We start from the raw sequence: 72,089 nt of genomic DNA, 5'->3' as shown, positions 1-72,089 counted from the left end.
AATGATGAAACACCCAAACAAGAAGTATAGCATTTTAAACCAAGAATAAAGTATAAAGATCTTATTAAAATTGCCATAACATTACATACACAGAAAATTTCTTATTTTTTGGAAGCAGTTTTAACAATTTTCGATAGTCCTACGACATTCACAACTTATATTTTAAGGCTACTTTTGTCTCTGTTTGTCCTACATTATGAAAGCTATAGGTTAAAATAACTAAGATTTATTTCTAAAACTACTGGTTACGACCACAGAAGCCTCTAAGGCATTCGAGAAAATGAGGGGGGTGGAAGTCGAACCTCCACTTTTTTAGCTTCACTATAAAGGAAACCATATCGTTTTAAATCCTTCGCAACACACAGACAGACAAAAAAACTGTTTTCAAAACAAATATATATGGCTTTATTTACTAAGTATATTAGCGATTACTTTTATTTAATGAAATTTTAACATTTTAACATTTACAAAATGACCTGCATTATTGCATCAAGATCCATGACAGATCTATGTAGGAAATAAACGTCTATATATGAGCTCGAGTCTTCCAATGGTAAAGTGTTTAAAACTCATAGTGCTCCAATAATCCATAATAAACTCTCATTGACCAAAGCGATAAGACCTTTATTCTATTTGTTTATGGAATGAATTAAGTTTTTCACTTCATGTAGATATTTGAATTACATTGAAGTATTTAATCCTTATTTCATAAATAATAAATATACGTTCATAATAGAGTAAATCTAAGAAAACTCTATTTTAAAAGAATTCGATTGTGGCGACACTTCCTTTGTGTTAAAATATTAAAACAAAAATTTTAATCATATTAACCCTTTTGTGATGGTAATGAGAAAAAAAAATAATTGAAAACAAATTTTAAAAATCATTTAAATTAATAAATATTTACTTCTTTCTTTTAGATAGTAATGGCGGAGAGGAAAATTGGTTTATTGAGAAATAGATAAATAAATATGTACTTATAGAAAACTAGCCAATAGCGATATAGTTATATTGAGCCAACTCTAGTATATTAAATTTGCGAACTTGCAGGAAGAAAGGGGGTAAATTAAACCAAATAAGTATTATGTAGTAGAGATAGAGAGATACCTTACACAGAGAAAGAGAGACAGAGAGGAAGAGAGAGAGAGAGAGAGAGAGAGAGAGAGAGAGAGAGAGAGAGAGAGAGAGAGAGAGAGAGAGAGAGAGAGAGAGAGAAGAGAGAGAAAGAGAGAGAAAGAGAGAGAGAGAGAGAGAGAGAGAGAGAGAGAAAGAGAGAGAGAAAGAGAGATAAATAGATAGATAGAGAGAGAGAGAGAGAGAAAGAAAGAGGGAGGGGGAGAGAGAGAGAGAGAGAGAGAGAGAGAGAGAGAGAGAGAGAGAGAGAGAGAGAGAGAGAAAGAGGGAGGAAGAGAGAGCAAGAGAAGAAGAGAGAGAAAGAAAAAGAGAGAAATGAATGATTGGTTTAAGTTAACTGAACCTAAATTAACTTGACTAAAAAATGCAAAATAAAACAAGGAAAATTATATTAGTTCTTAGCGGAGCAACAATAAGTTAACTTCTTCCTAGATTCCTAGCGGATACGCGAAGGATAGGGCATTGGAGAAAAAATAGTTATTAACCATATTTGGATCTATAAGAAGATCCACTGCACTGTAAAGGAAAACCATAACGGTCCAGCAGTTAGCGAGACCCTACACTTCAGACAGAAAGACACCCTATTACTTTTATATTATCCTAAAACCCTGTAATTATGAAAAAGTAATAAGTAAGATAGATATTGCGACCATAGAGTGTATATTGAATAGATACTGTAGTACCATAAAACGGTGAATAATATCAGGGAGTAAGGGAGGGTACAATGGGCAATTAATTCAATTTAAGAGTATTTGCTGAAAAACCTTGAAATCTAGATTAATCCAGAAAATATGGAGGAAATTGTAAAGGGAGAGTTAATACAATACAGAAAACTATAAAATAAGAAGAAAGTTTAAAGAAAAAAAGCATTCATTTGAAAATTATATTACCAGCACATCAGACTGACGTAACCCTTCTGTAATTAATAACAAGAAAAATCTCCCTGGAACCCATTCAACCCATAATTTAATTGGATTCTTAGATTGTTTATTAAACAAATATCACAATAAAGTTTTTATTTATGAAATGAGTTAGTGGCATTTGTGCGCTAGTACCCAAAGTCAGTCAGAAATTGCTGAATTCGTGCACATTCCCTTTAAGCCAGTACCCAAAGTCTGAGACTCTTAAAAATTGAATATTCGTTCCATTGTCCCCTCCCTTCCTTCCTGGTAAACAATGAGATAGAATAGCGGATGGTTGATGTACGGAGTATGGACCTATAACCTATACAGAAGCTTCGCTTCTAATAATTGCAAAATTAAAAATTTTCCCATTGCATTGTACTAATTGATGAAGTTAGGTTTTGCATGATATCTTGTCATAAATTATACCAGAATTGTAAATATGCTTCTTTATCTAATTAGTAGCGACACTTTATATAGTTAGGGTCTGTACGTCTGCAGTATTTCTATGCTTTTGAAGGAGGACTTAAATGGGTTTTAAAATACCTAAAACCATCCCTGTGAAGCGTACCTAAACTTGAATAAACTAATAATAACTACATACAAACTGAAGATTTCCATTTTAACTTCCAAACTTTATGTTTTATTTACACCATTCCAACGAGTGCGGTTTGTTTTTGGTCTTAATATTTCGATCACGACTGTTCCTTGATGAAATTAACCTCTATAAATTTTTATTTAGAATTGTAGGTAATATTTTGTTTCTTTCAGTGTAAAACTTTAAGTTCGTTGGTCCATACATATGTCTGATTTTGATGAGCTTTGCTTTTAAGATATTGTCATTCTTGTTGATATGTAATTTAATGGTTTTAAGATAATTTTCTGAATAGTGAGACCACAAATAAATAATTTTTGGTTAATTTCAAAGTATTTTGAATTTGCATTTAAGCTTTGGTGCTCTCCATCAAAGTGCATGTTGAGGACTAACCCCCCCTATGCCTTATTTTTGAAAAAATGAAAAATAGGGGAAGTGGTCGTTTTTCCCTATGGATAACCCCTGAGAGTGGGGGGGGGGGGCTAAAAATAACTGCCACGAGTATCAAACAAACAACTAAAAAACTACCACTCCGGCTTCACTTATTTCAAAATATGGAGGTATGATGTCAGAGCTCAATAAATGTGGAAATAAGTCTTAACTTTAAGCATATGTATAATCATATATGAATTATTTGAAGATTATACAGGCTAAGGGCGAAGCCACCAGAGTGTACTTAAAGACTAATTTTAGAAAATATTATTGTTTTGTATTTTGACAAAAAAAATAAAAAGTACTTCAAATTTGAAAGTAAAATAAATTTAGAAGGAAATGTATTCTATTTTAGCATTTTATTAGTTTCAGGGATCTTAAGGGATAAGATAATGGATGATAAAAAGAAGTACAATGTACATCCCCTCATGATCATAAACAAAATTACCCCATTGAAGATCAAAGTTATTGATTAATAAATTTTAACACTGCTTGTTTGAATTGAACCAATATTTGAAATTTAGATTTAGGGGAGGAGGGGTGACTCGCCAGGCACCAAATTATTTTGAGAGAGAAAGGGGACATTAGGCTGTTGATTACACTGGTCCCCAAAGTTTTTTTAATGACGTTTTCCTATTTATTGAATTTTGATTGATTGGATCATTGAGTTGAGTGTCCAAACTTTTTTAACCATTAATTTTACTTAAATAAGAGATGATTTTGCGTATCATCATTGGGGATGTACACCAATTAATCTTCTATTGTCTTATCAGTTTAGATTCCTGTAGTTTTGTCTATATTACTATTTTTATAGCAATGATTTTATAAACTTTTAAAAAGTATGAAATCTAGATTTTATATGTATTTGGTCTAAAATTACTTGATTAACAACTTTTTGGAATGATTTAATTTATAAACTTTAAAACTAAAGAACATAAATATGTACTTAAAATTTGTGAATGCATATCAAAAACAAGGATGATAGCATAGGGCAGAAACAATTTTAATATTATAATGTTATTTTAAAATAGAATAGTAAACTGTAATACTAGAAAAAAATAATTCTTGAAGCAATTTTAAATTATAATGTATCTGTGTTTATGTGTATGCAAAAATATGTATTTAGAAGAAAAAAACTGGTAATAAACTGAAAACTGTGTAGAAACTGTATTCTTAACTTTTTTATTTATAAAGTAGTTCCGCGTCCGTAGCTTAACATAGTCTCGACTTTGTTTTAGGTAATGATTCAAATCTCGGCTCAATCGTTGAAAATGGTTTCTACTGCTGCAATATCAGAGAATAGTTAGATTAGGTGGAAATGCAATGGCTAAAAACAGGCACAGTTAGGACTTTCAGACAAAGGATTGTTTATTTTATTGGTTGTTACTTTTGGTCAGAGAAGAATAGATTAGCTCCCCTTAACTATATTTGGTACCCGCGACCGTGGCTTAACACGTAGCGCATCTGCTCGTCGTCAGGAAGGTGATAGGTTCGAATCTCGGTCCGACACCGCATCATAACTAAAGACGTTAAAAATGGTTCCCACTGCTACTATGTCAGATGCGCGACGTAAATAGTTAGAGTGGGGGGAATGCCTTGGCCTAAAACAGGCGCAACTCGTTACCATGCACAGTTGGAACTTCTCAGACAAAGGTTAATTGTGTATCTCAGAGAGTTGGTTGTCTGATGGGTGAATGGACGCTTTACACCGCAATTATAAGCGGAGTATGTTTTAAGGTGCGTGGAGAGAGGTATCCGAAGCGACACCAAGCCCCCTAGAGTCTTAACTATATATTTGGTTGTAAGATCTTACGTCAAAGTGTCATGGACCAGCATTCTTCCCTGTACACGAGGTTATTCATAGAAATGCTATGATTCCTAAAATGTGCAAACTTTTATTTACACAATTGTTACACATAATTTGACGAAAGATAAGAAAATATTATTTGATAAGATTTTCTACATTAAGGGTGAATCCGTCTGTCATTGTGTATTGTGTACGTGTGTAACAGTAGCTAGGAGCGCAAATTAATGCATGAAAGAAAAGTTTTACTGTTTTCAAACCTTTACATTCAAACCTTAGATGTTATTTGATATTTCTAAACTAATTAATATTTTTGAAAAGACCATTTTTAGGACAATATGAGCCTAAAGTCTGTATAGTCAAGTCTAAAGAGTTCATTAAGTTCATATTATACATGGTGTATTTTTGTTGTTGTGATTCTTATGAGGATTAGGCACAATAAGCAAAGTTAGTGCATCCATATGGACTATATGTCTAAGAATTTTTATAAATTGATCGTTGTGACTCTATATTAGCTTATATTGGTTGGTTGCTCATATTTCATATAAACTGAGCTTCGCTTTTATGTTTGTTATCTTTATTGTTTGCCTAACAGACTGCAAAAGCTATAAATTAATCTCTGTATATACCTTATTTATAAATTTACATATTATGTCAATAAATACTATGCAAAATTATTTTCAAGATAAGCATTTTTTTGCTTTATATTGCAAATTTCTACATGTTATCTTTTAAATATTTACTGTTTAATTTGCATTGTGCTTTTAAAGCGGCTACACCACTAAAACCATCTAGGCATACTTTAAGTGGCGGGGTATTAGGGGGTGGGCTGGAGGGGGGGGGGAGGGGGGTCAAGCAGTAGACTAACCTCTCCCCCAAATATTTTTTTGAAGAGGTTGTATTTTTTTCTAGGGGCGATTTCTCTTGGTTATAAACCTTTCTAGGACCAGCGAGAAGCTACACTGTAAAGGAGAGCCATATCGGTTCAGCAATTAGCAAGATCCTTCGTTACAGACAGACACGCAGGTACACATCCTGTTACTATTAAATAAGAATATAGTTTACAAAGTAACTAAAATGTTTAAAAAACAGTCGTTTTGCTCATGGCTAAAACCATAGATAGAATACAATGGACGGACACCGGTTTCTCCTCAATCGTACAGTGACCCCAAATAAACTTTTTTTTAAAATATAGTTTAAAGACTTAGTTTAAGTTAGGTTAGGTTAAGAATGGGTTAAAATATCTCCATAAAATGTCAAATATGCTTTTTCTTAAAATTTTGCAGTTTCTTTTTTTATAAATAAGCGTGAAAGCAGCCAATAGACTGAAAATTAATCTAAACATAAACTTTATTGTTATTAGTTGGCTTAATATTGTTGGGGTTAGGGGAGAGGTTGAGTGACAGATTGGATTTTGACAAAATTCAATTTTTCTCCACAACTTAAAACTGATACAAAAGTTAATAAATTTTGATCTATAGTCATTTCCCTAATGTATTTACGCTACCAGAAAAATCAAGCAAGACTTTTGCGAGATTTTACTTCAGAATTTAGTTCTTTGCATTTAGAATTATTTTTAACAAAATTAAAAATCACAAAACCTTGACTGTGGAAAAGTTATCCTAACCCTTTTTTCGTATTTATGCCTTTGCCTATTGATAATTAAATACACACAGAAAGATAAAAGATGATCAAAGTCCCTCCACAGATTATGATTTCATACGATAAAATAACCAATAAGAGGCCAGCCTAAATTTTTCCCATTGGTCAATTACAGTGTATACTGGCCTCTCATTAACTATTCTATCGTATGACGTCATAATCTGTGGAGAGACTTTATTCATCTTCAGAAGGATATTATATACTTACATATAAAAATAAATATATTTATTTTTTTGTAGCATGAAGGGATATTTTCATAAAAATCTCAAAAGCATTACGGACGGACAGAAACACAAAGATAATTATAGAGAAGTTTCGCTAATAAAACGGTCACATTTGAATCATCAAGTTAACTTGCAGAACCTAAATCAGAATAGCTTCGCTACTAAAACTGTCTCACATCTGTGTTACCAAGTTAACTTGCATATCCTAACTGAGAATAGAAAACGAGATGCTAGGGCGCCAGCTTGCTTTTCTTTAATGTATTTCCACAATATAACAAAAAAAACAGGATTTACCTAATTGATATGTTAATACGTGAACCTTATTTATAATTTCAGCTTTCCGCGGATATATAATAAAATTTTAAGGTTCAATTTAAATTTGTTTTGTCTGGACCTTAATTAATAAATAAATATCATGATTTTTATTTTATTTCATTGGGATTGTCTATAATACGAAGCTATACCTAATTTTCCATTATGGCTCAGAACTGGCTCTAATCCAGCAGATATTGATAGGTTTCGATGCCATAAAGTTTCACATCATAACATATTTTATTATATCCTTTGAAATAAGGTTAATTGGAGTTATCATATTTTAACATACTTATTTCTAGAATAAGATAGATAGTCTTTTTAAACATTAAGGTCCTTTTTAACTTACAATATATTTCTTGATGCCTTATTTACTTGTTTTTGTGCAGGAGGCCAATTAGTACTATTCAAGATAGGCAGCTGAATTATTTTTTGGTGAAGATTCCCTGAACCGATGAGCATCAAGTAAATAACCTAATAGTTCCGTAAGTCTGCCGGTTATGATTCAAAAGTCATAATTTTTTTTCTTTCTAGATGTTTTCTGATTTATTAAATATTCTCTTTTTTATAACAACTGAACATCCTCTAATTAGCTCAGTTTGATTTACTTCAATGATTTTTTGTGCATCCCTATATATGGATGTTGTCATTCTTGTTTGCTTAAAAATTGTAATTTTCTTTGATAAAATTAAGGGATATTAGATTGCTATTTTACAAAATTAAAATTTGTATCATAACATATGAACACCTTACAACTTGCTTTTCTCAAGTCAACCCCATTTTCAACCCGGGTCATATGTTTTAGATAAAAAGTTTAATTAATCAATAAAAACTAGTGATTCAAGTTTTTTTTTAATGAACTCTCAAAATATTCAAAATAATGGAAGATTTTATTTTTGTAGCGAAGCTTCTTTATAGTTTATTTGTTGGCTGGCACGAAGTAGTGCAATACAGTGTTGTGCACAGGGTTTTGCCAAAGGGGTGTAAGAAGTGCACCCGAAAATATTGACAACTATTTGCGACTTTTAACACCCCCTAACACCAAAATGGAAGGGGTGTAATATAGATATTAGGAGTTGTGTTGTATTATCGTCATACTAAGGAGTTTTCAAGATTTAGAGCATAAAAAAAATGATAACCCATATTTGGTATTTGGTATCTTTTAGTAGGGTGGTAATTTAAAAAAAAAACTCTTTTTTAGGGAAAGTGACGGTACCTTCCCCCAAAATAGATGAAATTCTCCAAGGAAGTAAAACAAGCTTTCTTGCAAATGAGATTGATATCGGTCAAGCTGTTATCATGATATTTTGGTACAGAGACGGTAAGCCATAGACATCCTGTTACTTTAAAGTATGATAAAACCACAAGTTTAGTAGCAAAGCTACTCTATAATTTGAAATGATGGCTCTTCTCTCAGTCTGAAAGGCATATTTGGAGGGAAACGTGAATTTCCCGGCTGCTATTTAAGCAATCATGATATGATATTTTGGGTCTGTCGGCCATGTAACAAAATACCATTTATGCAAAAAAGCGTCACTTCTTTCGTTTGTCAATTCACAACTTTGTCGTGCTTCGCTTTTTAAGTATGTTTATATACTTGTTTAAGTTTTATAGATAGACATCCCACCCCTTTTGAAACTATACATTGAAATGAATAATGTGTCTGAAAAATTTCCAGTTTTAAATGATTGATATAATATTTTTTTTTCTTGAAAATGGTTAAAATTAAATTTTTCTTACTACCTTTCATAGATGAAACGACAGACCCCAAGTTTAGCAAGATTTTCGGCTGCGATTCCACACTTTTGTTAAATCTTTATTTAAATGTACTTAAGGGGTAATTTTGTTTATTATCTTTTGAGATGTACATTAAATTATTTAAATTCAAGCAAACATAAAAAAAGAATATTTTTAAACACTTTCTTAATTTCAAAAATTAATTAAATGTTAAATCCAAGTCTATGAATATGTTTACGTGATAATCTCATGATATGAAACTTGTTGGGCGGGTTAAGTTTTGAAAGTTGTCCCTTTTTAGTTGTTTTAAAGTAAACTATGAATATAAAAATACACAACTAAATTTTCAATTATTCCTAGTTGCTCCGCCCCTAGCCCAAAAAAGTATATAATATTTGTAGTGTAAAAGCTATACCTTAAAATTAGCACGTCGTTGTTGTTTTTTGATCGAATATCTAAAAATCGAAGCTTTCTTACATTTAGGGAGAGAATGTTAGTCCGTAACGGTTAGATTTAATTGTTAATGTAAGCATGTTAGAATCGTCTTGTTCATTTAAAACATTTCAAAATGACATCTGTAACAATTGAAAGTTAAACTATAAAAATCGAAGCAACTCTAAAATCATTTCTAGAAATTCAGTATGTTTGACGTAAACATGTTGATTTTCAGAATTTTATTTTTATCATTTCCTAAACTTCTTAACTTCATTTTTCTGATTTTCGCTTTTATGGATGTTATCATCCTAGTTATGATAGGTTTGAATTCAAAAAAGTTTTGCATAAAGGAGTTAAGTTTCAGTTTTGTTTTGATTTGTATCTCTTAAATTTCTGTTAGCCTCAGCTGCTTGCAGAAAAAACAAGGACAACAAAATGTCTCAAATATTAGTTGCGAAGCTCTTTAGCAAAGTAATCAAGAAATAATAAAAATAAGATTGTCATAATCTAATAACATTTTAATATAAATATAAAAAAAAGTTACTTAACACTCAAAAAATCAGAGAGACTTCATAAAAAATGTTTAAACTCAAGAAAAACTCAAAAAATAATTTTGTAAAAATATTGTTTTTATTGAATTTTTCAGTCTAATCCTATACTATAAAGTAGTAACGGATTTTGTCTGTGGCTAAAGATCTCGGAAATTGCTGGTCTGAATGGTTAATTCTTCTCAGGTTAGGTTCATATATGTCCTGGGTTGTTTTTATGTTATTTTCCTGACATATTTGTCCTTCCCTAGAGTCTAGAGACAAAGCAACTAGTATATAATAAGTTAGTTGAAATGGCAAAATATACTTCTAACTTATATTTTATAGGGATCTACCCCTATATAAAGTATTAATGTTTTTTGTCTGTAGCTTAAGATTTCGATAACTACTGAACCGATTGAGTTCTCTATTTTATGGCAGCATCACACAGGTCCGAGGGAGTTCTCCAATTTATGGAGTCGTAACATAGTTCCCGGGGTGGTTTAAGGCTGTTTAGGTTATATATTTAAGTTTTAGGGTGGTTTTAGGATAATTTACACTTTTCCTACCCCTAGATGCTAAGGGTGCAGTCGCTTGTACATTTATATAGTAAATAAGGATTTTTTTCCTTTTCACAATTGAAACATTTATTGATGCGTTATTCCTCAGCCTTAAGAAAGTTTATATCGTGGATGAAGGGAAAGGCAAATGGAGGATTTATTTCTATTTTAGTTTTTAGGTTCATCATAAGAAGATGTTAAAGTAAAGATGATAGATTGAAATCATTGGCTCAAAAGTTCTGACCCTGTTTTTTTTGGCAAAAGAAAAAATAAAAAGTTTTTGGCTGGTGTAGATCAGTATACTTTTCCGTACAATGCTCCCTTCCTCCCTGATCTAAGCTTCTACATAATTCGATAGAAAGGTCAAACGTAGAAAAAAAAAGAATATAATAGGCACTGAAATGGAATGAATTCAAATAAAATTGCCATTAAAAATAAAAATATATTTCATCAGTCTGTCTTTAGGTTTAGCAGAAATATTCAAAAGCAACTTGTTGCTCTACCCCCCCCCCCCCCCCCCCCACCCATTTTTATACACAATTTTTTCTGTGTCAAACTTGAAGGGATAATGATTAGTATAAGTCTATCAACTATCACACTTTATAAACATATAAAGATTTTATAGAGATTTAGAAAAGAAAGCTCCTGTGTATTAGAGGTCCCAAAGATTTGGTCATTGCCTGGTATAGAAACCGGACCAAAGAGATCACAGAATGAAATGTCTTTAATCTAGCCCATTTATATTTTGACTGTAAAGAAACTAAATTACAAGGAAAATGCACTGCATTAAGCATTTTCCTTTTTTCAACGCAGTTAAGTAATTTTCTGGCCATACTGCTGTAATTTAGGCATGATATTCAATTTTAAAACAATTAATTTTGGGAGGATGTATGATAAGGTTTTTAAAATCTAACACGACCCAATTCTGAGGTTCTCTAATGAGTTTGTGTGAATAAAATGAAAGCTTAGCCGTTTAGTATTTGACTGTTATGCATTAGATTGTGATTAGTACAGCTATGAGTATGCATGCTTCATGGCCTTTGTGTATTTTCAACTGTTTTAATTTAGCCGGTAAAAGCATCAATTTTATACTTGCCCCTCGAGGCCTCATAACTAGTGAGTAATACAAAAAATTATGTTATAAATCCGAACCAAAAAAAAACATATAATTCTAGCTTTTTACTGAGGCCCTTTTTACGAAAGTTTTAAAAGTAAGTCTAAATTAAAATTTAAAAATTTCTTTATGTCCGAATTTTAAAGAATTTAATTTAACATATAAGCTAAACACTCTAGCCAGTATATTGTATAATACTTTACTGTTTTCTGTTGATATAAAAGTTTTTTTTTCTTCAGATAAAGAGTAATAGTTAGTCTAGAAAATCTGAAACAAAATAAAAATGGGAATAGGTTCTTATGATAAAAAATCCACAAAAACAGAAAATGGTCCAAATAAAAATGGCTGCGAAGAAACGAATAATTGTGGTAAGGTTGAAGAAGGATTAATAAAAGAATCTGGTTGTTTTCTCTGCGGGGTTGATACAGGTAATTTATCATCAAAAATATATTAGTTTTTCAGAATTATCTAAAATTATATTTGACATGAAAAACTTTTCTCGTATTCATTCGAATCCGGTGGATAGGAACCGGTTCTCATCCATACGAAAAAACTATGTCTATCCGCGGAAAGCCGTTTATAATACGATGAAAGAAATAACTATTAAACTATCTAGTGAGCTAAAAGGATAAAACAATGGACTATTTAATGATGTACTACCCTGTATATTTTGAAGGGAGATTATTAAAGCAACTCTATAATCCTTACCAGAAAGTCAGTGCTTTGATGCTTAACATGCTGATTTTAAACTTATTTTGAGAAATTATTTTGTATGATTTGGAATAATAATGTTTAATATAAAAAGCAAATCATCCATATAATTAAGTCCTAAATGTGTGAGTATGTTCTTAAAAATTATGCAACAAATTTTGATACAACTTTAAGATTAGGCTTATATAAAATTATTTTTCTTAGTAAGTTCTGAAATTCTTCATAATGTTCGTTTGTCCTACCGCCTGATTTCAGATCCACTTTATAAGAATGTTGGGATCGAAGTTAATTTGTATTTAGATGATTTGTGTCAAGATTGTGGAATAGAAACATGTTCTTTACATAAACATTTACATAAGGTATTCTAACTCTAAAATTAATATCAATATTTACTATTTTTTTACAATGTAATGAGCAATCAAATGCAAATATTGAATTACTCTAAAATATCCACCTAAAGAAATGTTTGTATATACATATAACTTTTTAAGCAAGTAACCAGTTTACTAAGATTTTAGTTTTAAAAAAAGGGGAAAAATCAGAGGAGGTAATTTTTTATTGCGGGATATTTTTCTTGTTAACCTCTCAAAAATCGTTATAAACCTACCTAAAACCTATGATCGAAAAGTTTCACTGTAAAGGAGAACCATATTGGTTCAGCAGTTAACGAGATATAAAGCTACACAAACGCACATTCAGACAATATCCTGTTACTTTTATAGAAAACTTATACCTACCCTTTTAAAGCATAAATATATAGCAACCACTATATTTTTAATTCAACATGGGGTAGTTAATTCCACAAGTGTATTAATATGTATTAAATCTGCCAATAATCAAGAAAGATAAAGACGATTTTCCTACTTTCTCAAATTTTAGGGTCTTACCAAAGAAGAAAATGGAGATAATGTTGAATTTTGTATGCCCTTCAGAGTAACTTGGAGAGAGGGAGTGGGTAGATGCGTTATTGCCACCAAAGATATTCAACCACTAGAGGTAAGAATAATATGCCATTGCCACTTAGAATATTTAGACATTAGAGGTAAGAATAGCATGTTATTGCCACTAAGGATATTCAACCACTAAAGGTAAGAATAACATGCCATTGCCACTAAGGATATTCAACCACTAGAGGTAAGAATAACATGTTTTTGCTTCTAAGGATATTCAACCATTAGAGGTAAGAATAACATGACATTGACACTAAGGATATTCAACCACTAGAGGTAAGAATAACATGTCATTGCCACTAAGGATATTCAACTACTAGAGGTAAGAATAACATGTCATTGACACTAAGGATATTCAACTACTAGAGGTAAGAATAACATGTCATTGCCACTAAGGATATTCAACTACTAGAGGTCAGAATAACATGGCATTGCCACTAAGGATATTCAACTACTAGAGGTAAGAATAACATGTCATTGCCACTAAGGATATTCAACTACTAGAGGTAAGAATAACATGTCATTGCCACTAAGGATATTCAACTACTAGAGGTAAGAATAACATGGCATTGACACTAAGGATATTCAACTACTAGAGGTAAGAATAACATGTCATTGCCACTAAGGATATTCAACTACTAGAGGTCAGAATAACATGACATTGCCACTAAGGATATACAACCACTAGAGGTAAGAATAACATGGCATTGCCACTAAAGATATTCAACCACTAGAGATAAGAATAAGATGTTATTGCTACTAAGGATATATTCAACCACTACAGGTTATCAATTAAGGATAACATTTGTTTCAAGGTTTTTTTGGTCAGTGGAAGTAACAATTATTACTATGATGATACTCCTCTAAATTAAAATTGTTTGTTGAAAAGTTTGGACACTACAAGTTTTGAACAAACCAATCAAAATTTGATAAACAATACTCAAAGATTATAAGCCAACAAAGATATACAACTTAGGGTACCATTGTGATTTAAATTCTCATATCCCTTTCCCTCTTTTCAAGATTAATTTTATCCATATTAAGATAGTTGTTCAAGATGTGCCAGCTCTAACAGGTCCCAATTATGAAACACATGCTGTCTGTGTTCATTGCCTAGGTAAGTCAGGATTTACAAATATTTTATATGTAGGCTATAAAAGTCTGTCACCCTTACTCATTTATTTCCTTAGGATTATTTCTACAGTAATTTTTTGTATCCTTAAACAAACAAAGACGTCAACGTTTTTTTTTCAGTGGGTCGGGTCGAGGATGGGATAAAATGTTTGATTTGTTAAAAAAAATTACTTTAAAACCCATAACTTTTTTCATAAGATTTGATTATTTTTGGATATACATTTTTTGCTAGAGGGGTTGGGAGAGAGGGAGTAAGATTTTTAAGAAAAATAATTAGTGTTATCCCTTGATCCCTTTAGTCGTCCTTGTAGATCAAATTAAGAACAATTTTTCAAATGTTAGACTTCACGTAGCTACTATTGTATAAAAGTGTCCTTGTTCCACTTTCCATGATTCAAGAAATTGTTATAGACGTAAAACACGACGTAATTTTAGCGATTTTCCTTAGAGTGTCTTTAGAGCAGAGAACCCCCCCCCCCCGCCCTCCTCACTACCATATTTTGATAAATGTAATTTATATAAGAGGAGGGCGAGTAATTTTGGGTTTATTACATTAGGTCAGGTTAGGTTAGGGTATATAAGGGACAGGGTATCCCCGCAGGGTTAGGTTACTGCAAAAAAATGCCTCTTTGGGGTTAGGGGTTAGATATACAGAGAAAATAATTTTCTCCATTATTTTTAGTTTATTTTTGGAAAAGGTGGGAGCGGGGGGGGGGGTTCAGTCCTTTACACGCACTTTGAGGGAATTTACACCGTAAGTTTTGCTCAAGTTGTAATAATTCATCCGTACAAACTTAACAATGTTCATACTTAAAATTGACACAAAAAGATATTTGTAGAAAAATAATAGAACAAGGTTAATTATATTCATATGAAGTCAGAATTATTTCTTTAAAAAATAAACAAAAAGAAGAAACAATTATACGAATAAAGTCATTTGTGGTTTATATCTAAATGCCTTATCGAGCACAAAAACAACTTCCCACCTATTTTTGAAAGAAAAAAAAATTAAATGAAGTTATTTTGAATTTTTTTTGAGGTTTGCATTTTAACTAGACTAGGTTCATTAGGTATTATTGGATACCTAGTATTTCCATTGGATACCTGGAGCCTCTTTCAGGCGTTTGGTGTGTGAAAAAAATCTTTATTTTGTATTTTGTTTCAAAATTAAGAGAGGATGGGGGCGGGGTTCTCTGTGCTTGCTAGGTGCTTTTAGGAAAAGCACTGGTATTTCAGAATTTCAGTTGCAGTGTAAAAAGTTGTTCTCAATAAGAACTAAACATTTTTTTTATATTATTAAATTGTTATTTATTTCAGCTGGAGTATCGGGAGAGTTCCTCTGTGAGTTATGTAATCTGCCATTTTGTAGTGAAAAATGCCAACAGGAAATATATCATTATTCATTATTCATTGCAGAAGTTATAATGCACTGAGCTCGTAAAAAGTCAGATTTTGGCATCTAAATCTCATGTTATGGGTAAAGGCGAAAATTTGTTAGTTTAAATTTTGTCGGCTTTATTCGAATTTTTAAAATTCTAATGATCAATTTTGATGGCCGCTGCTACATATTGTCAAAAATTTGGCTTTGGGGGATATTTTAATTAAGACTTCTTATTGAATTATATAAAGGAATAAATGATTATATCTGTAGGAGTACAAAGATAGTATAGCACCCTATGACGATGTTACTAAATGTGATTTGAAAAATACAGGTAAAACCATGATAAAATTAACCTAACCTTTAATACTTGTTTATCTTTGCCTTTTTCTCCTTCAATTTATGATTAAATTGAATATAATTTAATACTTAATTATCTCATCGTGTTAAAGACAACTTATCTTAAAATTCGTGGATTATTGTCCGTAATACGATACGATACGTGATACTCGAGGCCCGGTCCTAATCCAGCGTATATCTAACTGTTTCGAAGCAATACTAAAAAGCCTAATTATATTTATGCACAATAACAACTTTACTTGAAGCTACTCTAAAATTAAACTGTGTTAATTTGTCTATCTGTAACAATTTTCTTTTTTCCTATTTCCCGCTCTGTATTAATTCTGGTTCTTACTTTTTTATCTTAAACTAGCGGCTGTGCCCCTAGCATTTAGGGGCTCTGTATTTGAAGTGCAGAAAATAGCTTTAAATTATTTTAAGACTCAAATTTAAATTTATAATAGCCTAAAACCACGCCGGGTCTTATCTTAAGCTTTTCAAAAATGGAGTTCTTAATCGGTTTAGAAGTTATCAAAATCTTAAGCTACAGGCATAAAAACTTACTACTCTATACTACTGTATAATAGGATAGTATTTTATTGTTCTACCATTACAATGCTTTCCTCCTATTAAAGTAATTGTTTTTGTTGTAATTGCAAATTCATAGTTCTTTTATGTTTATTTGTTTGACATTTCAACACTTCCATCTCGTTAGTTGCATTTTTGTTTTTTCTTTATTGTTTGTTGATCTTTTATTTTGTACAAACTATTAGAATAGATATATAATCACTTGGATGTAGCATCAGATTTTCATGTACTCACAGCTGGCTAAACAATCCACCTTTAGGATCTACTGCAGTTCAAGGTAAAATATTGCTGGTAAGCAATATTTCCAAAAATCTATGAATTTTAAAGGCTGCTAGCTGCCAAACGGCTGAACATATAGATCACGCCCGCACACTGTTTTAAGCGGCATAAGAAGGCCTACAAATAATCTGGAATAGCCATAAATCAATAATGCATAATTATCTCGCAGTGCAGATAAATGCGCGAAAAAGACCTATTTTATGCGTTTTTTCTTCAGTGAAGCTTTCCCTGTGCATCATTGGATCTTGGCTATTACAGATTATTTGTAGGCCTTCTTATGCCGCTTAAAATAGTGTGCGGGCATGATCTGTATGTTCAGCCGTCTGGCAGCTAGCAGCCTTTAAAATTCATCGATTTTTGGAAATATTGCTTACCAGCTGTTTCGGTATGTATTTCTTGTATTCCCTGGCAAGTTCGAACCCATTAATCCCTTTTTCCTTACACCAGAATTCCCCAGAGAATGAGTGTGTTACGCGGCATTCCTAACTATCTCCGCGCGGCGCGTGGCTTGTAAACGAACAAAAGAGACGCGCACTTTTCCTTTGATTAGTCCCACGTGAGGAGCTACGTGAATGAAAATAATGTATTGCTTGAATATACATGCGCTCTGATGTGTGGAATATCTCAAATAAGCCTTCCTGCTTAGTTTGACATCATATGTGGTAAGAATTTATCTTTAATTCTTGAAAATAAGCGTAGAATGGTACAATTTTATGAAGAAATTTAAATTATTAATTTTTCAACAAATAGACCATTTAACTGCTAAGTTTTGATATACGAATATTTTCCTTTATATTATTGATCATTTTATTCTAAAATTATCAATTTCTGATGCGATTTAATATGATTCGTGCCAATTTAAAGTTTTTTAGAAAATTCATATTTTTTATTAAATTGAAATCACGCAACCTCGATGTTACAAAAATAATAACCATTAATTTTATGTAATTAATTCTTATATTTTTGTTTTAGACTTACTGTTTTCATGGTAATAAATACACATTCGTAAACTTCACTATGTTGGTCATTCGGAGGGCTTCGAGATAAGATTTCGAGAACGGCTAGGCATTGCGTTCCAAACACCAGCAATATTTTACCGTGAACTTCAGTAGATCCCACCTTTATTACCGAAACCCCTTCCCCTTTACAGAATGCACAAACTGACCAGTATATGAGGTCCATATAAGCAACCTATTTTGACGACAAATTTTCCCCTGTCAGAATATCCACGTATACTATATCCATTACTTGTATAAGACATGAGTTTAAAAATCAGGGCAAGCCAGTAATGTTCTTGATCAGTTTTGTTTGTCTAATTTTTCTCTGCCCCAAACTGAGCCGTTTCTTATTTAGAAACTGCAACAGCTAGAGGTGCAGCAGCAGTCGCTTAAAAAAAGTCGAATTCACTAAATTACTTGTTTTTGAGAGGAGAGGGGAGTGTTACAAAATCTCAAAATAATCCAAACATATTTTATTTGGAGAGGACAAGGGAATTTAGATAGAATTGATATTAAAAACTGTTAAATAAAAAGTTTGAAATGAATTGCACGCTTAAATATACTAAACTTAATGAACGTCCTTGAATGTAAGTAACTTTAATCAAAGAATTAGCACATTTTTAAATCGCATTTTTAAATTAGAAATTGTATTTAGGTCACCATGTAGAATGTGCTGTATTTAGTAAACTTGATCACAAGCTGGTGGCAAATAATATCACCCATGGAACTATAGCATATGAATACTGTAGTATCAGTGTTCTCAGAGTACTTTATCTCAGGTACCTTTTTTCAGAGATGTCTTGAAGCTCTAGTTTTTCTTTACATTCTATATGATTAAAATCTTTGATGAAAAACAGATAAAGATAAATTTTTAGGCATTTACTATAAAAGCTTTTCTCTATAGTTGGTTTGTCAGTACGTCCTTCGCAATAGAAATAATTGTTTTATGTATCATAAAACTTATATTCCTAAATTTACAATACACAAGCATTTTTGCCTTTGTTAGAGTATCAGGCATTTTAGGGGGATCTGTAGGATAGGTAGACAGTATCTAGAAGACTTACATATTTTGTTTTCAATTTCTTTAGTTTTATTTAAGTGTAATTAAATTTAAAGACATTAAATTCAAATTGATTTAATGCATTCAACTATATTTTGAATGTCTTTTGAATTAGAATCAACTTTGTCGTGATTATGAAGCATTTAAAAGCAGTTGCTTGTTCAAAAATAAATAATTGAATTACGGTTACAATTTTAAAAAAGAAATACAAAATCTAGATAAATTCTAGTTTTAAGACTTCGAATATAGATTTGAAAGTGTCAAATCAAAATGACTGGTTAAAGCAGTAATTGAGTGTTTCAATTTAACAAGGATGACAACAACTATAAGAAGCAAAGCAACAAAAAAATCATTAATTGAAATATGCACAAAGAAATATAAGATAATAAAATCACATATCTCCCTTAGACAATTGGGCGGGCGGTCAGACATACAAAGCGAATCATAGAGTAGCTTCGCTACTAAATTTTTTTTATAGATTTAAAATAAAATTGTAGGGGTTGTTAAATTTTTCTTAAAATCTTTTCACTTGAACTGATTTGTTATATCCGTGTATAGAGACCACAATCCAGAGGTGTGGACCCGTTTAAATTTTTTAATGGATCATGACGCTGAACGAAGACAAGAAGAACTGTATTGGGAAATGTTCCAGGTTTAGAATATAAAATGGAGCTGGCTGCACTAGCTAGACTGCTTTGGAATGATTATTACTTGTTTATTTTAACCCTATATTGCATAGTATTCAGTTTACTTATTTTTTAACTGCTATTAAACTTTGGAATGACTATTACTTGTTTCTACTATCCCTTTTATACAAAATATTAAGTTGAATTTTTTCTTTCTATAGCCAGTTTGCTTGGAATTAATTTTTTCTTGTTTATGTTAACCCTATAGTTTTATTATCGTTTACATTATATTTTAATTAGTTCAGATTTATTGATTTATTGCTACATATATTTTAGTTCTTTTTACTTTTAGTAAAGTTAATAGTTACACATATTTTGTATGTACTTAATTTTTTTTTACTTTTAGTTATTTTTATATAAATTTGTAAAAATAGACATGTATTAAAATTGTACACTCAACACTGACACTAGTAACTCCAGGATCTTAAGGGATAAGACAATGGACAATAATTTAAAATAAATTTACATTTACCCCTACTGAAGATTAAAATTATTAGTTGTGCATTGCCAGACCAACAAGTTAATATTTAACAAAAGTATCCAATGTTATTTATTTAACGAATAAGATAACTTAGATATAAAAATTTTGGTACCAGTGTAATTTACAGCCCAGTGTCCCCTTCCTCCCTGTCAATAACTTAACTTTATTTAGACATAAAAATGCAAATAAAAAAGATTTGAAAAATCCCAAATTATTGTTTTTTTTCACAGAACAATATAAAATATATGCTTATTATTTATGTGAATTAAATTTCAACAGAAATACATAAAAATAAATTAGTAATTGGAATGTACAAATATACACATATTTAAAAAAAAGACTAAATTGGAGGATTTTTCCCTTATATTTTTTTTAAACATTAAGTTAAATTTCTTCCTTTATATGTAACTTTTAGAATGCTGTTTGTAATAAAATGCTGATACTAACACACAAAAAAACATTATTATCATTTCTTTAGACATTAAAGTAAAAGAATACATATCTTTTACTTGTAGGTAAAGACCCTGTCCCGATTTTATATTGGGTCTTTGAAAATCAGCTGATAGCTTCAGGAATCATAATATTGTCCATCCATACAAAAATCAATTAAATGTTTTGTAAACTACTTTTATCTTTTTTTAAAAAGCATCTGCAAGATTTGTATACCTGAATTAAGAAAGCATAGTTTAATTAAATTTTGTGTTTGTCTTTTACTAATAGGGTCTTTGTCATTTGGGGCAGGTAGTTGTCTGGAATATACATCTATACTTATACATTTATTGTTTAGACACAGAAAGAAACTTTTCAAATATCATACACACATAACTACATTGTGGATCACATTTTTGTAGATTTTGAAATTCTTTATAATTATAGGTAAATGTTGTCCAATTCCTGAGAAACAAATGTAAATTACAAGATAAATATTCAGGTGAAATTTCTTTCAATTTTCCTTTCCCTCAGTATGGCTTCGAAGTCGAATATTATCTGCTGGATTAGAACCAGTTCTGAGCCACACGGTACCTCGATGCTAACAAACTGGACTTAATAATATATTGTATGTTTTTCATATAAAACAAAGAAAATGTCCAAGACTTGTAGATTTATTTTTTTTACTTTTTTGAATACAATTTTTTTAATATACACTATAGATAAGCCCATAAAAAAAAGTATAAGAAAACGCATAGGATATAGATAGACCCTTAACAGTAGGGCCCCCTTAGGATCTTAGGGAGGGGGTGTCTAATCCCTCTCCTCAACCGTTACATGATTAAAAATATACAAAATTAATGAGTTCTACCATAAATGCCTGGCCTGAAAATCTAAAAACATATTAAAGCCATATACAACTCTTTATTTTAGCCAGTGAAATAGAATGGGCCATTGGAATTTTGAGGACAAATTCGGCAAATTTAGAAAGACCTAAAATGGTGGCTACAAAGACATCAGGTTTTTATAAAGCGAAGCTTTTCTATAAATAGGGTCTGTACGTCCGTCCGACCATCTAAAATCAAGCCCTAAAAATGAAATTATGTACTTAAACAGAATCCTGTAAATACGCAAGTTTATGCATATACAATTTTGTTTGAGTCTTTAAATTTATGTTCTGATTATTTAGTTTCACACTCTTCACGTTTTCATGTTCTTTTTTTCTACTGTATGATTTTTAGAGCTGCGCTTTTATTGATTTTGTCATCCTTGCATAAGAATAATTAAAGTTATTGTACTAATGAGACCTTCACAAAAATCCTCTTTATATCAATATTATTACAACAAATTTGATTTTATATCTTTTGTCTGATTGTTCTAGCTATAATTGTAAATTTTTCCGCTTGCTTAAAGCCAAGACAAATCCACTACAATTACTTTTATTGGCCCCAATTCCATTTGAAAATGCCGAAAATTAAATATTTTTTTGAGTAACTGAAAGGGAAGTGGGTAAGAATGGGAGAAAAAAGGAAGGTGGTTGAGGGAAAATTTCACTTCGAATTGTTTATCTGAATCACATTTCCTTTTCCCTAGATTGTCACACATCTAATATTAAGGCATTTTATAAAGTCTATTGATACAGATTTGGCAGAAATAACATTATTCTCAATTCAACTTGTTTACTGAACAAACTTTTGTTTAGGAAAAGTGATCTATCCAACATTTTCATTCATATCTCATTCCTGTATCTGTAATGCCAGGTAACCTTACTTCGATTAATCTAAAGAATGAAATTACCCCAATTTAGGTAAAAAATCAAATGTAGGTTATCCTATAGAATAAGGTAGTAAAGTTTTTTTTGTCTGTAGCTTAAAAAATTATAACTACGGAAACGATTCGGTTCTCCATATAACTAAATCTTTTTATTGGTTCCGGGGTGGTTTTAGTCTACTTAAATTTTGATTGCAGTGCTCCTAGATACAAGGAGCGCAGCCGCTAGTCTATAATACAAAGCAGAACGATTTCTTTAAATCTTTATGTCTTTCTGATCTCTGTTACTGCGAAACCAACAAGGTTGTGGTCTTAGTGAATACTGAATATAGATACATGTTCTGGACACACAGAAAACTGTCCCGAATTTGTATTAATTTTGAGGAACAAGACTCCAGTTACGTCATATTTTTATTTTTCCTGAAAAAGGGAAGGGGGAAAGAAAAAAAGGGAAGGGGAGAAGAAAAAAGAGATGGGAGAAAAGGGGTTTTTCCCCATCTCTTTTAAAGAGATTTTCTTCTTTCGGGAAAGAAAAATATGACGTCACTGGAGTTTTGTTCCTCAAAATTAATACAAATTCGGGACAGTTTTCTAATCTGTGTGTCCATGTTCTGCGATGGTTTTAATCTTTTTTCTTGGGAGTTGAAATACCTCCACCCTCCAAGAAAAATGAGTACATCCTACCCCCCCCCCCCTACCCCCCCCCCCCCCACCACCAACCCCCTGACATAAAAGGTTTTATTTTATAAAGTCGTTTGACAAACAAATGTAAGATAAAAACAAATTTTAATTTAATTGACCTCAAATGTTTTAATAGTTATTAATAGATTTTAAAAAAGAAAAATTTTAAGATTAAAACCAGTTTAGGTAGCAGCGAGGGACCAAAGGCCAAGGCTAATAAAACTGGTTTTGATTTTATAATTTTTATTTAAATATTCGTGAAAAGTTATCTGTTATGTAATGCTATACACGATTTTTCAGTATGACTGAGTACTGGTTTAAATCCATTGAAAATATGGTTATGATATTTCAGGTATATTCAAAAGGAAGACGACAGTATAGATGTCAGAGCTCAAACACCTATCAAGTAAGTTATATTTTTTTCCAATTCCTAAACGTTTTAAGTTGCTATGGCTTTAAGATTAAATTGAATTTTTAAAATTTAAAAACACAGTGCTAGAACAATTTGCCTACATTTTGTTAAAAAAAAGGCAGTTATTTTTTATTTTATCCATTTAATATTGGTTCAGCTACAAATAGTTCAATTTCAATCATATGCAACTAGATACGTTTTTATGCTAGAAATTTCTTTTAATGTTAGACAGATGTGGTTGACCATCTAGAGTAATTAATCTATTGTGGGAAGTTTAATTTTAATTTTTTAAGGAAAGGAGAAGAAATCACAATTCAGTATATAACCTTCCTTCTTGGAAATATGCAAAGAAGAACTGATATAAAGGTAGAAAATCCGTAATAATTATTAAATAACATCAACGAATATAAAGTTGATTTTTGCATATTATCCACAGTCTGTTAAAAAACGGGGGTATACGGGTGTAAATGATAAATTGTAACAAAAATTTGTTTAGGCTTGTTGGATGTTTGAATGTTCTTGTCCTCGTTGTATAGACCCCACTGAGTTTGGTACTTATCTTAGGTAGAGTATTCTTCATAAGAGAACCCCCTCCCAGGGATCTAAAGGGATAAGACAAAGGCCGATTAATTGATGTTCATCCCCATAATGATACACAAAATTTGCTCTTATGTAGATTACAAATATTGGTTGAAACTCATGGACACTCTACTTAATAAATCAACTCATTAATAAATTTGTTTTGCCAACGAATAAGAAAACTTTATTAAAAACTTTGTAATAAACAGCACTTTGTCCTCTCCTTCCTCCCCCCTTATTTGTAAGGAAAGTTTAAAAATAGGAACGGGTAGTAGTACAGAGTTAGGGCACCTCAGCATTGGGCGTGTGAAAAAATAACCCCCCTCCTTATTTTCAATTAATGACAAAAGTACAGGGGAAGGGGTTTTCTGTGGTGTCAGAGTCCAACTGTCTTTTTTATAGAGCTTTTTTGTTTGTTTTGTCATTCTTGTTTTTAATATGATTTAATACATTTAGACTTCATTAAAGCTTTTGATGAAAGTTTTTTTTAATTCATCATTAGGTTTTGAAACTACTGTTTCATTTGAGTTCTTCATCTCAGTGAAGCTTCACATAGCCTGGCTAGTTTTAGTCATTTTTTTAGATTTAAGGTTTTGGGTAGTTTTAGCCTATTTTTATACCCTACCCTTCGAATACTGAGCCACCAGATGCAATGGGCTCGGACGCTAATATAAATCATATATAAAAGTACATTTTCTCATCTCTCCATTGTTGCATATAAATCTAACAACAGATCTGGATATATGTATGCTTTGAATAAAGAAATTTATATTGTTTTAGTGGAATGAAGTGCCAATCTTGTTCAAAAGTTGTTCTTCCAATTTCAAAGTAAGTTTCGTCATTTGTAGTAGTGAAGGACGAAAGTACTCTATACTATAATTCACTTGGGAAAGACCGTTCAAGGTGGGGTGGTAAAGAGGTGATTACCCCCGCCAAAAAATATCTGATTATAAAAAAAAAGCTTGGACGTCTTTGGCTATGAAAGCATAGTATTTTCTCGACTGCTATTCAAGAAAGACAGCTGCATTTTTTGTGAAGATTCTCTATACCAATGAAAACCCAGTATATAATTTACTTGGTCCATTGGTAATTGGGTAATGGTAAAGATAAAAATATATAATGTACAAAAAATTCTCTATGAACTATAAACATTTGCTCTTTAAATCGCGTTGAACATATTCCTTCATTGATTTTTTTGTTTCGCTATACTTATGCATTATTTCATCCTTGGTAGAACTTTTATCCGATATACTAAAGAAGCTGGATGCATTTTTATTTGTTCAGTAAAGGATCTGAAGCACTGGAACTACCATTGTATATTTTTTTTAATTGGTCCTGGTAAAGTTTTAGGCTGTTTTTAAATGATCGCCTCTCACCTACTCAAAAAATACGGCTCTGAATTCTACAATAAAAAAATGCTGGGTTTCAAAATCTTCATTCCATTATTTAAGCAGTTTCCAAGATCTTTTTAGACATACAAAACAGTAAGAATCATTGAAGTGATATTGTTGGAACCAATATTTTGACACAATACAATCTGTCCCGATTTTGCATTACTTTTGAGGAACATGATTGCAGTTACGTCATATTTTTCTTTCACGAAAAAGGGTAGGGGGAAAGAAAAAAAGGGAAGGGGGGAAGAAAAAAGAGATGGGAGAAAAGGGGGTTTTCCCCATCTCTTTTGAAGAGATTTTCTACCCCCTTCCCTTTTTCGGGAAAGAAAAATATGACGTAACTGCAATCATGTCCCTCAAAAGTAATACAAAATCGGGACAGATTGTATTGTGTCAATATTTTTAGCCGTATTGATGAAACTGAATGGAAATGTATCTCCTGTGATTGGTCAATGACAACAGAGGAAGTACACAAAAAGTTTAAAGAACTAGAAAACGAGGTAAAAAGTATTGAATTTAGTTTTAGTTGGGCAAAATATATACTAACTAGCGGCTACGCCTCTTGGGGCCTTTAAAGGGCTCTTGAGGTGGGGGAAGTCGACCCCCGTACCTCCCCCACTTTCAATATTTTCAACCATATCAGTGTAGCTGTGGTACACACTCAGACAGACTGACAAACACAGATTATGTTACTTTTATAAAAAAATAGTCTTCTTTTGCTATTAGGTTAAAACCTAAAAAAAAACTTTTAATGACCAGAACTAATGCTAGAAATTCGTATAAAAGAAAATAAAAGGTTGACAAAATTTTACAGTGAAAGGAAAAAGGTAGCTTAAATAGAGAAAAAAGCGTAAGAATTGTTACAAAACATTGGATATACATAGTACATTCTGCGGAGAGTCTATATTTAAAAAGTGGCAAATCTTAAATCATTTCTAACGATATTTTGTTGTTACTTTTCAGATGTTAGAAACATATGAGACAGACGCAGAGAGATACTCAAACTTGATCAATCAGTATAGCTCTGTTCTTTGGGATACAAATTGTCAGGTAAGGTAGATATCTATGGCACATAATTGGTAATAGTTTTAACCCTTAAGCTTAAGTTTGTGAACAGTTGATAACAATGATGTGACAGACCTTCTCAATCCACTAACATTTTGACTATTTCAGTCAACCAACCCTTTATGTGAAATCTATTGGGTGTAAATAGCTGCAACTGTTTAGGGGCTAGGCATTTCCTTTACTCTGACATAGCAGCAGTGTTACGTCTTTTGGTATGTCGCGGTTTGAGCCTATGCACTCTGTGTTACGCTACAGTCGTAGGTTTACCCCTAGGATAGGAAGTCTTAGGTTAGATCAGTTCATTCAAATAAGATTTAGAAAATAACCACATTGATTTAAAGAGTTCACAAAATTAATGCCTCAAAAGCAGAGGATGAAATAAATATTCGAAAATATTGAGATAAGAGAGGTGCTTTATTTCAATTAGTAATTTGTTCATTTCATTAATACTTTGTTCTCTTTATAGATGTTGCTTTTGAAACGGTATCTTGCTACGGCTTTAAGCGGAAAGGTAAGATTCAAAGTTCAACTTTAAAATTGTTATGTTTGTTAACTCGAAGGACTTTTTGATAACCCAGATAGCAAAAATATTATCCTTGTCCATTAATCTTTAAGTTTGCTTTAAAATAGATGTAAAATTTATCTTTAATCATACTTTTTTGATTCTGTATCAGGATGACCCAGTAAGGTTTAATGGTGTTCTGTAACCAACCGCCAGGAGATTGAAAAATTCCAATTGCCATTTGTTTCTTACTACTACATTTAAAAATCAAAAAGTTATGACCACCCTCAATCTTAGTTTTAAACACAGAAAATAAAACAGAAAAACTGAATAATTTAGTTACATTTTTAACTATGTCTTTGTCTATTTGTAGGTTACATTGGAACAGATTAAAATGAAGTTGAAATTAAATGATGAATTCTTAAGAATATTCAGTATCGTAGATCCAGGTTCTACAAGGTAAAATTACGACTTATTTACGATAAATTATAACCGTTTTAGAACCACACTAAAAAAGCATGTATCGTGTCGTGTTATAGACAATTCTCCACAAATATTTTTACAAAAGCATAAAATCCGGCACCTCAGACTAACAAAAAAGGTTTTAATATAATATGTTTTCTTTTTTAAAACTGCCTAATCCTGTCTGTAATACGATGTCATGAATAACTATTCTTGTTTTTGTCTGACAACGAGGGATCCAAAGGGATAAGACAATGGGCGATAAATTAGTGAGCTTTATCTCCAATGATGATAAACATAATTACTCTTTCTGTAGATAACAAATAGTTGATCAAACGTTTTGAAACTACTTTTTTATGAATTATGCAATAAAAGTAATAAAAGTTTTTGGTCTTCTCTGATGTTCTGATGTGTATTTGTTATTCAGTATTCTTATTTTGTTTTAGTTGGAGAGCCAAGCACTTGTGTGAAGTGTCGCAAACTAAACTGTTTCTGGCAGATATTCAGGTTTTTTAAAATAAGATTTTTAAAAGCGGAGCTTGATTTTTGATTGTCCAACTTTTTAAGTTACACTACAATTTTTACCTGTCCGTCCGTTATACTCTGGGAAAATGTGATTTTCTCGACTGTTATTTAAGATAAATTGATGCTTACTTTCGTAAAGACACCCTTTGCCAAATATCACTATAATACAGCAAAGGTTTCGTGACTTTTAATTTTTATCTTTTTCTTTTCCTCAATATCTTTGTTTTTTATTTTTCTGTGCTTTGATACTTATGGATGTTGTGTTGTCTTCATTGTCTATTACCTAAATATAATTTTATTTTTTGTCTATCTAGCATTCCAATGATCTGATATCCAAAGAAGAATTTCTGACAATTTTGAAGGAATGCATAAAAGGTAAACAATAGTTATTTTTTTATTTTTAAATCAACACTTCGATTATCAAACATTTCTATAAAGGTATCACTTTACTTAGTTGTACCGTACCATTTTTAATGTATTTTTGTGAGGCATCTACTTTTTAAAAAGGATGGTGTTGATTTTTGAAATTCTTGTAAATGCGCCAAACAGTAAGATTTAAACTTTCGAAAACTTAAATGATGCATAGTCCGTCGAAAATGCTATCATATTTTTATTAATGTTTTATATTTTAAGATTTAGAGGAATGCATAGACCATTTGAGATATGAAACCAAAGGCAGCAAAGATTTTATAACAAGATTGAAGGCAAAACAGTTTTTGGTACAAGCAACAGACATTCTACGGTTCGCTTCATTTTGCTGAAGTTAACTGGTCCTTCAGTTCTGCGGGGCCAACAAAAAAGGAAATTCTGTAGCAGATTGTTCAAAAAAAGCTGGAAACTAAATGTAAAATAGGACAAACTCCCAAATAATTGAATTTCTTACCTCTGGATTAAAATTAATGATTGAAAATATTGGCACGGCTACTAGTACGGAACCAACCGAACAAAATTTAATACAATCACACAAAGTTTTTATACCAATGAGTAATATAAAGTTAGGGTAATAGTTTAATTTACATTCCAATGTCCCCTCCCTTCCTAACTTTAAAGTAGTTTTGAATGGTAAAAATACTCCTTCCTTTTGAAAAAAGGATAGGTTTTGATAAAAGCTACTTTTAAATTATGACTAACCTAAATTAGGTTTAGATTAATATTTGTCAAATTTTGTTGTTATAATTTGTTATTTCTTACTAACATTGTTAATATAAATATATTATTTTTGTTGTTTATCTATGTATTCTTATTTAATTATTTGATTTTATAAAATATGTAACCAAATTTGATGAAAACTACTTGCTCAACTTTTCATTTAGGACTTGATTACATAGCTCTAAATGCTTAGCTAATAACAGTGTACCTTGTTATACAAGTAATCATCATTTTAAAAAAAGAATTTCAGTAAAGTTTAGAATCAATGTTTTAAATGAACTTTCTTGTAGCGATTATAGATTTAATATACTAAAACCTTAATAAATCTTACCTAACTGTTTCAGGAATCGTCATGTCAAGTTTGAAATAGTTAGGACATCTCTTACATGACTAAAGTTACAATAAGAGCGATTCGTTACAATCGGACGTACGGACTAAATATGATTATAGAAAAGCTTCGCCTTTAAAAATATCAATTTTAAAAAGTCTTTATTTTTATTAATTTTACTAAACAATTTTTCTAAAACAGTTACATAAAAATGAATAAAAATGCAACTATACTAGGTGATTATTATCTTGAAAGCTGAATTCAAAAAGATGTTTGTCTGGGTATGGAAATGCCTTGGCTTCTTTGTGGACAAATAGTGCATCAAAATAGCATACTTTCTTCAATTCCTGTTAAATAATCATTATAAATCACGCAACCTATTTTTTTTATTTGACCACTATTCTATATCCTTATATAAAAGTTACAGGATGTATGTCTGTTTGCAGCTACTTATCGAAAATATGATTGAAGGTCCAGGGATAGGGGATAGTTTAAGCTAGCCTGTCAAATATCTTGAATATATTATTTTCTTTATTGTTTATTGGAGGGTAAAGGGGTAATTACCCAAGTTAAACCCTCTTTTTACCCCCCTCAAAAATTAATTTGATTGGGGTAATCTCAGACTTTTAAAACCCCCTCAAAATAAAAAGCTTGAACGTCCCTGTACCAACCTTCATTGAATTTGAACGGAGCTAAATGCATACCTCATATGTTGTTGGCCAGGGAACATGTGGAGTATATCCAGAACTCTGCAGAAGTGGTAAGAATTTTGTATAAAAGCTTTCTTTGCAGGGACTTGATAGTAATATACTCTCTGAAAGAAAAGAAAAAATATATTTATATTCATACCTTATCAAGTTGAAAACTCTTTTTTCTTGGTGGGGGAGGGGAGTAAATTCTTCAATGAAATAGTCCCAGGGGAATAACTTTCATTTTACTATTCGCGGAAAGATGTCTATAAGATGATATGATAAGGAACTGTTCTAGGATCCTGTCTCATTCGAAAGTTTTCACCTGTGTCTGTTGCAAAAGGGTCGTGCCCAAAGGGAGACCAATTGATAATATTAACTCTCTCGGATAATAATAATAATTCATTCGAAACTAATAAATATCCGGTGGATTAGAACCGGTTCTCATCCATACGCAAAAAACTATGTCTAGCATCGTATTATATCCAGTTTTCTACGAGTGTAAAAATGTACTAAAAAGCTGGTTTGAATCTTATGATTGTACATTTTATATCCGCGGAAAGCTGTTTAAATTCCGATGCGAGAAATAACTATTAAAATGCACCTGGACAAAAGTGAAAAATTTCCATTTGAATGTATGGAACAAATTTTGGTTTCTTTGTAAGCTCTAAAAATTTCTGTAATACCTAGTAATACATATTTTCAATCAATTAAATATTAAACATCTATAAAAGTGAATAACAATAAATCTAAATTTCTAAAAAAAATGCAACAAAAATTAACAAATCCACCAAACAAACAATTCTAAAAAAACTGAAGACTAGAAAAATCCGTCAAATTTATCTCAAAAATACTTAATAATTACTAAAGACTAAATCACAGAGATTGTGCCTAAACTACTTGGGAATCAATAACATAATATCAAAAAGCATAAAAATCATCTTGTTTAAAAGGACCTCATAGTGATAGCTGTTTAAATGGTAACTGTTTGTAGCTGGAAATCGAAATCTTTGATTTTTTGCTTTAACTTTTTAAAGGCGAAGCTTTTCTATAATGAAGTGTGTGTCCGTTCGTCCTGAACGGATAGCATATTCGTTAATTTAGGCATGTTAGAATTGTCCGATCGATTTCAAACTTTGCATGATGCTTCCTGTAGTAGTTAGGTGCGATTTAGAAAACGTAGCAACTCTATAATCGCTACCAGAATGTCCGTCAGTTCTGGCACTCTACAAGTGTTAATGTTCGCTTTCATGGATGTTGTCATCCTTGTTTATCATTAAAACTAAACTTTCTTTACACTCCATTCCTTCTACATCAATTTTTATAATAACAGTATCGTCGTCTGGAATTAGTTCTGAAATAAGGACGGTTTAATAGGTATAAATAAACAAAAATTCACAAAATATAACGAAAATTCAAATTGTGTCACATCATGAAAACCTGACTTAAGTTGTATATCTGTCTGTCCGTCCACCTGTATGTCTGTCTGATTGTAAATATCTTTCAAAATATTTATTCTCAAATCTTCTTTTAAGTCCCAGGATGCAAAGCTCTCATCCCCCAAAAATAAATATTAATTGTTAAAACTAAATCTAAGAGCATATGTGCCATTTTTGTAGTGCAGCCGAAATTTAAAAATCAAATCCAAACAATCCAATATCGCAGCTTATAATGTCTATAAATGTATTGTATGACATAAATTTTTTATAGGCACTATAAGCTGCTTCCAACAAATGTGAAATCTTAAAAAGTAATAAAAACCCCGAAACCAAAAGTATTTGATTTTCTTGATGGGTAAAAATTATGTTAAAATGACGTTAAAAATATTCAAACAGAAATTTTAATATTTACCAAAAATATCAAACAAGGTTACTGTTGTTATTATTTCTAATTCCTAAATAAAAAACACCTTTAGAAATTTTAAGATATAATAATTTTTTTATTTGTATCAGTCTAACATGAACCTAAATAATGTACTGTATATGTGTGGTATCTGCCTAGGGTAAATGGCAGACACCAGAGTTCGAATAAAGACTACGGCAGTGTGAACAGACGTGGACACCTTACTATAGAGAAGCTACGCTTCTCTAGCATTCACTAGACAAGAATCAACATCTATTTCAGTTGTCACTTTATTGAAGGTGTAAAGGATACTAAAGCTATATACAACAAACAATAACTACATGGATAGGAATAAATGATCATAACATAAAAGCATTATAATACATATACAATAGTCAGTTTGGGCAATCATGATTCCCCATCCCTGGAAAGGGTGGGGGGGATTAAGAATACAGTTAACCATAATATAAATACATATGGATTAGGAATAAAGATGGTTAAAGATAAATCATACAGTAAAACATAGATAATTGCAATGGTTAGGTAGATGGCTATCCCTGTCTGGGGCAGGCAGGATAGCCCATGGAGCAGCACAATAGGTAGATAAGCATAGAGGGGTTGAGTGGTAGGTCTGGGTACTAAAGAGGGAAGGTTTGATGATTACTTGTGACAACAACAGTCTGTGTGGGGGCAGGTTTAGATCCTTTATCCTCAGGGTTGAGGTGGTGCTGATAACTTGGTGGTTGAAGGGGAAGGTTCCGGTGCTTAAGATGGGAGAGGGAGGGGTAACACCCCTCCCTCCATTTGCAGGACAACTGAGAGATAAAATCAGTACCGTTATCTGACATCTTTTCAGGTGGCTTCATAATTGTAGAATAACAGGATTTAACTAGGTGCGTAGCATCACTATAATGTCTTGGTTTCTGCATGGTCCAGAGCTGCCGCATACCACAACTCTCCCCTCGGAAGGCTGGAGGGGTTGTCTGCACCGCCAGACTTCCGACAGTGGTTGCGGCCTTCAGTTTGTTGTCCTTGTGGAATGGGTCCGCCAGGATACCAGTTGCTGGACGGTGGTGGACTCCAGCCCTCCCCAGGTCTAACGGAATCGGCTATATCTGCTGGAGTAGCTGGTCCTGTTGGATCTTCTGGCCGTTGGATGTGTACCTCTGAGGCCACCCTGGCAACCTCCAGGGGTGGCCCAGCACATGAGGGGGCTTGGACCAACAGCCGCCTGGTGTACACCTCTGCAGGTTTCTCCACTGGGCTGGTGGTCTCCATCGTGTTGGTCACCTTGCTGCTGGCAGGCTGGCTACTGGATGCAGGCGCAGTTTCTTCGCCCTCGGGGCTGGTCAGGTTCATTCGGCTTCCAGGGTCTCTGTCAACGCGGGCAGGTGGTGGTTGGCATACTGTAGGAGCGTTGCCTCCTTCAGGCTCATTCTGGACATTGGCAGGGTGGTGCATGGCAATCCGACCTGCGGGGTAGGGAAAGGTAACAGTCCACCCTTTATGCCGGAGGCTGTCTTGGATCTGCAAGGGTGGCTCCGCTCTAGTTGGCTGGGAGAAGGCCCATCCACGGACACTGCTGCTAGTGGACTGGAGGCACAAGGCTCCGGATTTCCTCCCCTAGCCTGAAGGGGTCCAGGCACATTGTCTCCATCTTGGGTAGACATAATTGTTGGGGATCCTCTACTTCTATGGTTAGGCTCGGCACTTGGCGCATCTAGTTGTGTTACTCCCCAGGCAGCGGTCAAAGCTTCTTCAGTTTGGCTGGTAATGGCTGATACCCTGGCTCCTGGGGCAGATGCAGGGGGCGCAGGCAAGTTTGGCCCAGCCCAAACTTCCTGGTACACCAGTGCAATACAATTACCCTGGCTTGGTTGAGGGAGGTAGACAGCTGGATGCAGTTGAAGGTGAGGGACAGCTGGACTCTCCCTGCTGGCTGGGGGCTCTGGCTGGCTGGGGGTGACGGGTGTCACCCCTTCCTCTGGGGCTGCGGGCTCATTCCGGGGTCCAGGTATCTCGGTGGCGGCGACGGTTGTCGCCCCAGGCACCAGTGTGGGGGCGCTGGATAGCACCCCCCAGTCTTCACAGGGGTCCAGGTCTCTCGGTGGCGGCGACGGTTGTCGCCCCAGGCACCAGCGTGGGGCGCTGGATAGCACCCCCCAGTCTTCACAGGTGGCGGCGACGGTTGTCGCCCCAGACATCAGCTTGGTGGTGCAGGGAAGCACCTCTCGTTCCTTCCAGGTGGCGACGCCGGTTGGCGTCCCATACATCGACTCAGACTCGCTGGCTAGCGCCTCTTGCCTCTCCCACTCGGCGGCCGCCAGGGCCTCCCCGTACACCGTCCCGGTGGCGCTGGGTAGCGCCCCTCGGCTCTTGCTGGGGGTGACAGGGGTTACGGACACCGGTCCCCTGTGGTTGCGGCTGAGGTCCAGGCCAACCCGGTTGGGTTCAGCCGCTCCTCCCAGCACGTTGATCCTGGCCACCATGGTCCCAATCTGAGACACAGACTCCTGGGTAGCCGCGGCCCCAGCGGCGGCAGCTAGTTGGGGTGACGGCTGGGCATCTCCCTCCAGGTGGACCTGGGTGGCAGACTGGTTGCATGCAGGTTGTTGGGCGGCCTGGTGTTTCTTCGTTGCCCGGTCCCAACCGGTTCTACACTTGGCGGCTGTGTGGCCGTTGAAGCGGCAGCGCCCCTTCGTCCAGCTGGGTCCCATCAGGCCGGCTTCCCCAGGGTGTATCAACCTGCCAGGTCTCTCCTCCTCCAGTTGGGGCACCAGCTGACAAACAGGGTCTCCCCTACTAGGGGTCAGGCGGTGCTGGGCTGCTTGTGGTGGCTCCTTGGTTACATTCAGCCTCCTCCCCATACACACAGGTTCCTTCCATCCAACAGCGGCTCTCCTCCCCTGGGTGGCGAGGCCAGCCTCGGCCTTAGCTTCTGCAGGTGCTTCTCCACATGAGGGATCCTGCCTCTGGGTATGCCAGGTGGTTGGTAGCAAAGGCTGTTGATGGTGCCAGTCGGAAAGGGGGCTATGATCTCTGGGGGGTACCTGTGGCCAGTGTGTGGACAGGTACCCACAGGTGGACCAGCAAGGCCCAGAAGATGCCATACTGATGGTAGCCTGAACTGTATTCCGGACTGTCAGCAGACTGTTGGTAGCCACCTGAGTTGGGCCAGAGTTGCCAGCTAGTATTGCGTCCCTGCCAGGCTCCGTCAGCGGCTGGTGGGGAGCCCCTGCGGGGGTTCTGGTTTTGGCAAGGGGTGGCCTTCTTATTGACTTTCCTAGTTGGAGCTCTGCATCCTGGTGGGCCTCCATCTTCAGCAGCATGGGGGAACTTGGCTGGGACATGTGCAGTGGTTCAACAGAGTAGCGACATCTGGTCTTGGAATGTGGGGGAACAGCCTCACTGCTGCTGGTCAACCCTGCTCTCTCCGTGCTGGGTAGAGTCTTCCACTGCAGCAGGTCACCAGTCCCCATCCTTAGGCCGGTCCCCAGTCGTTCCATGCCTGGGGGCTCCCAGGGAGGCTTGGGTGGCGGCTCCCCCACCCCCAGGTACGCGTCGGGCATCTGGGTGAAGAGCCTATTCCCCTGGGACAGCTCCCCATCCTCCAGATTGGTGAGGCCAGTGCCAGGGAGGACCTTTCCACCCCAGAAACAGGTGGTACTGGCCCTAGGGCTGGGCCCCTTTGAAATCTCAGTTCTGGTAGTAGTGTCCATCTTGGGGCTGGCCACTAAGTCTCTGAAGCTTGTCACCTTCTCATTAGGCTCAGTTGCATCGTTCAACACCCCCAGGAGGACACCTACAGGTTCAGCAACCCCCAGTCCAGTATTGCTATTTCTCGTACGTTGAGCACCAACTGAACAGGAGCTGTGCAGCGGACATTCAGTCACCCTTCCAGACAAGGGCATCTCAGGGACCAGGGGTCTGTGACCTGGCATGTGTTTGATGTTCACTGTACTCGACACAGTAGGCCAAAGTAATAACAGAAGCAGTATCTTGTAGATATAGGAGCAGAGTAGAGTAGCCGCACCGCAAGGAGGTTCGAGCCGGCTCACCCCTAGTATAAATACTATAGCTGTGTAATTAGGGTGGTAGTCCACGTAGCCGTAGGCTCGGTCCTCCTGGCTCAAGAGTTTCTGTGGCTGGCGCGCCCCCATGATAAGTAGTAGGGGGTTGGTCTGTTGGTGCCAGCGTCTTGTTTAACTGTTGAGCCTGAGTTGTTCTCCTTTCCAGTATAGCTCTTGATTTCTGTGGCAACCAGCGGATCTTAGCTTAAAGGTAACAGGGAATATGTTAGGTATCACAGATGTCTCTAGGAGCGTATCCGCTAGTGGATATATGGATAGGTAGGTTATCTATATATATACATGGCTACACGCCCATATATATATATATACGTGTATAGGAATATCCCCAGAGCTAGATAGCTTTTCCTCCTTGCTTCAAAAAAATCACGCTTCCTCTGTATATAGTTCACAACTATGAAGGTCGATGGTCCAGGTACACACCACCACTGCCCAGTGTGGGGCAGCAAGTCAGGCTATGTCCACAGGGTGGGCGTACTTTCGTTCAGTTATCATATCAGTTTCCAGTGTTGTTTGGTGAGGTTAGTATTCACTTACTTGTACCCATGATACAAAGAAACAACCTTATTTATCACTTGGGTATTTATATATACATATATTTGTTTCACTAACCATTCAGCTTTGAAGTAGGGTTGGCAGGCTAGGAAGATGTTGAGGGTCTGAGCGGGTTTAAGGAACTGGTTTAGTTTTCCTTATCACACTGTAGACAGGGAGGGAGGAGCTTGCAAGTTTTTCTCCTAAAAAAATATCTCTGATGTATGCTATAGAATGGCCCCTCTCCTGTGTGGGTGTGTGTGTGTGTGTGTGTGCGTGGAATCTCCTGTCCTTGTAACGCGCGTCCGCGCCGTCAAATCCGCGCACACGGGGAAAACGCGCTCTCACCCCTCAACTCGCTCTCTCATTGGTCCGCTTCGTCCGTTGGATTTATGATATTTTCCGCACTCTGTTGCGCTATCCGTGAATGGCGCTCTGTGTGTCCGATCGCTAGCCCCACACTACAGACGGACTTAGTCTAGTGTGGGTAGGAAGGGGGAAGCGCGTGAGGGGACGGGGGTAACTCCGTCCGTTCCCCCTGTGAGGGAGGGGGGTAACTGTGTGCTGGTGTAATAGGGCCTTTTCTTCTTAATCCTAGGTTTATCTATTATATCACCCTGATTGTATTTGCCTTCAATGGAGAGGGGCCCCTCCCCTTCCCTTGGAATAAGGGGTGTATTGTTGTTGTTGTGCTGTGGGCTTGAGATTGTTTTGATTGTATATCAGGGTCTTTATTATGTTACATCTAGCTTCTATTTCTGTCCTTATCACAATTGCATAACAGATTTGTTTACCAACTCTGTTCTATTTTTAGCTGTTATCACAATACACAATAATCCAAGCCTGTTCTATTCTTAGATTTATCACAACACAACAATTTGTTTGCCAAGCTTTGCTCATAAATCTATTGTTTGGCCATCACACTAGGGTGGTAATCCCTGAAAATGTGATATAATATCTGTTTTCTAGATGGGTGGCTGCGTTGTAGCCTCTCAGGATACTCGGGGTTGACGTAGTTTTTCTCTGTTCTGGTGCACTACACTCGTATGTTAGCTCGCAGCTTGCGGCTATGTGGCATGTTTCAGCCTATCGGCGGCAGGGAATGTCCCGTCCTGCTAGCGCCGCTTGCAGCTATGTGGCGTGTTTCAGCCTATCGGCGGCAGGGAATGTCCCGTCCTGCTAGCGCCGCTTATCCAAATCCAGCTGATGGCGGCAGGGAATGTCCCGTCCTGCTAGCGCCACTGGTTCGGATCCTGCTATCTCTTGCAGTAAAATTGGCCTATTTTCAGCCGTTTACACTTATTTGGCTTGTTTCAGCCGGTCCGCAGGCCTGTTTCAGCCCTTTTGGCGCTCAATTCTCCGTTAGATATCAGCGCTGCTCGCGGTTATTCATCAAATTTCGCTGTCTCGCTTCCACAACTGCCGGATGCAGAGTTAAACTTTGCTGTCCAGGGTGGGTAATTCAGGTTGCTTGCGTCAGTTTTGCCAGATTCACTGCTGGGAGTACCTTAGCCTCAGATGCGCGTCTGCTCTACACTTGTGGTTCGCCGTAATCTCACACAGCTGTCACCAAAGTTGTGGTATCTGCCTAGGGTAAATGGCAGACACCAGAGTTCGAATAAAGACTACGGCAGTGTGAACAGACGTGGACACCTTACTATAGAGAAGCTACGCTTCTCTAGCATTCACTAGACAAGAATCAACATCTATTTCAGTTGTCACTTTATTGAAGGTGTAAAGGATACTAAAGCTATATACAACAAACAATAACTACATGGATAGGAATAAATGATCATAACATAAAAGCATTATAATACATATACAATAGTCAGTTTGGGCAATCATGATTCCCCATCCCTGGAAAGGGTGGGGGGGATTAAGAATACAGTTAACCATAATATAAATACATATGGATTAGGAATAAAGATGGTTAAAGATAAATCATACAGTAAAACATAGATAATTGCAATGGTTAGGTAGATGGCTATCCCTGTCTGGGGCAGGCAGGATAGCCCATGGAGCAGCACAATAGGTAGATAAGCATAGAGGGGTTGAGTGGTAGGTCTGGGTACTAAAGAGGGAAGGTTTGATGATTACTTGTGACAACAACAGTCTGTGTGGGGGCAGGTTTAGATCCTTTATCCTCAGGGTTGAGGTGGTGCTGATAACTTGGTGGTTGAAGGGGAAGGTTCCGGTGCTTAAGATGGGAGAGGGAGGGGTAACACCCCTCCCTCCATTTGCAGGACAACTGAGAGATAAAATCAGTACCGTTATCTGACATCTTTTCAGGTGGCTTCATAATTGTAGAATAACAGGATTTAACTAGGTGCGTAGCATCACTATAATGTCTTGGTTTCTGCATGGTCCAGAGCTGCCGCATACCACATATGCATGGTTTAATCAATCCCTCTGTCAACGCATTAATAGTTGAAAAAGAATTTCGGTGTTCATTTTTTTCTAGGGTTAATTTTTCTTGGGAGGGTGGTGATACACTTCCCAAAAATAGGTATATACCACTCCTAGATCTTTTGAAAGCTACATTTTAATGGAGAAACATATCAGTTCAGCGATTAGAGAGATCCTTTACTTTTATATAATCCAATGATAAAGGGGTATGTCATTTATTCTTCTTAAAATACAAATAGGTATTTCAATGTCATTGACTTTTTTCACCTCGTATCTTTGCACATCTAGAGGATCTATTATTAGACTTCTATTTCCAGAAAACACATAATAGCTATCACTGAAAATAAAACACTATTACAAAAAAGCAAAAATATGTTAATTTGTATCAATAGTTTTTTAAGCATTCCTATATGCTGAAGTGGATGATCAATAGTCCATAAAACATTTGAAAAATATTTTTTCTATAACTCTTAATATACGAATAAATCACATATTCTTAAATTCAGACGGACGGACGCACAAAGAAAAGGAGTCATAGAGAAGGTATGCTTCTATAACAAAGACTAGCGGGTGCGCCACTAGCCTCTAAGGGGTTATTTTTGAATGGGTAGATAAAAGCAGAAAATAGCATAAAACCAATTAAAGACATAAAAGTAAAATGGCCTAAAACCATCCCGGGACGGATCAGTAATATTTGACATAAAATCACTTCACATAAATTCATTTCACATAAAATATTTCACATAAAGTATCATTTGACATAAACTCATTTGACATAAAGGTACATTTGACATAAAAACGTTTCACATAAACTCATTTGACATAAAGGTACATTTGGCATAAAGGTATACTTGACATAAAGGTACATTTCACATAAAGGTACATTTCACATAAAGGTACACTTGAAATAAAGGTACACTTGACATAAAGGTACATTTGACATAAAAATACATTGCATGGCAACCGGTGAACAGAATCTCAGTTCTGCACCACAAGCCCCGCACTACTGAAGTTCCCATGTCTATACAGTCATATTTATATGAAAATATTTTTAGAAGATTTTTAAATTTTTTTTTGAAGATTTTCAAATTTTTTTGGAAGATTTTAGAAACTTTTATTTATTATTAAAAAAAAGCAAAATTACCTTGGGGAAAATCTTAAAAAAAAAATTTAAAAATCTTCTAAAAATATTTTCATATAAATATGACTGTATAGACATGGGAACTTCAGTCGTGCGAGGCTTGTGGTGCAGAACTGAGATTCTGTTCACCGGTTGCCATGCTCGGGGAAAAAAATGACAACCTCAGGTACACTTTTAAATGTATCTTTATGTGAAACGTTTTATGCCAAGTGTACCTTTATGTTAAATGTACCTTTATGTCAAGTGTACCTTTATGTCAAACGTACCTTTATGTCAAATGTACCTTTATGTCAAATGTACCTTTATATCATATGTACCTTTATGTGAAACGTTTTTATGTGAAGTGTACCTATATGGCAAATGTTTTTATGTCAAATGTACCTTTATGTGAAGTGATTTTATGTCAAATGTTTTATGTGAAATGAATTTATGTCAAATAATATTATGTCAAATATTACTGATCCTCCCGGGACCTATGTGAGAGAACCTAATCGGTTCAGTGGTTAGTGAGATCCTTCGTTACAGACAAAAAAAGCTTACTACTTTATATAATAGGAGGAGAGGATAATTCTACCTTATTGCATTCTTGATTTGTATTGTTCCGGTTTCATATCTATTTAGAACTAGAAATAAACAGATTATGAAATAATTGGTTGATGGTATACTTTTGTAAAATTAAAATTTACTTTTCTAGACAAACAAAGCAACTTGAAGCAGTACAGGGGCTTGCTACATTAGCTTATGTAAGAGACTAAGAAACTGTAGCCACCAGTCAGTCGACAAATCTTTGGCAATTTTCATAAACGTCAAATTAAGGTTTTTTATTTTAATATTAGCCTCTTCGCACCTAGCCTCTAGGAGCTTTACGCCAAGAGGACATTTTTTTTTTGGGGGGGGGATGTCTTACCCCCCCCCCCTCCCCGAGAAATAGCTTAAAACAACCACAGGACCAGTAGATATATATATCCCTGAAGAGTAGAATCCAATCGGTTGAGTGGTTACCAAGATCATAAGCTTCAGACAGACGGACAGAACTCAAGCTTCTTTGAATTGTAGACTAGACCAGCTCTAAAAGGGTTAGAGTTCTTTAGCTAGCTGGCAGCTTCCAAGACACATATGATCATAACTTACCTAAACTATTAAAAAGCAGAGCATGATTATGAGGGTTAGGATCCACAGCAATAACTTTGTTCCCCATGGCCCTGCTGGCCAATGTATATACCCCAATATTGCTGCCAATATCTAAATAAACAAGGATGACAACATCCATAAAAGCGAAGCTCTGAAACGGTAGGATAAACGGACATTAACACTTGTATAATGTAAGAACTGAATAATCAGAATGCGAATGCAAAATTGTAAGTAAATTTGTTGAAAAACTGCTTGATACAGGATAATGATTATGGACATACTTATTTTTAGAACTTGATTATAGAGTTGCTTCGCACATAATATTGTACTTTGTTGTCCCAGGAATCAGTATACCAAAAATCAGACCAATCGGATAATTAGGTCACATACAAATTTGTTGTTAAAAATGTAAAAAAAAACATGTTTAAATGGACGTACGGACATTTTGGTAATGATTATAGAGTTGCTACGCTTTCTAAATCGTACCTAACTACTAAAGGAATCACCATGCAAAATTTGAAATCGATAGGACAATTCTAACATGTCTAAATTAACGAAAAAAGCTATCCGTGACGGACGGACGTACGGACGGACGGACGTACGGACGGACCGACCCTAATTATAGAAAAGCTTCGCTTTTAACAAGGATGACAACATCCATAAAAGCGAAGCTCTGAAACGGTAGGATAAACGGACATTAACACTTGTATAATGTAAGAACTGAATAATCAGAATGCGAATGCAAAATTGTAAGTAAATTTGTTGAAAAACTGCTTGATACAGGATAATGATTATGGACATACTTATTTTTAGAACTTGATTATAGAGTTGCTTCGCATATAATATTGTACTTTGTTGTCCCAGGAATCAGTATACCAAAAATCAGACCAATCGGATAATTAGGTCACATACAAATTTGTTGTTAAAAATGTAAAAAAAAACATGTTTAAATGGACGTACGGACATTTTGGTAATGATTATAGAGTTGCTACGCTTTCTAAATCGTACCTAACTACTAAAGGAATCACCATGCAAAATTTGAAATCGATAGGACAATTCTAACATGTCTAAATTAACGAAAAAAGCTATCCGTGACGGACGGACGTACGGACGGACGGACGTACGGACGGACCGACCCTAATTATAGAAAAGCTTCGCTTTTAAAAAATGGCACACGTTAAAATAGATAAAAGGATGACAACATCCACATGTAGCGAAGCATTAAAATACTACAAGATATCACGAAGTAGTAGAGATGGAAATTTAAACTGGAAATCTAAATTTGATTTATTCTTTTGTGAAATTTAGACAAAACATGCAAAGATAAAGATATGTATAAAGAATTGAGCAACTTGTTCTTGGCCCTTTTTTTAAAAAAAGAAGATGTCCTAACTTTTGTGATTTGATTTCTTAAATAGCTAGTCGGTGTTTTTAGTAAGTAGTAGATGTAAAATGATCCATAGAATTTAGATATGCAATCGTTTTTTTGTAGACCTCTTATTTATGAAGTAATATGAGTTTTTTAAAAAACTATTTTGTTGAACCCCGTTTAATCAAAACTTTGAACTTTGGGAGCTCATCACGAATAGGTTAAAAAATAACAAAAGTTAGGACACGTTCTTTTTATATTACACTTACCTAAAACTACAGCATTTGGATAGTTTTTCAAAAGGTTAAGCCATATATTTATAATGTGCTCCTCATATCTAGAATAATGATCCTGGAGTAGATGCGCCACTAAAAATTCTTTTTTTAAAAGGAGTCGAAAATCCAAAATGATTATTCCTGTAACAGCAAGGTACAATGTATTAAACCTAGGAACTCTATTATCAACAGAAAGACTGTATGTCAATTTGAAACATAATGATTATTTTGACTTGAGAAATTTTTCTTAGATAATTCATAAGTATTGTATTTGAATGAATGGCCCTAGTTTGCTTAATAAACAAAACAAATATAATCTTACTTTAAACTAGTTCCTTTGCCTAATGCAGTTTCAACATCTAAATAATGAAAAAAAAACATGAGTAAAGCAACTCTATAAATACGGTCAGTCTGTACATATGTACATAATAAAATATTAATTTAGTTACTGTTTGATTGCCTATGCTTAAATTCTGTTTAGATGCATTTTTAGTTCTCCATTATTGAAAAGTTATCGAATTTAAAAAAAAACTTACATCCATTAATGAAAAAGAAAGTTGACAATCCCTAAAATTAAAATGAATTAGAACTATTATTGATGATGAAAATAGATAAAGCATAAGTAATGAATTATTGAAAATTCAAGGGACCAGGGTTCTGGCAACCATTTTTAAATTAAATATCTTTTTACAACCCACGCCCAGGTTAGCTGTCATTCACATGTCTATATATTTGTTATTTATTAAATGAGATGTAATTATCATCAAACTTATCAGATATCTTAAATTACCATACCTCGTAAGGGCGGGATTCTCCTTCGAAATTTAAGTAATCATCTAATTCAGTTCATCATCCGTGTGTAATGGAATGCGATACTCCCAACAACCAAGAATTATAGGTTAAGCAACATCCAACAGACAACCGACGCTTTGATTGCACGACCTTTGTCTCAGAGTTCCTTACTGTGCATTGTAATGAGTTGTGCCTTTTTAAGGGCCAATGCATTCCCCCTACTTTAAATATTTATGTTGCGCACCTGAAAAGCAGCAGTTGGAACCATTTGTAATGTCTTTAGTTATGAGGCGGTCGCGGAATACGTGGTGAGCCAAGGTCGCAGGTAAAATCTAAAAAAAAGTCCAATAACAGACTTTTGGACAATCTTAAAGATCTCTGTTCATGTGAATTATATTTTACGATATAATTTTATTTCTCATATTCATTCGAATCCGGTGGATAGGAACCGGTTCTCATCCATACGAAAAAAAACTATGTCTAGCATTGTATTATATCCAGCTTTCTACGAATATAAAAATGTACAATCATAAGATTAAAACCAGTTTATAATTGTACCAATGTACATTCTATATCCGCGGAAAGCCGTTTATAATACGATGCGAGAAATAACTATTCTTGCATTAGAAATATTAGAGGGTGGGCGAATCCCCCTTATTATAAAGTCACTTGTAGAGCAGCTTTGTTACAAAATTTGATGAAATTACCGCATCTAAGTTCGGATGCTTGATACAAATAATAAAAGAAATATTGAACTGATGTTGACTGTATGGCAATGTCTCCTTGCACATGAAGGCGTGGAATTTATTCACACTTTCTAACAAAATATCTAAAAAATAAAAAATAACTTTTATATTTATTCGGATATTACAAATTGTTTCAAATATGTTTGTTATATAATGCATCCATCTCGTAATCAATGATTATGTGGTACTTAGAATTCGAATTTTGATCTGAAATTTTGCATGAATAATCCTTGGTAGGTCTATTTTCCCTAAATTGAACAAAAGCTGGAAAAGTAACGGCTGGCGGCTCAACCGTTAAGACGGTTTTTGGCTATTTTCAGGGCAAATCCATCTTTAATTTTGGAGAAATCTACTTTTTGAAAGATAATTTTGCATTATTTGATATAAAAAGTATACTCTTAACATTTTATAGCTTCCACCTGCCTTTTTTAGTCGGTTCTTGCTGATAAGCAGATGGTACTAGAAATTTTTAAAAAGTTTGTTGGTATTTTTATCGATAATTTTGCCTTTAAAAACCCAAAAACGGCTAAACGGCTAAGCCGCTAGATGTTAGCCGCTACTTTTTCCAACTTTTTGTCCCAATTAGGGAAAATAGACCTACCAAGGATTACTCTAATACTCATGTTTCATAACTTCGGATTCTAAGTGCCATTTGCGCATTGATTACGAGATAGTTGCATTACCCCTCCCCCCCCCCCCTTTATATTTTGTTTGTGACTTAACCTCCTATATCATTCTCTACATTATGTATTGGGAAATTTTTGGTAACAAATTTGAAACCTTAACTTGCAAGATAAAAGTCCAGTATATACATTTTACTTTATTGGTAGTAGAGCTACTCTATAAGTGTTTTGTGTCTGTCTGTCCTTCTGTCTGTAATTTTAGAGTTGTCTAATGCTTGTTGCTAACCCCTCAACAACACATAGACATTTGTGAAAGTGGCAAACTATATTTATAGAAAAGCTTTGTTTTTTTAAATACCTTTTCCTTGATCTCCATCTTGGTGAGTTTTGGTCCTGAATATGAAAAACATGAAATGAAATGAAATGAAATGAAATATTTATTTTATGACACATACAAAAAAATATATATATATAACATGGTATAATCACAAACAAACAATAAAATTGATCATGATTACTTACAGTTTAATAATAAAGATAATATTATTCACATTCAAAATTCGTGTCAAAGGACTAAATAATCTCTCTCGAGGTAATATTAAGTAGCCTTTGCAGATAAGAAAAAATGATAAAAAAAATAATAGATAACATGAAACATAATTATTTAAAACAAGAACTTACGCAATGATATATGATGGGGATTATAGTATGGAATTGAAAGGAAAGGAATTGGAGGGGAAAATAATATGATGTGCGTTTGTAATATTGACTATAAACATTTTTAATTAATAAAGAAGGGTAAATCAGTGAAGACTTGTAGAACAGACAGAATAAGTGTTTTACATTCTTAGGTGGCAAGAACGGCAAAGAAGTCTATAACATGTTATGTCTATTTTTGCAAGAAGGCATTTTTTTAGCTTAATCTTAAATTGATTTAGGTTTAAGGCATTTTTTATATTATCACGGTCATCAAAACTGTTCCATGTCTTTGGAAATGAACAAATAGGAATCCTCTCTACTAAGTTAATTCGAGAAAAGGGAACAGTTAAATTATTATTGTTTCTCAAAACGAAGTTACCATTTAATTCACCTCGTCTGGGCCACATATTATTAAAAGACCTTGGCAACAAATTATTTTTGTACTCATACATAAATTTTAGTTTGAAGTAATGTGCTAGAGATTCAAAGGGTAAAATATTGAGATTTTTAAATAAAGGACTAGAATGGCTATAGTAAGTTGCTTGCTTAATACATCTCACAGCCATTTTTTGTTTAGTGATTATGCCAGTAAGATTTGTGGGTGATGCACATGAGTAGATAAGGATTCCATAAACTAAATGACAATGAAAAATAGAGTAATATAGAGCTTTGAGAGCTTTTTCAGTGAGTAGACCTTGACATTTTCGGAGACAAAATAATGATTTAGAGAGCTTTTTGTTCAATTCATTTATATGAACTTTAAATAATATATGAACTTTAAATAATAAAGATATGTTGAGGGGAGGGGGGGGGGGAGTGGGATGATTTTCCCCAAAATTTGATTTAAAAGACCTACTTCGATTTATAAGAAGCTGCAATTTATAGTAGAGCCAATCGGTCAAGCGGTTAACGAGATCTTTAGGTATAGACAGATTGACATACATCCTGTTTCTTTATTATAAAGATATCTAAATAATACAGATAAAAGCTCATAAAATACTCACTACCATTTAAATGTCAAATAAACACAGGACAAATAATAATTATTTATCACATAGCATTGAAATGAAAAATATAAGAATAAAACCATCCAAGAGAAGCCGAAGGCCGGCTATAACTAAACTATAAGGTGATAGGTTCGAATCTCGGTCCGACACCGCGTCATAACTAAAGACGTTAAAAATGGTTCCCACTGCTACTATGTCAGATGCGCGACGTAGATAGTTAGAGTGGGGGGAATGCCTTGGCCCAAAACAGGCGCAGCTCGTTACCATGCACAGTTAGGACTTCTCAGACAAAGGTCGTGCATCTTAGAGAGTTGGTTGTCTGATGGGCGAATGGACGCTTTACACCGCAACCATAAGCGGGGTATGTTTCAAGGTGCGTGGAGAGAGGTCTAGTTACCTAGTACCTGAAGCGACACCAAGCCCCCTAGAGTCTTAACAAACTGGAATTAATTTTATGATTTTTTAAATTTTAATATCTGTGGAAAATTATCTGTAATGCGTTGCTATATATTGTTTTTCAGTATGACTGAGAACCGGTTAAAATGCAGCGGATATTAATCATTTTCGATGCCATACTGTAAATAATCTTACATACAATAATGCTCCTTTTTTTCAACAAAAATGGCATTTAGCATAAAATAGAAAAATTAGAATAAAACTACCTAACAGAGAAACTGATTGGCAGACTGACCGACAGGCTAAATTGTTTAGAAGCCTCACTTTTAATTATACATAGAAGACTTACCTTAAAATATTAACCAAAAATAACGTTACTAAAATAACTTTTATATTTGTGCTTAAATTTCTTTTAATATAAATGTAATATTTTTTAAAATTGAAATATTTGTTATTCATGATGGTTTTTGTTGACTGAACATTTGAAATTTTAATTAATTTATATTTGTGTTTTTTTACGGGAATAGATTTTGATTTCCACATATAAAAAACTATACCCTGACATACCATAATATGACTACAAGTTTCTCTTTATTTACACGCTTTTGAATTTGATACATTTCATACATATTTTTGTTCAAAAGCGAAGCTTTTCTATAATTAGGGTCCGTCCAAAACGGATACCTTTATCTTTATTTTAGAATTGTCCTATCGATTTTTCACTTGGTGTTGTGATTCCTATAGAATTTACGAACGATTTAGAAAGCGTAGCAACTCTTTAATAGATACAAGAATGCCCATACGTCCCAAGCATTTTTTGACCAAAATTTCAAGTGATATAATTATTGTATTCATTTGATTTTTGGAATACTGATTCCTAGGACAATAAAGTACAATTTTAGAAGGCAAAGCATCTCTATAAACAGGTTCTAAAATGTAAATATGTCCTTAAACAGTACCTAAGCAGTTTTGCAACGAATCTACTTACAATTTTGTTTCAACTTATACAGTTATCTTCTGCTAATTAAGTTTTGACACTCTACAAGTGTTAATGTCCGTTTGTCCTACAGTTTCAGAGCTTCGCCTTTATACATGTAGTCGTCCCTGTATTTGATTGATTAGACATATACATATATATAGTTCTTGGTAATAGTTATTTCTCGCATCGTATTATAAACAGCTTTCCGCGGATATAGAATGTACAATTATAAGATTAAAACCAGTTTTTTTAGCCCCGAGATGCCGAAGTCACGGGCTAAAAAAACTGGTTTTAATCTTATGATTGTACAATTCTATATTCGTAGAATACTGGATATAATACGATGCTAGACATAGTTTTTTCGTATGGATGAGAACCGGTTCCTATCCACCGGATTCGAATGAATACGAGAAAAAATTTTACAGCCACAGGGTAAGTTAAAGCTTCACTTTCAAGATCATTATCATGTTTATTATGAGAAACAATAGTTTATGATAAACTATTGCATGGTTTCACTCGGTACACCTAGAATATTTATACAAAGATTTCTGTAGATTTCTGAAGAAATCTCGTAACTGGACAAAGTGTCTCAAAAATCAGCCATGTGACGTCATAAAAATGAGGTAGATGAGATGAGCAGTGAAAAAGAAAATCCCTAAAAAAGAGATGGATAACCATCATTTTTATGACGTCACATGGCTGATTTTTGAGACACTTTGTCCAGTTACTAGATTTAGGTCTTGTATAGATATTTTTTTTTTTTTTGGGGGGGGGGGACATATAAATTAGGTTGTTCACCCTTCCCCACAGACAAAATCATGTAACTGCAATTTTACCAAAACAGCTTAAAAAGCCGTTAAAAAGTAGCATGACTCAATCATATTAGATAAAGAAGTAATATTTTTGTAGTAGATACGTAGTTTTAATCTAAACGAGGCTCTAGAATAGAATAGAATAGAATTAGTACCTTTATTGGCTCTAGTCATGGACTAGATTTTAGTATAAAATTAAACAAGCATGACAACATCCATACAGACGAATCTTTAAACTTCGGCGATTAGGACAAACGAACAATAACACTGTATGAAAATATGTTGTAATACTGCTTAAATATTAAGATTCTTCGCTAATAATGTTGTATTTTGTTGTCTATAAATTCCAAAAATAGGATAATTGTTTTAAATAACATTAGTTACGGACGGACGTACGGACAGACCCACATCAAAGAAAAGCCTCGCTTTATAAAAAGAAGGTAGATTTTTTATTTAAATATTATTCAAAATTTAATTTAATTAATATATCACAAAGTTATTCAAGATATGAGTTTTTTAGAAAACTATGTTCTGAGAGATGTTTATCCCAGTATGGGAATGCCTTGGCGTCAACATGCACAAATAATCAGGGTTCGGAAGCCGCGCTATCAGCCGCGCGGCTGCGGCTGCGGCTGAATCCTAATTTGCGGCTGCGGCTGCGGCTGCTTAAAGTTATGGAAGTGGCTGAGGCTGAGAGTGGCTGAGGCTTAGTGCGGCTGAGAGTGGCTGCGGCTGAATGCGGCTGAGGCTTAATAAGAATTGGGGTGGCTGAGGCTTACAGTGGCTGAATTGGAATTTTGTGGCTGAGGCTTCGAGCGGCTGAGGCTTACAGTGGCTGAGGGTGGCTGAGGCTTACAGTGGCTGAACGATTTGTGGCTGAGGCTGCGGCTTACTGAAAGCCGCGCGGCTCATAGCGGCTGCGGCTTACATTGGCTGATTGGAAAATTAAGCCGCGCGGCTGAGTGAGGCTGAGGCTGAGAGTGGCTGATAACATAATTAAGCCTCGCGGCTGATTCTGAGGCTGCGGCTTACTGAAAGCCGTGCGGCTGAGGCTGTGGCTGAATTAAATTCAGCCGCGCAGCTGAATGCGGCTGCGGCTGAATACAATATTAAGCCTTGCGGCTGATCTTATGGCTGATTATAAAATAAGCTTTGCAGCTGAGGCTTCTGCTAAATTGGATTTTTTAAATGCATTCTAGGACATTTATTGGAGAGTTGAGGGTGGTTAGGGGTTGTTAGAATAAGAGTGGAGGGAAGAGGGGGGAGGACAGCAGGATTTTTTCAAATGTTTGATTCAGAATTAGTACCCAAATTTTATACTGGTACCCAAAGTTTCATACTGGTACCCAAAGTTTATTCTGGTACCCAAAGTTTTATTCTAGTACCCAAAGTTTTTTACTGGTACCCAAAATTATATACTAGTACTCAAATTTTATTCTGGTACCCAAAGTTTTATTCTAGTACCCAAAGTTTTATACTGGTACTCAAAGTTTTATACTGGTACCCAAAGTTTTAGTCTGGTACCCAAAGTTTTATAATGGTACCCAAAGTTTTAGACTAGAACCCAAAGTTTTATACTAGTACCCAAATTTTACTGGTAACCAAAGTTTTATACTGGTACACAAAGTTTTATACTGGTACCCAAAGTTTTATACTGGTACCCAAAATTTTATACTGGTACCCAAAGTTTTATTCTGGTACCCAAAGTTTTATACTGGTACCCAAAGTTTTATACTGGTACCCAAAATTTTATACTGGAACCCAAAGTTTTATACTGGTACCCAAAGTTTTATTCTAGTACCCAAAATTATATACTAGTACTCAAAGTTTTATACTGGTACCCAAAGTTTTTATACAGGTACCCAAAGTTTTAGACTAGTACTCAAATTTTATTCTGGTACCCAAAGTTTTATACTTGTACCAAAAGTTTTATACTAAAACCCAAAGTTTTATACTGGTACCCAAAGTTTTATACTGGTACCCAAAGTTTTAAACTGGTACCCAAATTTTTATACTGGTACTAAAAATTTATACTGGTACCCAAAGTTTTTTACTGGTACCCAAAGTTTTATACTAGAACCCAAAGTTTTATACTGGTACCCAAAGTTTTATACTGGTACCCAAAGTTTTAAACTGGTACCAAAAGTTTTATACTGGTACTAAAAATTTATACTGGTACCCAAAGTTTTTTACTGGTACCCAAAGTTTTATACAGGTACCCAAATTTTATACTGGTACCCAAAGTTTTATACTGGTACCCAAAGATTTATACAGTTACCCAAATTTTATACTGGTACCCAAATTTTATACTGGTACCCAAAGTTTTATACTGGTACCCAAAGTTTTATACTGGTACCCAAAGTTTTATACTGGTACCCAAAATTTTATACTAATACCTAAAATTTTGTTTTAATATTGGTACCCAAAGTTTTATACTGTTACCTTAAGTTTTATACGAGTACCCAAAGTTTTATACTGGTACCCAAATTTTATATTGGTACCCAAAGTTTTATACTGGTACCCAAAGTTTTATACTGGTACCCAAAATTTTATACTAATAGCCAAAAATTTATTCTGGTACCCAAAGTTTTATACTGGTACCCAAAGTTTCATACTGGTACCCAAAGTTTTATACTAATAGACAAAAATTTAAGTTTTATACTGGTACCCAAAGTTTTATACAAGTTTTTTAGCAGTAGGAATTTATTTCAACATCTTTAGTTATGATGCAGTACAAAGCCTATCAACTCCCAGACGACGAGCCGATGCGCTACATGTTGAGCTACGGTCGAGGGTTTCTATGACATTAACTCAAGGTCCAAGGGGAACTATATCTTTCCTTTGCGCCTGTTCATGTTGCACACCTAGCACCTAGGAACCATTTAATGTCTTCAGTTATAACGCAGTGTCTGCGCGAGATTCGAACCTATTACATCCCTGATGACAAGCAGATGCGCTACTTGTTGAACCTTGGGGAACCAATTCTTTCCTTTTCTGTATTAGTTTAAGTGACATCTATTCAGCAACCAACTTTTTTTTATTGAACTACCTGCCTGAAAGTTTTATGGTAATGAGTTACGCCTGTTTATGAGCCAAGGAAATCCTCCTTCTCCAACTTTACATGTTGCACACCTGCCATAGCAGCAGTAGGAACCATTTAATGTCTTCAGTTATAACGCAGTGTCTGGCCGAGATTCGAACCTATTACCTCCCAGATGACAAGCAGATGCGCTTCTTGTTGAACCTTGGATAATTAAGGGGAACCAATTCTTTCCAATTAAAGTGACATCTATCCAGCAACCAACTACCTGCCAGAAAGTCCTATGGTAATGAGTTACGCCTGTTTACGAGCCAAGGAAATCCTCATACTCTAACTTTACATGTTGCATACCTGGCATAGCTGCAGTAGGAACCATTTAACGTCTTCAGTTTTCACGCAGTGTCTGGCCAAGATTCGAACCTATTACCTCCATGATGACAAGCAGATGCGCTACATGTTGAGCCATGGTACGCAGGTTAAATTTGTCTTAAAAATAATCGTCTTTAAAATGCTTATCATATGTACACTTGCAATAAATGTATTTGTCATAAAAACTTACCTCTTATGAAAAATGTTTTTTTTACAAAAGTGCTTTTTATTACAATTATTCATGGGTATAATTTTTATGACTAACTTTTTATGTCACATAATCTTAATGACAATGTAATTATGAAGTTATTACAAAAAATACTAAACAATAGGTACTGGAAAAAGAAGAACTGAATTAAAATAATTTTTTGGGGGGTAGGGTGATTTTTATTGGGTGGGGAGGGCCGGGGCGAGTAAATCCCATTTTTAATTTTGGGGTGATGTTTAATTTTTTTTCTACGGCAATTTTTTTCTGGTAGTGTGATGGTACCCTCCCTCAAAATAGTTGTAAACCTTCCCAGTACCTATAAGAAACTACCCTGAATAGGAGCACCATATCGGTTTAGTATTTAGCGAGATCCTGTAGTACAAACATATAGACAGACAAACAAACAGACATCATAATACTTAATGATCTAAAAATAAGACAAATTTTCATTTTGAAATATTGGAGCTCTGATAGCTTTTTGGTACGGTAACAGCTTTGAACCATCTATCATCCGGGTTCGAATCCCAGAAGAAAAAAAAATTTGGGGGGATAAAGGGTGACTTTTATTATTTTTTTATGGGAAAATAGGGGGGAGTTTGGTTGAGCACCCACCAGTTTTAATTTTAGTTTTTTTAAAAATTCAAAAACTTGGAAAAGGCAATTTAAAAAGTTTTCATTAGTTCAGTAGTTAGAAGCTTCACATTACCACTTTATATAATAGAATATGTGGATATATTAAAAAAAAAAATTGTTAATAAAATTATGGACCTCATTTATTGGCCAGTTCATTTATATATCCCATAAGAGGGGAGAGATGGATTAAAGGGGGTGTATGGGGGTTATTGTTATTTTAGCCAGCTGAGATTATTTCTTTATCAGAGTACATGAAAATATGGACAACATCAAAGTAATAATATATCGATTCATGTATTGCTTATAAATTCAGAAATTGTATAACATAATGATAAAGATAAAGAAACATTTTTTTTATAATAATTGCAGTTTCGAAAATAAAATCAATTTTAGTAAGCATCTTTGTAAAATAAACAAAATCGGATGATATATGATAATCATTTAACTATTTCAATCTATCGAGTACATAAAGATTATGTAGATTTTTTTGCATATTATACAGGACAATTTATTGCATTTTACAGACCTTTTTTTAACCAACTTTAAAAAGTAAAATACATCGCTGTTTAAATTTTTTTTGTTAGAAAACATATTAGGATTATTTGTGTTCAAAATAAACACACACACACACACCCTCCCCCCTCCCCAAATCTTAATTTAATTATTTTCATTAATTTAAAAATACTATGAAAAATGAAATATGTATAAATCTTTTTTTTTTGCATAACTTTTTCAGTGTCTCTCATCAACCACAAAGTATTAAATACATTTAAAATTGAAGAAATATCTAAGTAGGAGAAGCTTAATTATATAGAACAAGTATTGCGTACCTAAACGGAAAAATAATAGAGAAGCTACTATATAACTTGAGTATTACAAGAATTGATTGCCCCCATTGCCATTGAGCTAAATAGGCCACTTGTACAAGAAAAAAAATTTAAGATAATACAAATTCATAGTGAATATTAAGTAAATTCTGAAAAATTTGTATCTTTTAAAAACAATAAAATTAGGCAAACGTCAGTAGGGCAGTTACCCTATAAATAGTATTCAATAATATTCATAAGTATCAACGTTCAAAAACCTATTGCTCCTGGTGAAATTCGAACTTATAACCCCGGCATAACAGTGTAGAAGAACCGTGCGTTAACTGATTGCGCCACTGGAGCTCTTACATTACAGGTTCAAACTTTTTGTAGTTGTTCGAGATGGTAGTTTCTAAGTTGTAATTTTAAAAAAACTTAAGATAAAATTTTTATAAAAGAATATAAAAAAATTTAAAAGTATAACATTTAAAAAAAATAGTTTTGGGCGATGGAAATGTCTGACCCCCACCCCAAAATTAGCTCAAAACCATCCAATGTCAATATATATATAACTTGCGGCTACGCCCCTAGAGGCCTCTAGGGGGCACTTGAGGAAGAGAGAGAGTCAAATTTAATAACCCAATTTCTTATTTTAAATTTTTAAAGAAAAGTAAAAAAAAAATTTTTTTTTGGGGGGGGAATTTTTTTTTTTAGGGGGGGGGGGCCTCCCCCCTCATTTTTAATTTTAGTTTAAAAAATTTAAAAAATTTTTTCTTTTTTTGAGGGGGGGGGATTTTAAATTTTTTTGGGGGGTTAGGGGTGTCCCATCCCCCAAAAAATAGTTATAAACCTTCCCAGGACCTATGAGAAGCTATCCTGTTAAGGAGAACCCGATCGGTTCAGCGGTTAGAGAGATCCTTCGGTACAGACACACAGATACACAGACACACAGACATCCTGTTACTTTAGTAAAAGGATTCCTGAGAAGGACAACATTGTCAGTTCAGTGGTTGCTGAGATCTTAAGCTTCAGACAGACAAAATTAAATGAAAATTAAGCCCTGCGGCTGAATTGACGGCTGAGGCTTGTACTAATTTAGCACCTGCGGCTGCGGCTGGGGCTTACAATATCTCAGCCGCGCGGCTGTGTCAAAGCTGCGGCTGAATTTAAAAAATTAAGCTGCGGCTGAGGCTGCGGCTTACAAATATCAAGCCGCGCGGCTGCGGCATAATCATAACTTTGCAGCTGCGGCTGAGGCTTTCTTGAAGCCGCGCGGCTGAGTGCGGCTGCGGCTTCAAATTATTAACAGCCGCGCGGCTGAGTGTGGCTGAGGCTTCCCCAACTATAAGCCGCGCGGCTGATTGCGGCTGAGGCTTAGAGGGGCGTTGGCTGAATGAGGCTTAGTGCGGCTGAGGCTTAATGTGGCTGAATTGGAGTTTTGTGGCTGAGGCTTACAGTGGCTGAGGCTTACAGTGGCTGAATGCGGCTGAGGCTTACAGTGGCTTATGTTTTCTTTAAGCCGTGCGGCTGCGACTAAGGCTGAGGCTTATTGGGTGGCTGAGGAAGCCGCGCGGCTGATTTTGAGGCTTCTCGTAAGCCGCGCGGCTGATGGTGGCTGAGGCTGAGGCTGCGGCTGCGGCTTCCGAACCCTGCAAATAATGCATCAAAATAACACTCCTCAGATAGTTCCTAAAATCAAATATGTACTTTTATAATGCACTTGTGGCTACGCCCCTAGAAACCTCTAGAAGCACTTAAGGTAGGAGGGTGAAAAGTCGATCTCATCCCATTTTAAATTTGAGATTCGAAAATTTAAAAAAATATATTTTGGGGGGGGGAATGGGGTGAGGACACCCTCCCCAAAAAAAGTTTAAAACCTCCCAAGGGCTTATAAGAAGCTTCACTATTGTCTTGGTACTTTGATACCATTTTTGTGTGACTGCCTGTGGAGTTTATTCCCTCAATTCCTTAAGTTTAACATGAGATCAAGAAACCTCGTATAATTTTTATATTATATGCAAACAAAATCAAAATTAAATTTAATTAATTTTAATATTTTTTTTAGGCTATTCGTTTTCATAGTTCGTTCAATAAACTTACTATTTGTAAACCGCCTTGTTCTCCTGGGGAGTAGAGGATTCATTTGCTTTGTAGCAAAAAGATCTCGGAAACAGTTGGTCTATACTGTATTCCTCGACAACTATAAAGGAGAACAATATCGGTTCAGCAGTTAGCGAAATCCTTCGGGACAGACAAAAAATGCTTACTACTTTATATAATAGGATGTATACTATACGTGGATATTATGACAGGAAAAAATTGTCATCAAGTTAGGTTGCAATTTCCCCTCGGATTTATTGTTCGGGCCGTTTATCCAGTAGGAAGGGAGGAGGATGTGGTAAAGAGGAGATCGTTATTTTAGCCTGCTACAGAGACTTTATTATTGAACATGAAATCTGGTGTAAGACCCAAGTAAAAATATATCCAATACTTTCATTTCATTATACTTACATTCAAAAAAGTAGTTTTCGGCTCAAGATAAAGTGGAATTTTTAGAATTTATTTTTACACCACTTTTCAATTTTGATAATGATAAAATTTTTAAAATGATCTTATTAGTTTTTTAGGCACTAGTAGCTTCGCTACTTGCCTCTAGGGGCTTTTTCCCAACGAGGATTAACCAACCTAATTTTTCGTATTTAAAATTTAAAAAGAAAAAATGAAAAAAAATTGGGAGAGGGTGGGGTTAGTCGACTCCCTTTTTTAAAATTTTAGTTTTACAAAAAAAAAATTTTTGCAGGGTTGGGGGTGTCCCACCCCTAAAGTAAATAGCTTAAAACCATAACATGACCAGTAGTTATATTCCCTGAAGAGTAGAGCCCAATCGGTTCAGTGGTTACTGAGATCTTAAGCTTCAGACAGACAGACATCATTCTACTTTGTATTATTGATAGTAGGCCAACGAATTTATTCCCTGAATAAGAAATTTACAACCTGATATGAGATAGGCCAAGGAACATGAGGAACATATCCAGAGGTTTCAAGAAGGGGTAGAAATTCTGTGAAAAATGCCTCCTTGCACGGACTAACACCTATACAGAAGCACCTTTTTTTTGGTTAATTTCAATTTTATGATTGATGCATATTTATTTTTACCTGAACAAAGCAAATCAATTTCCATTTGGATGTAAGGTACAAATTTGGGCTTTTTAGCCAATGATAAAAATTTCTTTAGAGCCTAGAAATAAAATAATATATTAGTAGTATCCTCAGGGAGTAAGGGAGGGGATAATGGATTGAATATTCAAGTTTTAGGAGTCTCAAACTTTGGGCACTGGCTTAAAGGGAATGTGCAAGAATTTAGCAGTTTCTGACTGAGTTTGGGTACTAGCGCATGAAATGCCGCTACTCGCTGTGTTAGTTTTGAATATAGCAGACGAGTATCAATTTATTATGATATGGCTTGTTTTAAAAAAAAAATTCTCCAAAAAATATAATTTCATAGATAAAAATTTATTGTAATATTTGTGTAATATACATTCTAAGAACCCTAATCTAACAACCTAAATTAAATTCTCGTGTATATAGTGTATAGTGTATAAAATCTAGAAATATGGGGTTGAACGAGACAGAGACATTTTTTTAGTAATTTAATTACAGAATGGTTACGTCAGTCTGATATACTAGTAATCTAATTTGCAAATGATTGTATTTTTTCTTATTTTATAGTTTTCTAAATTTCATTGACACACTCTTTACAATTTTTTCAAAAGTTTCTGGATTAGTATGAAATTAGTTAGACACTTCTTTCCCCCCTTCTTTCTGGCTTGTTGTTTTTGGACCAGAAATAAATGGGGAGGGGGCAGTATGTCATGAAAAGGGAAGAGGCTGTGAGACAAAAATTATGCAAAAAAATTGCAACAGCACTAAAAAAATTAAGGTAATTCCAGCTTGACATCAGTATTTCTTTTTTTTTGTCTGTTCGATCCATTATTCATTCATTTATTTAGAGCTATCACCTGCAGCAATCCAAACTACCGCCTATTCAACTTAACCTAACCTTCACTAGTCTAAGTACTTACTTTGCATTCAAAGCCTTGGATGTCAATCTTGATTATAACAGTATTTTCACTATCTGGTATCAAATCTAAATTAATGTTGATTGTCTTCAAAATGTAAGTTAATTATTAGTAAGAGGAGTGGGTTGTAAATTCTACCCTGCCGTGTATATTAATAAGCATCTCCCTCAAAATAGCCTAAAATCTTTCTCAAACCAATACTAAAATCCCTAAAAATGGTCCAGTTATTTTTAAGCCCTAGACGAGTATAGATAATGAAAGACGAACATCCTGATAATTTACATTACGAGATTGATGAAAAACCCCTCTTACAATAACAGATGAATAATTTATGTTCTTACCAAATAAGTCAAACAGTGTTATTGATGTTAAGTTCATTTTTGATTTTTCCTGCAAAAGAAAATAATATGTATTGTTATTATAAAATCTTGCAAAATCAAATTTTAATTTTTTTGTGTCTGTTAACTACAAAAATAGGCTGACCGCTGTTTAGTAATGCTTTTTGAAAGATGATAGCCCCCCCCCCTCTCCCCATTACTATGAGGAAAAGTTACTTTTTTTGTATCATACTGTCTTTTGCACACACAGAAGATGAGAAATCTATAATACAAAGTAGAACGCTGTCTGTCTGTCCGTCTGAAGATTCATTAAAAAAGCATTAGAGTTTATGGTCTCAGCTGTAGTTGTAAATCCTAATATAAAAGTAACAGGATGTTTGTAATTCTGTATGTCTGCCTGTTTGTACCTACATGTCCTCTACAATGTAGCTTCCCACAGGTCATGGGAAGGTTTATAAATATAATTATCAAGAGAAATCGCCCCTTAAGAACAAAATATTCCCTTTCACAATTTTTTTGTACTTTTTCTTTATAAAACTAAAATTGACTTCCCACAACCCCACCTCAAGTGCCTCTAGAGACTTCTAGGTGTGTATCTGCTAGTTGTATGAGTATAATATATCTTATATTCAGGCATAATAAAAAAATTACATTATTAATATCTAAGGAATCATCTGATGTGCTGTCAGAACCAACAAATTGATAGTGACCATCACTAAAAAAAATGATAATTAATAATGGAAATTATAATTTCATTTCAAAAATTTTAAATAAGAGGAAACAGCGTATGGTGTCCACTAAAAATAACGTTATACAATACAAATGACCAATAATAGGCCAGTAAACATTGTAATTAAACAATGGTACATACTGGCCTATTATTGGACATTTGTATTGTATAGCGTCATAATTTTATTGGACACTATATGCTGTTTTAATAAGAGATTTAAAGACCCGCGCTGATGAAATTAATTATTGTGGATCTTATTGTGATTAGGTTTTTTGAGCTAAAGACGATATTAAAATTTATTTACTTTATACTAGCGGCTTCGCCCCTAGCCTCTAGGGGCTTTGCCCCAAGAGATAATAATAAAAAAAATAAAATACTACTGGTGCTGCTCATAGTCTAATGTGTTCCCAATTTTTTTTTTGGGGGGGGGATTTTCATTTTTTTTTTGGGGGGGGGGGTTGAGGGTGTCCAACCCCCCAAGAAAATAGCTTAAAACCACCACAGGACCAATAGGTATATACCCTAAAGAGTAGAATCCAATCAATTCAGTGGTTACCGAGATCTTAAGGGACAGACGGACGGACGGACAGACAGACATCATTCTACTTTGTATTATAGATAAAAGTTATACCTTATTGGATTTAAAATAGCAATACTTTTTTCATGATTAAACATGTTCAACACTGAAATAAGCAAAAAAACCATTAATCTTTAAAAGTTATTTGAATGAAATATTTATACCAATAACTAAAAGGGTAGTTGCACGAAGTGCATTTGAACTTAATTTAGTGAACCGCATATCTTTTCCTGGCTAATTGGTTAAACTATATTTATATGGCATATATTTGAAAAAATTTCAATTTTCTACCACGTAGTTTTTAAAATATTAAGACTTGAAAATCGTCTTTTAAATTGAATATATCACAAAATCAATCACTTACCCAAGCTATTATAGAGTAGAGTATGATTATGAGGGTTAGGATCAACAGAGAAAACTTTATTTCCCATAGCTCAGCTGGCCAATGTATATACTCCAATGTTACTTCCTAAATCTAAACATTTGTTTTATTAAAAAATATATGTAAATATAATTAAATCTAATTTTATGGAGGGAGAGTAGAGACATTGAACTGTTTATTACACTATATTCCCACTATTCTCTAAAGGTATATACTAATGTTTTCTTATTCGTCGGCGTAACAACTTTGAGGACTGAATTTTGATTTGTTGGATAAATAAATTGAGTGTCTAAACGTTTGATCCACTCATTGTGATCTACAGAAAGAGTAATTGGAAATGTACATAAATAAAGACACCTTTCCGCGGATTTTAAAATGAAAAATTATTATATTAAACCCATTTTCGTTAGCCACGCGTTGCCTAAGGCTTGGGCTAACAAAACTGGTATCAATTTTATGATTTTTATTTTAATATTCGTGGAAAATTGTCTATAATACGGTACTATTCATGATTTTTCAGTATGGCTGAGAACCGGTTATATTCCAGCGGGTATTAATCGGTTTGGAAGCCATACTTTTAAAGTGTTTACCTAAAACAACAGCATCCGGATAATTATCTAATAATGTAAGCCACACATTAATTAAATGTTCTTCATATCTACATAATAAAAACAAGGTTACTTTTTTTAGATAACAAATATTTTTTTTTAAAAACTTAATGTTAATAAGCTTTTAATTAGCCCTATATATATTCATTATAATTCTTTTAATTCTTTTTTATAGAATTTTAAGGAATAACTTGAAATTTAAAGAAGAAAAATCTTTTTCTAACCTTTTCCCTGTTCCTAGAGAGTTAGGTTGCATAGCATCTGAAAATATAACAAAAATTTCTTTCAATTTAATTCATATTTATTATTCTTATTATTTAGAATTTTTTTTGTTTTAAAATATTGTAAGTAAAAGTACTTACACCCATTAATAGAACCAAAAAGATATTCTCTGAAACAAATAATTTGTATGAATTATTTCAAAAGACCCCAAAAGTTCCAAATCATGTGTATTTTAGTTGCTTCTTGTTTTTCTCGACCAATTTCAAATAATAGGTTTATGTGGAACGCTCCCATTTCTACAACTGCCAAAGTTTAGCTAGTGTGTTTTTGACGAAAGGTGGTTTGTTTTTGACAATTTTAGTATTAGGTGTAAAACTCGTCATACTTTTTTTTCACCCCTAACAAAACACAGTTTCATTGTTATTTCCACATCCAAGATATTTTAATTAGGCTTTCAAATTTACAGATTTCAGGACAATAATACACCTAGTTTATATATTTAAATTGAGTATGAAAAGAGTAAGTAGGCTATTGTAAGGTTAGGACCCCTAGAAGGTCCAGGAACTTAGTGCAGTTATGGTTTCGTAAAATTGCACTGTAACTTAAATTACCTTATCTTCTATATAGTCTCTAAAACATATGATAAAAGAAATGTTGAATTGATGTCTGCTGTAGGGCAGCGTCTCTTTACACATGAAGGCTTTATAATCAGTAATCGCATCAAGTAATAAATCTGTAAAATTAAACAATTAATTATGAAAACATAAAATAAGACTTAACAAGCTAAATGTTAAATATAAAGTTATAATGTAAATGTTTACCTTTATTTTGGTGAAAATGAATGCTTGATTGATCAAAACCACTCATAAAAATTGTTAATTTTATTATATATATATATGTTTGCATTAAAATCCTTCTATAAAAGTCACGGGATCTATGTCTATCAAAACTGATAAACCGATATCGTTCTCCTTTACAAATTAGGGGATAGTGGACCAAATAATGCCACGTCTTTCGGTCGTAGCTGTCATGCGTCATATTGGAAGGGTGACGCAAATTTCAGATCTCAGTTTTCTCTAATTGTTTTACTATTTTTCTCTACTAGCAGTCTCTAGGGGCTCTAGGTAATTTTTAAAAATTTAGTATATGTGGTGCAGCACCAAATAGTTACATCTGCATCATCAAAAAAAATTGAGGGAGTTCTTCATAATCTGCATCATCAAAAAAAAGGGGGGGGGAACCTTTTTATTTTTGGGGGGGTTGGGGGACGTGTCCCACATCCCAAGAAAAAAGCCTATAACCACCACAGGACCAGTAGGTATATTCCCTGAAGAGTAGAATCCGATCGGTTCAGTGGTTACCGAGATCTTAAGGGAGAGACGTATTATTTTTACAATGCAGATCTAAATTAAAACTAAAACTTACCTTTGAAACATCATCAGATTAAATACAATAAATATTAAAACAACAGTAAATATTAAATATATTACTCTTAGAAGAAATTTTGCAGAAAAGAATACAAAAATTATATTAAAAATTTACAATAGAAGAAAATAAAGAAAGTAAGAGAAAAGGAGAAAATAGAAAATAAGTAAAATGGAATGACATCATTTATATGCGTGAAGCATAAAACTTAAGGAAGGATAAACAAACATTGACAATTGTAGAGTGTCAGAATCTAATAAGGAAAATATAAATTAAGAATTTTTAACAAAATTGTACGTAAATTTGTTGCAATATTGGTTAAATATGACACACTGTTCAAGGACATACTTTCTTACATAAAATTTAAGCTTTACTGAGCGCTTTTAACATTGTAACTTTTTGTCACAGGAATCATTTTTAAAAATTTGTTAGATAATTTGGTCACATAAAAACTTGCTATTAAAAAAGTTTAAACCAAATTCATATGGATTGTCTAGTAACACTTATAGAGTTGTTACACTTCTTAAATCATACTTCACTGTTATGAGAATCATCATGCTAAGATTAAAAGTAATAGGACAATTGCATAAATTAACTTTCCGTTGCAAGAGATAAATTTCACCTACAGAAATTCAGAGAAATCTTCACTGAGAATGCAACCTACCAAAATTAAAGTTGAGAAAAATATAAGGAAATCTAACACTCCAATATAGGTCGTATACGTTAAATTAAGTTGATGCAAAGCTGAATTAAACTGGATAAAGGTTGTTACTTTCTAAATGGCTGCATGCATTTTCTTTTCACTTTTATTACGATATGATGTGCCATTTTTGTTACTACAACTACGCCACTAGAGGCCTGTAACGTCACTTGATTGGGGTAGGTTGAGAGCTCAACACCCAAAAAGGATTCTAGTTTTTTGAAGAGTAAAAAAATATGTTGGATTCTTTGAAGGTGTTCTTTTAAGAGTGGGAAAAAAAATAATGTTAATGCAGTAATTTTCACTTTTATCATTAAACTTGTAACGTACAGTGTCTCTGCAGCCAAACTTGTTTGTGGAGAGAGGGGAATGGTGAAAGGGAATAAATTGTACTGTTTGTGTCTTGTCTTGTCATGATAGAAAGTTTTTTTCTGTATTTGATTACTTGGGAACAAATGATTTAGAAACGTATATGATTCCTTGTAAAACATTGAGAGACGTTATATTGACACATAATTAATTTAATTTAATTAAAAAACCTTTAAAGAAAATACCCATTTCTTCATGCCTATAAAATTTAAAGTTATATTATACAAAAACAAAATTGTAAGATATATATTTTAGTACAATATTTTTTAGGGAGTAAAATCGATCACCAATAAAGCTTCTTATTTTTTTTATTTATAATTTTGTTAAAAATTTATAAAAGTCAGGACTTGTGGTTTCGTCCCTAGACACTAGGGGCTTCGCGCATGAAAGAAAAGTTTTACTACATTTTTGTCATAGTTTATAACAGAAAAAAATTAGGGGGGGGGGGGGGTTGGGGTTAATATTTTCTTCCAAAAGCTTTAAAACCACCATAGGACCAGTATCCTGAATATAATAATTGACTAAAAATATCTTAATTTAATGCTATTATGTACATACCTCTCACATGGCCCTGCTTAAAAAACTTTCTAATTCTATGTCTGGCCGTTCATAATTCTATCCTTTAATATAAAGTATAGTAGTAAAGTATAAATTTTGGAAATTGCAGGTCTAAATTGGTAAATATAAGATACTAGCGGCTAAGCCCTAGAGGCCTCCAGGGGCACTTGAGGAGGGGGGGGGGGGTAAATTAGTTTGTAAATTGGGGTGAAGAGGATTTTTTTCTAGGGGAGATTTCTATTGGGAGGGTGGTGGTATCCTTCCTAAAATAGTTATAAACCTTCCCAGGACCTATGAGAAGCAACCCTGAAAAGGAGAAACCTATCGGTTAAGCAGTTAGCGAGATCCTTCGCTACAGACATAAAAACCTTACTACTTTATATTATAGGATGTGACGTTTGAAGCTTTTTATTGTGCCTTTAAAAAATTACGTTATTTTTAATGGCCTGCCATTAATAATTTTAGTCTGTGTATTGGCCTATCATTGGTATTGGATGACGTCATTTTTTACAAGCACTATAACCAGCTTTATGATGTTTGTCTGTATATATAAGATCTTTCCTGTGCTAATTAAATAATGTTTTAATGTTGGCATCCTTGGTATTGTAATGAAGTATAGACAAAAAGATTTTTAAAGAAATGAAAAACACATTCTATTATTTATAAAAATATATTTTCTTATTTATATCAATAATGATAAAATTTATTTTAATACTTTGGTTGGTCTACTATTACTTGAGCATTATATTTACTTTGTCTTCCTCGAGCATCCAACTCATTCGCAATCTTAACAAAAATCAAGGATGAAAATATCCATAAAAATGAAGCTCTGAAACAGTAGGACAAACGAACATTAACACGTCATATTCTGAGTGTAAGAACTGAATAAGCAGAAAAAATTTGTTGCAAAACAGATTGAATACAGAATACTGTTTATGGACATACTTTTTTAGGACTTGATTATAGACTAAATATCAAATAAAAAATTATTGTCAAACCTAAAAAAATTGACAAATTTAAATGGGCTATGGACATTCTGGAAACAATTATAGAGTTGATACGCTTCTAAAATCTTACCTAACTGTTATAGGAGTCATAATGCAAAGTTTGAAATCGAAAGGACAATACTAACATGTCTAACGATATACATTAACGAAAAGAGCTACCCGTCTGTACCTCCATTTTAAACATGTTGATTTTTTTACTAATGGCTCATTATTTACGAAAAAAACATTTTTCTGCATGAGGTCTCAGATTTTGATAAAAACTTCCAGTCCCCTTCATTTGGTCATAAAACTAAGGGCTGGGTGATTCTTAACCTTTTTAATCCATTTAAAGTCCGATTTTTTGCGCATTTTCTCACTGTGGTGTTTTCACAATGAAAAAAAGGCATTTTTTCATAATTTTCAAGTTTAAAATTTTTACATTAATTTTCAACTTACATACATGTTTTATATATCAAATTAATTCCCCAGATGGGTACAATATAGAATTTGTCTTTAAAATCACAAAAATCATGAATTACAGGGTGTCCCAAGAAAAATGTCAAAACAGGTTTTTTAAACTTTTGACACTGTCAGGAAACGAATTTTGCCCATTTCTTGCCTAGAGAGAGAATATCATCCATTTTACAACACATATGAAGTAAATTTGGCGTGGTAACTCCAAATTTGGACACCTGAGAAATTTTTGAAACACCCTGTAAAAGTGATTTTTGCGTCTGTAGAGCTAAAATTGGTCCAAATTGATTATTTTTTTCAAATTAGCATACAAAGTATCTAAGTATGTTAGGCCATAGTGTTTTCTGACCAGATTACAATTTTTGTATTTTTTGGACACCCTGTATTTTCAAAAAAATGAGAAAATTTTTTTGTTGTTTTTTTCAATTTTTTCTTCTTTTTTTAAGTTACCTAAAACTGTCATATAGATACAGATTTTGACTCATAACAATAATATTTGCCTATTTTACAAATTTACACACTTTTGGGACACCCTGTGCATGTTTTTAAAAAATGGTGGTTTTTGCCCCTTTTTTGGGGGAAGGAGTCGTTTTAAGGCCAGAGACTATTTCTTCATTTTTATACAACTTTTCAAGGCACATAATTTGTTATTTAATCATCAACCGCCTCCGGCGAACCGTTTTGCCGTTATTCACTGCCAAAGGTGGAATTTTGACCTTTTTTACCGTTCTCAAGGTTTTAACGGGCATTTTTGGTAAGAAGGCATTGATTTATTAAGATCACTCTAAAATACTTTTATTTAGGCTATTTTATTTACTAAATCATATGTGAAGTATAAATTTTTGTGCATCTAACCGTTTTTCGTCAAGATGGATTTCAATTGTTAAAACATAAATCATATAAATATATTATAAAATAAAATATAAATCATGTTCATTTAAAATTCCTTTTGACAAAAATGGGTTGGATATACAAAACATTTTACTGTACATGAAATTTAGTAAATAAAATAGCCTTAATAAAAGTATCACTAAAAATGCCCGTTAAAACCTCAAGAACGGTAAAAAAGGTCAAAATTCCGCCTTTGGCGGTAAATAACGGCAAAACGGTTCGCCGGAGGCGGTTGATGATTAAATAACAAATTATGTGCCTTGAAAAGTTGTACAAAAATGAAAAAATAGTCTCTGGCCCTAAAACGACTCCTTCCCCCAAAAAAGGGGCAAAAACCACCATTTTTTAAAAACATGCACAGGGTGTCCCAAAAGTGTGTAAATTTGTAAAATAGGCAAATATTATTGTTATGAGTCAAAATCTGTATCTATATGACAGTTTTAGGTAACTTAAAAAAAGAAAAAAAAATTGAAAAAAACAACAAAAAAATTTTCTCATTTTTTTGAAAATACAGGGTGTCCAAAAAATACAAAAATTGTAATCTGGTCAGAAAACACTATGGCCTAACATACTTAGATACTTTGTATGCTAATTTGAAAAAAATAATCAATTTGGACCAATTTTAGCTCTACAGACGCAAAAATCACTTTTACAGGGTGTTTCAAAAATTTCTCAGGTGTCCAAATTTGGAGTTACCACGCCAAATTTACTTCATATGTGTTGTAAAATGGATGATATTCTCTCTCTAGGCAAGAAATGGGCAAAATTCGTTTCCTGACAGTGTCAAAAGTTTAAAAAACCTGTTTTGACATTTTTCTTGGGACACCCTTTAATTCATGATTTTTGTGATTTTAAAGACAAATTCTATATTGTATCCATCTGGGGGATTAATTTGATATATAAAACATGTATGTAAGTTGAAAATTAATGTAAAAATTTTAAACTTGAAAATCATGAAAAAATGCCTTTTTTTCATTGTGAAAACACCACAGTGAGAAAATGCGCGAAAAATCGGACTTTAAATGGATTAAAAAGGTTAAAAATCACCCAGCCCTTAGTTTTATGACCAAATGAAGGGGACTGGAAGTTTTTATCAAAATCTGAGACCTCATGCAGAAAAATGTTTTTTTCGTAAATAATGAGCCTATTTTAACAACAAATTTTTAAGTTATCTAATAATCCGATTGATCTGAATTTTGGTATACTGATTCCTGGGACAAGAAAGTATAATATTATAAGAGAAGTAACTCTATAATCAAGTCCTAAACATGTAAGTATGTCCATAAACATTATCCTGTATCAAAGAGTTGATTTCAACAAATTTACTTACAATTTTGCTTCGACTTTTATACATTTATATTCTGCTTATTCAGTTCTGACACTATACAAGTGTCAATGTCCGTTTGTCCTACCGTTTCAGTGCTTCGCTTTTATGGATGTTGTCATCCTTGTTTCTAACATATTTTAAGGATAGTTTTTAGACAACATATTAATAATAAAATTAATTATAGATGAAACCCAATTATTAAAGAACACAAATAATAATTACAAATACCTGACAACTGACGCAACAGCCAAAACAACAAGCACACAGAAAATCTTCACAGTCAGATCCCTAAACAAATAGTACTGTTGTTTTAAATTTAAATAATATTTTTGTTTCTGTTTAAGTTTTCTGCTATTTTTTAAACAAAACTATTCAACATTAAGGATAAGTCCGTTTGTTCCTAAAGAATAGCTCTTTGAGAATTTGAAATATAAGAATTGGCAATCGTTTTCAAACTTTGCATTTGTGCAATTGCATCCTGTAACAGTGATTTACTATTTTTAAAAAACCGCGACACTGGCTCAACACGTTGTGCAGAAAGGTGATTGGTTCGAATCTCGGTCCGACACCGCGTCATAACTAAAAACATTAAAAAAGGTTCCTACTGCTGCTATGTCAGATGCGCGACGTAAATAGTTAGAGTGGGGGGAATGTCTTGGCCAAAAAGAGGCGCAACTTGTTACCATGCACAGTTTGGACTTCTCAGACAAAGGTCGTGCATCTCCGAGAGTTGGTTGTCTGATGGGCGAATGCAACGCTTTACACCGCAATCTTAAGCGGAGTGTGTTTCAAGGTGCGTGGAGAGATCTAGTACCCGAACCCCCGTAGAGTCTTAACTATTTAAAAAACATATCAAGAAAATACCAAGTTGTTATGTACTTAGCAACAAAAAAACACAAGTTCAAATATATCCATAGCCAACACTGAAACAACAATTGGTGATATCTTTGTTTTTTTTCCTATGCCAAACTCCTGTGGGGGCCAATGCCATAACATTGCAAGAGTTCAAATTCTGTAGGGCCTAAATTTGAAGTGTCCTAATTCTCCGGGGCTTCCCAGCATCCAACTTGATCTGAACTAACCTAACCCAAAGCAATATAAAAAAAAGAACTACCCCTCTCTTATGTTTTTAAAAAAAAAGGGGGGGGGGGGGAAGAAGGTCTTGCTGGAAAATCCTTTGAGGGAAACCGACTTTTTTTGTATGAACACAGACATTTTGGTTGAGTAACTCATATTTTAGTTTAAGTAACAGGGAAATTATATAGAAGTTTCTTTTTGGGACAATCAGACATACGAACATGCCATAATTATATTACACTACTAAAAGCAAGATAAGGCATACTATTTTTTATTTACATAGAAAGAAGGTCTCCTGTACTTTTAATTGTCATTTACGTCATTAGTTTACAAGATTTGTTTTGCTATGATATTCCAAAATGTCCACCTTGCTTTTTTATTATTTTATAGACTTTTTAGGAATATTCATTGGTTTAATTGAATATTTAAAGGATTGTTTCTATATAGTTGTCTCTTAGCTTTTCTTTGTACCATTGCTTTTATGGATGTTGTCATCCTTGTGAAGTTATTAATCAATAACCATACCCTTATTCCATGAATAGTTCTGATCTTTTTTCTCAACATAAAGTTAGGTATTAGAGGGGTCAACAAACTAAAATACACAGAAATAATTAGAATAGTTATTTGTTCTATCTATGCAGTGGCGTGCAAAAGGAAGATGTGTTTATTTTGTAAAGACCTCTCTAACAAAATTGCATAACCTTAGATGTCCTACCCACTGTACTTCTCTACAAGTGTCTTAACCCCCCCCCCCCCCTAAAACAGCCAAGAAGGGTGTCAAATATTTCGGGTTCGCTAACCACACTCCCTGATGGCAAAACTCTATGCACCATACTGGTTTCTGTATCTGTGCTAAGCTTTTAATATTAATATCTATAGAAATAGGAATACATGACCCGATTTTTTTCTGCTGGAACTTGAAAACAAATGTCGTGAAGACAAAGGTTTAGTTTTCTGTTGTGTGTATCTAAATTAAAGATCCGTCTTATATTTGATCATGCAACAACCACCTTAACCCTTACTGATAAGACATTGATTAGTATTTAAGAGGCATTATTTGATTAGATATCATTAATGAATTGATTTATATGATTCTTTATTTAGTTGGATGTACTTATAATACCTTAGCTATAGCGTAGATCCTCTTACAATCGATAAAAACTGAAGTATGTCCCTACTATTGGAACATCAGAGCTCTAACCCTATTAGGCTTTATCACTAATGAGCAACTCTATTTTTTATTTCATTTACTTAACATATATATCCTAACCTAAATTGATTTTAAAAATATTGTTTTTTTTCTTTAAAAAAATTGGTTTTGGTCCATATAGGTTTTTAAGGGAAACAACTCTGCAATTTCTAAGTCAGCAACGTTGCATACCATGAAAGAATAAGACAACAGCAACCGTTTTCCCCCAATCTTTTAGCATTTGTATAGATCTGTACACAGCAACAACACAAACCCATCATACCTGAAAATGGAATGTTGTAAAAAGCTTACAATATAAATATAACATGTATTTATATTGTATTTGTATCAATTAACTCTTGATTACATCTGATTTCTTTAAAATAACAGAATGTCTATTTGTCTGTCTATATATCTGCATTTAAAGATAGCCATAAACACTGGACTAATATGGCTATTCTATTATTAAGGTGAAGTTTTTTGTATTTTGTGGGAAGGTACCTCCACCCTCTGATAGAGATATCGCACATTAAAAAGAAGTTTTTAGCAAAACATTAACAATGCTGCCCATTTTTTGTACCTTATTTATCTATTTTTGTAAATATTGTAATCTTGTTATTGTTGCACTACGTAAGAATAAATTTGTTCTTGTTTTTAGAGGAAAATTAAACAAAAATACAAATTTGAGGTAAAGGGAAAATTATTCATTAACCATATCTATAAATTGTCAAATTAAATTGAATGCTAGAATTTGCTCGATATTGATATAGTTTTTAGGGAAGGAGAGGACAATGGACAATTAACCTGATTTTCCAAAAACACTTTTGTGTTTCCCCACTAATCGCTTAGTGAGGCAAAATTGTTTTCGTGAAAAATCCTCAAAAATCACATCAAAAATCTACAAAATTTAAGTTTAACCCTTCAATGATTTTTTTAATTTTGTAGATTTTTGATGTGATTTTGGAGGATTTTTCACGGAAACAATTTGCCTCACTAAGCGATTAGTGGGGCAATTTTTTTTAAGAATCCACCTCAGCATACTTACAGTTTCCCATATCAAAACAACAATCGTCTATTGGATGCTCCCAGTATGTCATTTTTATAAATATGTATTTTCTACAAAAAAAAATAAAAAGTCTGATTAATTTGATGTATTAAATGTTATAGAATTGTATCTAAAGTATGGCTTCGAAACCGATTAATATCCACTGGATTAGAAATGGTTCTCAGCCATACGGAAAAATCATGTATCTTATCGTTTTATGGACAATTTTCTGCGAATAGTATTATTAAATCTTAATATTAATACCAGTTATGTTATCATCCCGGGCTTTCGGCCCCTTGGGGCTATCAAAACCAAAATTAATCTTATAACTTATTTTTATTATCTGCGGAAAGCTGTCTATAATACGATACGATATATAAACTACAATCTTACGTTGATATGTCTCGAACCTTTGACATAAAGGTGCACAGATTTTTAATTGAATAGGATATAAAACAAACAGGGATAAGACAATGGGCAATAAATTGAAGCAAATCCCCAATAATGCTCAAAAAAGCTACTTCTTATGTAATTTTGAAATTATTGGTTGAAAAGTTTGGACATTGCTAGTCTACACAAACCAATAAAGATTTAATGCCAAATGTCACAGAATATGAAAAAAAAGGCAGTTGCAGTTCAATGTTATGCTAGAAGCTCAAATATTTATTTTATCCCTGAAAAAATTTGTAAACAATAATGCGTAAAAGAAAGAAAACTTTTAAAAACAAAGCTTTGATTTTTAACAAGATGAACAGCTGTGTTGTGACTGCAGCGGCGAGTTTAGCTGTTAAATCACGTCCGTCGGACCGGAGTATCATACAAGTAAAATAATGATTTCGTAGATATCACAATGTCAAAATTTCATAATAAGCAATGACGCTTTTTTATTTTGAAGGGGGAAGAAAAGGGTGTAGATTACTTTCTTGGAGCTTTGCAGCTGTTAGGATAATTTTTCTGTTCTGATATTTTTACGCCAGTGATTGCACACCCCATGTAGAAAGTTAATGGGTAACAGGTTAACAACAGTAGTTGTCAAGACAAACAAGGATAACATCACACATAAAGGCGAAGCCCAACCTACCAGACAAAGAACAAAATGTTAATAAGTGCATACCCTTTTAAAATGTATCGTTATTATGTCAACAAAATATGGAGATATAATATGGAAAAACATAATTTTAATTGACCT

General features: G+C 33.9%; 3 protein-coding genes and 1 long non-coding RNA gene across 5 annotated transcripts; 1 reads left to right on the top strand and 3 right to left on the bottom strand.

Annotated features, from left to right (window-relative positions):
* Window positions 1–11,681: 11,681 nt before the first annotated feature.
* On the top strand, window positions 11,682–29,090 carry LOC145325016 (SET domain-containing protein SmydA-8-like). Of its 2 annotated transcripts, XM_080167805.1 has the most exons (22): window positions 11,682–11,866; window positions 12,450–12,508; window positions 13,029–13,145; window positions 14,144–14,216; window positions 15,551–15,620; window positions 15,887–15,945; window positions 18,471–18,594; window positions 19,434–19,527; window positions 20,919–20,973; window positions 21,405–21,491; window positions 22,174–22,231; window positions 23,275–23,328; window positions 23,628–23,700; window positions 23,831–23,898; window positions 24,694–24,741; window positions 25,714–25,807; window positions 26,271–26,357; window positions 26,839–26,883; window positions 27,248–27,333; window positions 27,783–27,843; window positions 28,176–28,236; window positions 28,495–29,090. In XM_080167805.1, exons 1-22 carry the CDS (start codon window positions 11,722–11,724, stop codon window positions 28,620–28,622), a joined length of 1,746 nt encoding a protein of 581 aa, XP_080023931.1. In that variant the 5' UTR covers window positions 11,682–11,721; the 3' UTR covers window positions 28,623–29,090. The 2 variants fall into 2 exon arrangements, with proteins under 2 accessions (XP_080023931.1, XP_080023933.1); XM_080167807.1 differs by lacking the exons at window positions 23,628–23,700; window positions 23,831–23,898.
* Window positions 29,091–29,569: 479 nt separating this feature from the next.
* LOC145324183 (uncharacterized) lies at window positions 29,570–30,713 on the bottom strand. The gene is made up of 3 exons (XR_013881201.1): window positions 30,632–30,713; window positions 30,043–30,152; window positions 29,570–29,685 (listed from the first exon to the last, which is right to left on the bottom strand). It is a non-coding gene; the product is annotated as an uncharacterized LOC145324183 (long non-coding RNA).
* An 8,367-nt stretch (window positions 30,714–39,080) lies between these two features.
* On the bottom strand, window positions 39,081–60,919 carry LOC145324435 (uncharacterized). Its single transcript, XM_080167022.1, has 18 exons — window positions 60,862–60,919; window positions 60,620–60,687; window positions 60,012–60,122; window positions 59,702–59,753; window positions 58,992–59,055; window positions 58,344–58,392; window positions 58,006–58,070; window positions 57,080–57,161; window positions 56,918–57,015; window positions 55,572–55,612; window positions 45,333–45,367; window positions 44,313–44,434; window positions 43,350–43,380; window positions 43,136–43,172; window positions 42,808–42,875; window positions 41,170–41,280; window positions 40,613–40,661; window positions 39,081–39,234 (listed from the first exon to the last, which is right to left on the bottom strand). Exons 3-18 carry the CDS (start codon window positions 60,076–60,078, stop codon window positions 39,081–39,083), a joined length of 1,125 nt encoding a protein of 374 aa, XP_080023148.1. The 5' UTR covers window positions 60,079–60,122; window positions 60,620–60,687; window positions 60,862–60,919.
* Window positions 60,920–64,565: 3,646 nt separating this feature from the next.
* Window positions 64,566–70,969, bottom strand: LOC145324182 (cornifelin homolog). The gene is made up of 5 exons (XM_080166808.1): window positions 70,901–70,969; window positions 70,048–70,138; window positions 69,192–69,258; window positions 67,818–67,877; window positions 64,566–64,697 (listed from the first exon to the last, which is right to left on the bottom strand). Exons 1-5 carry the CDS (start codon window positions 70,950–70,952, stop codon window positions 64,620–64,622), a joined length of 348 nt encoding a protein of 115 aa, XP_080022934.1. The 5' UTR covers window positions 70,953–70,969; the 3' UTR covers window positions 64,566–64,619.
* Window positions 70,970–72,089: the final 1,120 nt, after the last annotated feature.

Source organism: Acartia tonsa, chromosome 7 (assembly GCF_053477335.1).
Source record: "Acartia tonsa isolate MP-2025a chromosome 7, ASM5347733v1, whole genome shotgun sequence".
NCBI classification, from domain to species: Eukaryota; Metazoa; Arthropoda; class Copepoda; order Calanoida; family Acartiidae; genus Acartia; species Acartia tonsa.
This window is presented reverse-complemented; position numbering and strand designations above follow the sequence as displayed.

What these genes read in the sequence shown, in the direction of transcription:
- LOC145325016 (XM_080167805.1), top strand. Translation starts at nt 11,722, where the DNA reads ATGGGAATAGGTTCTTATGATAAAAAATCCACAAAAACAGAAAATGGT. An exon ending in AGAGCTCAAACACCTATCAA is followed by an intron (nt 23,329 to 23,627) that starts GTAAGTTATATT and finishes TAATTTTTTAAG; the next exon opens with GAAAGGAGAAGAAATCACAA. An exon ending in CTACGGCTTTAAGCGGAAAG is followed by an intron (nt 26,884 to 27,247) that starts GTAAGATTCAAA and finishes GTCTATTTGTAG; the next exon opens with GTTACATTGGAACAGATTAA.
- LOC145324435 (XM_080167022.1), bottom strand. Translation starts at nt 60,078, where the DNA reads ATGGGAAATAAAGTTTTCTCTGTTGATCCTAACCCTCATAATCATACT. An exon ending in ATTCCTTAGATATTAATAAT is followed by an intron (nt 58,393 to 58,991) that starts GTAATTTTTTTA and finishes TTTCTTTTGCAG; the next exon opens with GAAAAATCAAAAATGAACTT. An exon ending in AACACTGTTTGACTTATTTG is followed by an intron (nt 58,071 to 58,343) that starts GTAAGAACATAA and finishes ACATTAATTTAG; the next exon opens with ATTTGATACCAGATAGTGAA.
- LOC145324182 (XM_080166808.1), bottom strand. Translation starts at nt 70,952, where the DNA reads ATGACATACTGGGAGCATCCAATAGACGATTGTTGTTTTGATATGGGA. An exon ending in TGTTGTCTTATTCTTTCATG is followed by an intron (nt 69,259 to 70,047) that starts GTATGCAACGTT and finishes TGTGTATTTTAG; the next exon opens with TTTGTTGACCCCTCTAATAC. An exon ending in GCTGTTGCGTCAGTTGTCAG is followed by an intron (nt 64,698 to 67,817) that starts GTATTTGTAATT and finishes ATTTTTGTTAAG; the next exon opens with ATTGCGAATGAGTTGGATGC.